This window comes from Schistocerca gregaria, unplaced genomic scaffold (genome assembly GCF_023897955.1).
Source record: "Schistocerca gregaria isolate iqSchGreg1 unplaced genomic scaffold, iqSchGreg1.2 ptg000391l, whole genome shotgun sequence".
In the NCBI taxonomy this organism is placed as follows: domain Eukaryota; kingdom Metazoa; phylum Arthropoda; class Insecta; order Orthoptera; family Acrididae; genus Schistocerca; species Schistocerca gregaria.
Window position 1 is genome coordinate 1,395,679 of NW_026061830.1, and position 72,089 is coordinate 1,467,767.

Here is a 72,089-nt window from a genome sequence, read left to right on the forward strand (position 1 = left end):
TTGAGTCGGAGACAAGAAACTTGACAGCCAAATTGTACATCCATCTGGTATGAAGCAGCGTTATACCCTCGGAGATAAGTCGGCTTGTGACCAATGTATTGAATCGCGACGCAATTTCTGTGTTGCATCGTCATTAGTCTGGTGGGAATGTCGCAATTAACTGTCAAAATTGCGTCGAATTCCTGTAACTTTACTCGCAGGAGAACGATCATGTGGTGACCCAGGCATGCTTGGAGATAAATCTGCTGGATGACGATGTTCTGAAAACCATCGCAATATGTGTGTTCCTTAGTAATTGAGAGTGTGGGAAAAATAAAATTAACTGCCAGTTTAGCGTCGGATTTGTAAACTAGACTGACAAAACGCGACCTTCCGGTGCCCGTGGCACAAATAGACCCCTCTAGATACTTACGCTGGACATCGATGTATAGAATCGCGATGCTATTTGTGTGTTCCATCTCCAATACCAGGATCTGACGGTAAGAATTAACTGTGAGTGATGAGAGGGAGAAAACAAACTTGACTGCCAAAGAGTACGTCCAATTGGTATTAGGCAGGGATAGACCCTCGTAGGTAAGTCGCCTAGTGACCAATGTATTTTATAGCGACGCATTTTCTGTGTTGCATCGTCATTAGGATGGTGGGAATGTCGCAATTAACTGTCAAATTTGCGTCGGACTACCGAAACTTTACTCGTAGGACAACGATCATGTGGTGACCCAGGCAGTAATAGATGCTTGGATATAAATCTGCTGGAAGACGATGTTCTGAAAACCATCGCAGAATGTGTGTTCCATCGCAATTGAGAGTATGGGAGGAATAAAATTAACTGTCAGTTTTGCGTCGGATTTGAAAACTAGATTATCAAAGCGCGACCATCCGGTGACCGAGGCACAAATAGAACCTTCTAGATAGTTACACTGGACATCGATCTATTGAATCGCGACGCTATTTGCGTATTCCATCGTCAATACCAGGATCTGACGGTAAGAATTAACTGTGAGTTATGAGAAGGAGAAAACAAACTTGATTACCAAATTGTACATCCATCTGGTATGAGGCAGCGATAGACCCTCGGAGATAAGTCGGCTAGTGAGCAATGTATTTAATCGCGACGCAATTTCTGTTATGCAACAACGTTAGGATGGTGGGAATGTCGCAATTAACTGTCAAATTTGCGTCGGATTTGAAAACTAGACTGACAAAGAGCGAACATTCGGTGACCGAGGCACCAATAGACCCTTGTAGATAGTTACGGTGGACATCGATCTATTGTATCGCGACGCTATTAGTGTGTTCCATTGTCAATACCAGGATCTGACGGTAAGAATTAACTGTGAGTTACGAGTCGGAGACAAGAAACTTGACAGCCAAATTGTACATCCATCTGGTATGAGGCAGCGTTAGACCCTCGGAGATAAGTCGGCTAGTGACCAATGTATTGAATCGGGACGCAATATCTGTGTTGCAACGTCGTTAGGATGGTGGGAATGTCGCAATTAACTGTCAAATTTGCGTCGGATTTGAAAACAAGACTGACAAAGAGCGAACATCCGGTGACCGAGGCACCAATAGACCCATAAAGATAGTTACGCTAGACATCAATGTACTGAATCGCAACGCTATTTGTGTGTTCCGTCTTCCATACCAGGATCTGACGGTGAGAATTAGCTGAGCGTTTTGAGTCGGAGACAAGAAACTTGACAGCCAAATTGTACATCCATCTGGTAGGAGGCAGTGTTAGACCCTCGGAGATATGTCAGCTAGTGACCAATGTATTGAATCGCGACGCAATTTCTGTGTTGCATCGTCATTAGGATGGTGGGAATGTCTCAATTAACTGTCACATTTGCGTCGGATTCCCGAAACTTTACTTGCAGGAGAACGATCATGTGGAGAACCAGGCATGCTCGGAGATAAATCTGCTGGAAGACGATGTTCTGAAAAACATCGCAGTATGTGTGTTCCATCGTAATTGAGAGTATGGGAGGAATAAAATTAACTGCCAATCTTGCGTCGGATTTGTAAACTAGACTGACAAAACGCGACCATCCGGTGACCGAGGCACCAATAGACGCTTGTAGATAGTTACGCTGGACATCGATCTATTGAATCGCGACGCTTATTGTGTATTCCATCGTGAATACCAGGATCTGACGGTAAGAATTAACTGTGAGTTATGAGACGGAGAAAACAAACTTGACTGCCAAAGAGTACGTCCATCTGGTATGAGGCAGCGATAGACCCTCGGAGATAAGTCGGCTAGTGACCAATGTATTTAATCGCGACGCAATTTCTGTGTTGCAACGTCGTTAGGAAGGTGGGAATGTCGCAATTAACTGTCAAATTTGTGTCGGATTTGAAAACTAGACTGACAAAGAGAGAACATCCGGTGACCGAGGCACCAATAGACCCTTGTAGATAGTTACGCTAGACATCGATGTACTGAATCGCGACGCTATTTGTGTGTTCCATGGTCGATACCAGGATCTGACGGTAAGAATTAACTGTGAGTTATGAGTCGGAGACAAGAAACTTGACAGCCAAATTGTACATCCATCTTGTATGAGGCAGCGTTAGACCCTCGGAGATAAGTCGGCTAGTGACCAATGTATTGAATCGCGACGCGATTTCTGTGTTGCATCGGCATTAGGATGGTGGGATAGTCGCAATTAACTGTCAAATTTGCGTCGGATCCCCGAAACTTTACTCGTAGGACAACGATCATGTGGTGACCCAGGTTTTAATAGATGCTTGGTGATAAATCTGCTGGAAGACGATGTTCTGGAAACCATCGCAGAATGTGTGTTCCATCGTAATTGAGAGTATGAGAGGAATACAATTAACTGTCAGTTTTGCGTCGGATTTGAAAACTAGACTGACAAATCGCGACCATCCGGTGACCGAAGCACAAATAGACCCTTCTAGATAGTTACGCTAGACATCAATGTACTGAATCGCGACGATATTTGTATGTTCCGTGGTCCATACCAGGATCTGACGGTGAGAATTAGCAGAGCGTTTTGAGTCGGAGACAAGAAACTTGACAGCCAAATTGTACATCCATCTGGTATGAAGCAGCGTTATACCCTCGGAGATAAGTCGGCTTGTGACCAATGTATTGAATCGCGACGCAATTTCTGTGTTGCATCGTCATTAGGATGGTGGGAATGTCGCAATTAACTGTCAAATTTGCGTCGGATTCCCGAAACTTTACTCGTAGGACAACGTTCATGTGGTGACCCAGGCAGTAATAGATGCGTGGAGATAAGTCTGCTGGTAGACGATGTACTGAAAACCATCGCAGTATGTGTTCTATCGTCATTGAGAGGATGAGAGAAAATAAAATTAACTGTCAGTTTTGCGTAAGATTTGAAAACTAGATGAAAAACGCGACCATCCGGTGACCGAGGCACCAGTAGACCCTTGTAGATAGTTACGCTGGACATCGATCTATTGAATCGCGACGCTATTTGTGTGTTCCATCGTCAATACCAGGATCTGACGGTAAGAATTAACTGTGAGTTATGAGAGGGAGAAAACAAACTTGACTGCCAAAGAGTACGTCCATCTGGTATGAGGCAGCGAAAGACCCTCGGAGATAATTCGGCTAGTGACCAATGTATTTAATCGCGACGCAATTTCTCTGTTGCAACGTCGTTAGGATGGTGGGAATGTCGCAATTAACTGTCAAATTTGCGTCGGATTTGAAAACTAGACTGACAAAGAGAGAACATCCGGTGACCGAGGCAGCAATAGACCCTTGTAGATAGTTACGCTGGACATCGATGTATAGAATCGCGACGCTATTTGTGAGTTCTATCGTCAATACCAGGATCTAACGGTAAGTATTAATTGTGAGTTATGAGAGGGAGAAGAGAAACTTGACTGCCACATTGTACATCCATCTGGTATGAGACAGCGTTAGACCCTCGGAGATAAGTCGGCTAGTGACCAATGAATTGAATCGCGACGCAATTTCTATGTTGCATCGTCATTAGGATGGTGCGAATGTCGCAATTAACTGTCAAATTTGCGTCGGATTCCCGAAACTTTACTCGTAGGACAACGATCATGTGGTGACCAAGGCATGCTCGGAGATAAATCTGCTGGAAGACGATGTTCTGAAAACCATCGCAGTATGTGTGTTAAATCGTAATTGAGAGTATGGGAGGAATAATATTAACTGCCAATCTTGCGTCGGATTTGTAAACTAGACTGACAAAACGCGACCATCCGGTGACCGACGCACCAATAGACCCTTGTAGATAGTTACGCAGGACATCGATCTATTGAATCGCGACGCCATTTGTGTGTTCTATCTTCAATACCAGGAACTGACAATAAGAATTAACTGTCAGTTATGAGAGGGAGAAAACAATCTTGACTGCCAAAGAGTACGTCCATCTGGTATGAGGCAGCGATAGACCCTCGGAGATAAGTCGGCTAGTGACCAATGTATTGAATCGCGACGCAATTTCTGTGTTGCATCGTCATGAGGATGGTGGGAATGTCTCTATTAACTGTCAAATTTGCGTCAGATTCCCGAAACTCTACTCGCAGGAGAACGATCATGTGGTAAACTAGGCATGCTCGGAGATAAATCTGCTGGAAGACGATGTTCTGAAAACCATCGCAGTATGTGTGTTCCATCGTAATTGAGAGTATGGGAGGAATAAAATTAACTGCCAATCTTGCGTCGGATTTGTAAACCAGACTGACAAACCGCGACCATCCGGTGACCGAGGCACCAATAGACCCTTGTAGACAGTTACGCTGGACATCGATCTATTGAATCGCGACGCCATTTTTGTGTTCCATCGTCAATACCAAGATCTGACGGTAAGAATTAACTGTGAGTTATGAGAGGGAGAAAACAAACTTGACTGCCAAAGAATACGTCCATCTGGTATGAGGCAGCGATAGACCCTCGGAGATAAGTCGGCTAGTGACCAATGTATTGAATCGGGACGCAATATCTGTGTTGCAACGTCGTTAGGATGGTGGGAATGTCACAATAAACTGTAAAATTTGCGTCGGATTTGAAAAGAAGACTGACAAAGAGCGAACATCCGGTGACCGAGGCCCCAATAGACCCTTATAGATAGTTACGCTAGACATCAATGTACTGAATCCCGACGCTATTTGTGTGTTCCGTCGTCCATACCAGGATCTGACGGTGAGAATTAGCTGAGCGTTTTGAGTCGGAGACAAGAAACTTGACAGCCAAATTGTACATCCATCTGGTATGAAGCAGCGTTAGACCCTCGGAGATAAGTCGGCTAGTGACCAATGTATTGAATCGCGACACAATTTCTCCGTTGCAACGTCGTTAGGATGGTGGGAATGTCGCAATTAACTGTCAAATTTGCGTCGGATTCCCGAAACTTTACTCGTAGGACAACGTTCATGTGGAGACCCAGGCAGTAATAGATGCTTGGAGATAAATCTGCTGGTAGACGATGTACTGAAAACAATCGCAGTATGTGTTCTATCGTCATTGAGAGGATGAGAGAAAATAAAACTAACTGTCAGTTTTGCGTCGGGTTTGAAAACTAGATGAGAAAACGCGACCATCCGGTGACCGAGGCACCAATAGACCCTTGTAGATAGTTACGCTGGACATCGATCTATTGAATCGCGACGCTATTTGTGTGTTCCATCGTCAATACCAGGATCTGACGGTAAGAATTAACTGTGAGTTATGAGAGGGAGAAAACAAACTTGACTGCCAAAGAGTACGTCCATCTGGTATGAGGCAGCGACAGACCCTCGGAGATAAGTCGGCTAGTGACCAATGAATTGAATCGCGACGCAATTTCTGTGTTGCATCGTCATTAGGATGGTGCGAATGTCGCAATTAACTGTCAAATTTGCGTCGGATTCCCGAAACTTTACTCGTAGGAGAACGATCATGTTGGAGATAAATCTGCTGGAAGACGATGTTCTGAAAACCATCGCAGTATGTGTGTTCCATCGTAATTGAGAGTACTTGTGGAATAAAATTAACTATCAGTTTTGCGTCGGATTTGAAAACTAAACTGACAAAGCGCGACCATCCGGTGACAGAGGCACCAATAGACCCTTGTAGATAGTTACGCTAGACATTGATGTATTGTATCCCGACGCTATTTGTGTGTTCCATAGTAGATACCAGGATCTGACGGTAAGAATTAGCTGAGAGTTTTGAGACGGAGACAAGAAACTTGACAGCCAAATTGTACATCCATCTGGTATGAGCAGCGTTAGACCCTCGGAGATAAGTCGGCTAGTGACCAATGTATTGAATCGCGACGCAATTTCTGTGTTGCATCGTCATTAGGATGGTGGGAATGTCGCAATTAACTGTCAAATTTGCGTCGGATTCCCGAAACTTTACTCGTAGGACAACGTTCATGTGGTGACCCAGGCAGTAATAGATGCTTGGAGATAAATCTGCTGGTACACGATGTACTGAAAACCATCGCAGTATGTGTTCTATCGTCATTGAGAGGATGAGAGAAAATAAAATTAACTGTCAGTTTTGCGTCGGATTTGAAAACTAGATGACAAAACGCGACCATCCGGTGACCGAGGCACCAATAGACCCTCGTAGATAGTTACGCTGGACATCGATCTATTGAATCGCGACGCTATTTGTGTGTTCCATCGTCAATACCAGGATCTGACGGTAAGAATTAACTGTGAGTTATGAGAGGGAGAAAACAAACTTGACTGCCAAGGAGTACGTCCATCTGGTATGAGGCAGTGATAGACCCTCGGAGATAAGTCGGCTAGTGACCAATGTATTGAATCGCGACGCGATTTCTGTGTTGCATCGGCATTAGGATGGTGGGATAGTCGCAATTAACTGTCAATTTTGCGTCGGATTCCCGAAACGTTACTCGTAGGTCAACGATCATGTGGTGACCCAGGCAGTAATAGATGCTTGGAGATAAATCTGCTGGAAGACGATGTTCTGGAAACCATCGCAGAATGTGTGTTCCATCGTAATTGAGAGTATGAGAGGAATACAATTAACTGTCAGTTTTGCGTCGGATTTGAAAACTAGACTGACAAAGCGCGACCATCCGGTGACCGAAGCACAAATAGACCCTTCTAGATAGTTACGCTAGACATCAATGTACTGAATCGCGATGATATTTGTGTGTTCCGTCGTCCATACCAGGATCTGACGGTGAGCATAAGCTGAGAGTTTTGAGTCGGAGACAAGAAACTTGACAGCCAAATTGTACATCCATCTGGTATGAAGCAGCGTTAGACCCTCGGAGATAAGTCGGCTAGTGACCAATGTATTGAATCGCGACGCAATTTCTGTGTTGCATCGTCATTAGGATGGTGGGAATGTCGCAATTACTGTCAAATTTGCGTCGGATTCCCGAAACTTTACTCGTAGGACAACGTTCATGTGGTGACCCAGGCAGTAATAGATACTTGGAGATAAATATGATGGAAGGCGATGTTCAGAAAACCATCGCAGAATGTGAGTTCCATCGTAATTGAGACTATGGGAGGAATAAAATTAACTGTCAGTTTTGCGTCGGATTTGAAAACAAGACTGACAAAGCGCGAACATCCGGTGACCGAGGCACAAATAGACCCTTCTAGATAGTTCCGCTGGACATCGATGTATAGAATCGCGCCGCTATTTGTGTGTTCCATCGTCAATACGGAGATCTAACGGTAGGAATTAGCTGTGAGTTTTGAGTGGGAGACAAGAAACTTGACAGCCAAATTGTACATCCATCTGGTATGAGGCAGCGTTAGACCCTCGGAGATAAGTCGGCTAGTGACCAATGTATTGAATCGCGACGCAATTTCTGTGTTGCATCGTCATTAGGATGGTGGGAATGTCGTAATTAAATGTCAAATTTGTGCCGGATTCCCGAAACTTTACTCGTGGGAGAACGTTCATGTGGTGACCCAGGCAGTAATAGATGCTTGGAGATAAATCTGCTGGATGACGATGTTCTGAAAACCATCAGGATGAGAGAACATAAATTAATTGTCAGTTTTGCGTCGGATTTGAAAACTAGATGCCAAAACGCGACCATCCGGTGACCGAGGCACCAGTAGACCCTTGTAGATAGTTACGCTGGACATCGATCTATTGAATCGCGACGCCATTTTTGTGTTCCATCGTCAATACCAAGATCTGACGGTAAGAATTAACTGTGAGATATGAGAGGGAGAAAACAAACTTGACTGCCAAAGAGTACGTCCATCTGGTATGAGGCAGCGATAGACCCTCGGAGGTAAGTCGGCTAGTGACCAATGTATTGATTCGCGACGCAATTTCTGTGTTGCAACGTCGTTAGGATGTTGGGAATGTCGCAATTAACTGTCAAATTTGCGTCGGATTTGAAAACAAGACTGACAAAGAGCGAACATCCGGTGACCGAGGCACAAATAGACCCTTCTAGATAGTTCCGCTGGACATCGATGTATTGAATCGCGACGCTATTTGTGTGTTCCGTCGTCCATACCAGGATCTGACGGTGAGAATTAGATGAGCGTTTTGAGTCGGAGACAAGAAACTTGACAGCCAAATTGTACATCCATCTGGTATGAAGCAGCGTTAGACCCTCGGAGATAAGTCGGCTAGTGACCAATGTATTGAATCGCGACACAATTTCTCCGTTGCAACGTCGTTAGGATGGTGGGAATGTCGCAATTAACTGTCAAATTTGCGTCGGATTCCCGAAACTTTACTCGTAGGACAACGTTCATGTGGTGACCCAGGCAGTAATAGATGGTTGGAGATAAATCTGCTGGTAGACGATGTACTGAAAACCATCGCAGTATGTGTTCTATCGTCATTGAGAGGATGAGAGAAAATAAAATTAACTGTCAGTTTTGCGTCGGATTTGAAAACTAGATGACAAAACGCGACCATCCGGTGACCCAGGCACCAATAGACCCTTGTAGATAGTTACGCTGGACATCGATCTATTGAATCGCGACGCTATTTGTGTGTTCCATCGTCAATACCAGGATCTGACGGTAAGAATTAACTGTGAGTTATGAGAGGGAGAAAACAAATTTGACTGCCAAAGAGTACGTCCATCTGGTATGAGGCAGCGATAGACCCTCGGAGATAAGTCGGCTAGTGACCAATGAATTGAATCGCGACGCAATTTCTGTGTTGCATCGTCATTAGAATGGTGCGAATGTCGCAATTAACTGTCAAATTTGCGTCGGATTCCCGAAACTTTACTCGTAGGACAACGATCATGTGGTGATCAAGGCATGCTCGGAGATAAATCTGCTGGAAGACGATGTTCTGGAAACCATCGCAGTATGTGTGTTCCATCGTAATTGAGAGTATGGGAGGAATAATATTAACTGCCAATCTTGCGTCGGATTTGTAAACTAGACTGACAAAACGCGACCATCCGGTGACCGACGCACCAATAGACCCTTGTAGATAGTTACGCAGGACATCGATCTATTGAATCGCGACGCCATTTGTGTGTTCCATCGTCAATACCAGGATCTGACAATAAGAATTAACTGTGAGTTATGAGAGGGAGAAAACAAACTTGACTGCCAAAGAGTTCGTCCATCTGGTATGAGCAGCGTTAGTCCCTCGGAGATAAGTCGGCTAGTGACCAATGTATTGAATCGCGACGCAATTTCTGTGTTGCATCGTCATTAGGATGGTGGGAATGTGTCAATTAACTGTCAAATTTGCGTCGGATTCCCGAAACTTTACTTGCAGGAGAACGATCATGTGGTGACCCAGGCATGCTCGGAGATAAATCTGCTGGAAGACGATGTTCTGAAAACCATCGCAGTATGTGTGTTCCATCGTAATTGAGAGTACTTGAGGAATAAAATTAACTATCAGTTTTGCGTCGGATTTGAAAACTAGACTGACAAAGCTCGACCATCCGCTGAATGAGGCACCAATAGACCCTTGTAGATAGTTACGCTAGACATTGATGTATTGAATCCCGACGCCATTTTTGTGTCCCGTTGTCAATACCAAAATCTGACGGTAAGAATTAACTGTGAGTTATGAGAGGGAGAAAACAAACTTGACTGCCAAAGAATACGTCCATCTGGTATGAGGCAGCGATAGACCCTCGGAGATAAATCGGCTAGTGACCAATGTATTGAATCGCGACGCAATTTCTGTGTTGCAACGTCGTTAGGATGGTGGGAATGTCGCAATTAACTGTCAAATTTGCGTCGGATTTGAAAACAAGACTGACAAAGAGCGATCATCCAGTGACCGAGGCACCAATAGACCCTTATAGATAGTTACGCTAGACATCAATGTACTGAATCGCGACGCTATTTGTGTGTTCCGTCGTCCATACCAGGATCTGACGGTGAGAATTAGCTGAGCGTTTTGAGTCGGAGACAAGAAACTTGACAGCCAAATTGTACATCCACCTGGTATGAAGCAGCGTTAGACCCTCGGAGATAAGTCGGCTTGTGACCAATGTATTGAATCGCGACGCAATTTCTGTGTTGCAACGTCATTAGGATGGTGGGAATGTCGTAATTAACTGTCAAATTTGCGCCGGATTCCCGAAACTTTACTCGCATTAGAACGTTCATGTGGTGACCCAGGCAGTAATAGATACTTGGAGATAAATATGATGGAAGACGATGTTCAGAAAACCATCGCAGAATGTGAGTTCCATAGTAATTGAGACTATGGGAGGAATAAAATTAACTGTCAGTTTTGCGTCGGATTTGAAAACAAGACTGACAAAGCGCGAACATCCGGTGACCGAGGCACAAATAGACCCTTCTAGATAGTTCCGCTGGACATCGGTGTATTGAATCGCGACGCTATTTGTGTGTTCCATCGTCAATACCGAGATCTGACGGTAGGAATTAGCTGTGAGTTTTGAGTGGGAGACAAGAAACTTGACAGCCAAATTGTACATCCATCTGGTATGAGGCAGCGTTAGACCCTCGGAGATAAGTCGGCTAGTGACCAATGTATTGAATCGCGATGCAATTTCTGTGTTGCATCGTCATTAGGATGGTGGGAATGTCGTAATTAACTGTCAAATTTGAGCCGGATTCCCGAAACTTTACTCGCAGGAGAACGTTCATGTGGTGACCCAGGCAGTAATAGATGCTTGGAGATAAATCTGCTGGAAGACGATGTTCTGAAAACCATCGCAGTATGTGTGTTCCATCGTCATTGAGAGGATGAGAGAACATAAATTAACTGTCAGTTTTGCGTCGGATTTGAAAAGTAGATGACAAAACGCGACCATCCGGTGACCGAGGCACCAGTAGACCCTTGTAGATAGTTACGCTGGACATCGATCTATTGAAACGCGACGCTATTTGTGTGTTCCATCGTCAATACCAGGATCTGACGGTAAGAATTAACTGTGAGTTATGAGAGGGAAAAAACAAACTTGACTGCCAAAGAGTACGTCCATCTGGTATCAGGGAGCGATAGACCCTCGGAGATAAGTCGACTAGTGACCAATGTATTGAATCGCGACGCAATTTCTGTGATGCAACGTCGTTAGGCTGGTGGGAATGTCGCAATTAACTGTCAAATTTGGGTCGGATTTGAAAACAAGACTGACAAAGAGCGAACATCCGGTGACCGAGGCACCAATAGACCCTTATAGATAGTTACGCTAGACATCGATGTATTGAATCGCGACGCTATTTGTGTGTTCCATCGTCCATACCAGGATCTGACGGTGAGAATTAGCTGAGAGTTTTGAGTCGGAGACAAGAAACTTGACAGCCAAATTGTACACCATCTGGTAGGAGGCAGCGTTAGACCCTCGGAGATAAGTCGGCTAGTGACCAATGTATTGAATCGCGACGCAATTTCTGTGTTGCATCGTCATTAGGATGGTGGGAATGTGTCAATTAACTGTCAAATTTGCGTCGGATTCCCGAAACTTTACTTGCAGGAGAACGATCATGTGGTGACCCAGGCATGCTCGGAGATAAATCTGCTGGAAGACGATGTTCTGAAAACCATCGCAGTATGTGTGTTCCATCGTAATTGAGAGTACTTGAGGAATAAAATTAACTATCAGTTTTGCGTCGGATTTGAAAACTAGACTGACAAAGCTCGACCATCCGCTGAATGAGGCACCAATAGACCCTTGTAGATAGTTACGCTAGACATTGATGTATTGAATCCCGACGCCATTTTTGTGTCCCGTTGTCAATACCAAAATCTGACGGTAAGAATTAACTGTGAGTTATGAGAGGGAGAAAACAAACTTGACTGCCAAAGAATACGTCCATCTGGTATGAGGCAGCGATAGACCCTCGGAGATAAATCGGCTAGTGACCAATGTATTGAATCGCGACGCAATTTCTGTGTTGCAACGTCGTTAGGATGGTGGGAATGTCGCAATTAACTGTCAAATTTGCGTCGGATTTGAAAACAAGACTGACAAAGAGCGATCATCCAGTGACCGAGGCACCAATAGACCCTTATAGATAGTTACGCTAGACATCAATGTACTGAATCGCGACGCTATTTGTGTGTTCCGTCGTCCATACCAGGATCTGACGGTGAGAATTAGCTGAGCGTTTTGAGTCGGAGACAAGAAACTTGACAGCCAAATTGTACATCCATCTGGTATGAAGCAGCGTTAGACCCTCGGAGATAAGTCGGCTTGTGACCAATGTATTGAATCGCGACGCAATTTCTGTGTTGCAACGTCATTAGGATGGTGGGAATGTCGTAATTAACTGTCAAATTTGCGCCGGATTCCCGAAACTTTACTCGCATTAGAACGTTCATGTGGTGACCCAGGCAGTAATAGATACTTGGAGATAAATATGATGGAAGACGATGTTCAGAAAACCATCGCAGAATGTGAGTTCCATAGTAATTGAGACTATGGGAGGAATAAAATTAACTGTCAGTTTTGCGTCGGATTTGAAAACAAGACTGACAAAGCGCGAACATCCGGTGACCGAGGCACAAATAGACCCTTCTAGATAGTTCCGCTGGACATCGGTGTATTGAATCGCGACGCTATTTGTGTGTTCCATCGTCAATACCGAGATCTGACGGTAGGAATTAGCTGTGAGTTTTGAGTGGGAGACAAGAAACTTGACAGCCAAATTGTACATCCATCTGGTATGAGGCAGCGTTAGACCCTCGGAGATAAGTCGGCTAGTGACCAATGTATTGAATCGCGACGCAATTTCTGTGTTGCATCGTCATTAGGATGGTGGGAATGTCGTAATTAACTGTCAAATTTGAGCCGGATTCCCGAAACTTTACTCGCAGGAGAACGTTCATGTGGTGACCCAGGCAGTAATAGATGCTTGGAGATAAATCTGCTGGAAGACGATGTTCTGAAAACCATCGCAGTATGTGTGTTCCATCGTCATTGAGAGGATGAGAGAACATAAATTAACTGTCAGTTTTGCGTCGGATTTGAAAAGTAGATGACAAAACGCGACCATCCGGTGACCGAGGCACCAGTAGACCCTTGTAGATAGTTACGCTGGACATCGATCTATTGAAACGCGACGCTATTTGTGTGTTCCATCGTCAATACCAGGATCTGACGGTAAGAATTAACTGTGAGTTATGAGAGGGAAAAAACAAACTTGACTGCCAAAGAGTACGTCCATCTGGTATCAGGGAGCGATAGACCCTCGGAGATAAGTCGACTAGTGACCAATGTATTGAATCGCGACGCAATTTCTGTGATGCAACGTCGTTAGGCTGGTGGGAATGTCGCAATTAACTGTCAAATTTGGGTCGGATTTGAAAACAAGACTGACAAAGAGCGAACATCCGGTGACCGAGGCACCAATAGACCCTTATAGATAGTTACGCTAGACATCGATGTATTGAATCGCGACGCTATTTGTGTGTTCCATCGTCCATACCAGGATCTGACGGTGAGAATTAGCTGAGAGTTTTGAGTCGGAGACAAGAAACTTGACAGCCAAATTGTACACCATCTGGTAGGAGGCAGCGTTAGACCCTCGGAGATAAGTCGGCTAGTGACCAATGTATTGAATCGCGACGCAATTTCTGTGTTGCATCGTCATTAGGATGATGGGAATGTCTCAATTAACTGTCAAATTTGCGTCGGATTCCCGAAACTTTACTTGCAGGAGAACGTTCATGTGGTGACCCAGGCAGATGCTTGGAGATAAATCTGCTGCTAGACGATGTACTGAAAACCATCGCAGTATGTGTTCTATCGTCATTGAGAGGATGAGAGAAAATAAAATTAACTGTCAGTTTTGCGTTGGATTTGAAAACTAGATGACAAAACGCGACCCTCCGGTGACCGAGGCACCAATAGACCCTTGTAGATAGTTACGCTGGACATCGATCTATTGAATCGCGACGCTATTTGTGTATTCCATCGTCAATACCAGGATCTGACGGTAAGAATTAACTGTGAGTTATGAGAGGGATAAAACAAACTTGACTGCCAAAGAGTACGTCCATCTGGTATGAGGCAGCGATAGACCCTCGGAGATAAGTCGGCTAGTGACCAATGTATTGAATCGCGACGCAATTTCTGTGCTGCATCGTCATTAGGATGGTGGGAATGTCGTAATTAACTGTCAAATTTGTGCCGGATTCCCGAAACTTTACTCGCGGGAGAACGTTCATGTGGTGACCCAGGCAGTAATAGATGCTTGGAGATAAATCTGCTGGAAGACGATGGTGAACCAGGCATGCTCGGAGATAAATCTGCTGGAAGACGATGTTCTGAAAACAATCGCAGTATGTGTGTTCCATCGTAATTGAGATTATGGGAGGAATAAAATTAACTGCCAATCTTGCGTCGGATTTGTAAACTAGACTGACAAAACGCGACCATCCGGTGACCGAGGCACCAATAGACCCTTGTAGATAGTTACGCTAGACATCAATGTACTGAATCGCGACGCTATTTGTGTGTTCCGTCGACCATACCAGGTTCTGACGGTGAGAATTAGCTGAGAGTTTTGAGTCGGAGACAAGAAACTTGACAGCCAAATTGTACATCCATCTGGTATGAAGCAGCGTTAGACCCTCGGAGATAAGTCGGCTAATGACCAATGTATTGAATCGCGACGCAATTTCTGTGTTGCATCGTCATTAGGATGGTGGGAATGTCGCAATTAACTGTCAATTTTGCGTCGGATCCCCGAAACTTTACTCGTAGGACAACGATCATGTGGTGACCCAGGCAGTAATAGATGCTTGGAGATAAATCTGCTGGTAGACGATGTACTGAAAACCATCGCAGTATGTGTTCTATCGTCATTGAGAGGATGAGAGAAAATAAAATTAACTGTCAGTTTTGCGTCGGATTTGAAAACAAGACTGACAAAACGCGACCCTCCGGTGACCGAGGCACCAATAGACCCTTGTAGATAGTTACGCTGGACATCGATCTATTGAATCGCGACGCTATTTGTGTATTCCATCGTCAATACCAGGATCTGACGGTAAGAATTAACTGTGAGTTATGAGAGGGATAAAACAAACTTGACTGCCAAAGAGTACGTCCATCTGGTATGAGGCAGCGATAGACCCTCGGAGATAAGTCGGCTAGTGACCAATGTATTGAATCGCGACGCGATTTCTGTGTTGCATCGGCATTAGGATGGTGGGATAGTCGCAATTAACTGTCAATTTTGCGTCGGATCCCCGAAACTTTACTCGTAGGACAACGATCATGTGGTGACCCAGGCAGTAATAGATGCTTGGAGATAAATCTGCTGGAAGACGATGTTCTGGAAACCATCGCAGAATGTGTGTTCCATCGTAATTGAGAGTATGAGAGGAATACAATTAACTGTCAGTTTTGCGTCGGATTTGAAAACTAGACTGACAAAGCGCGACCATCCGGTGACCGAAGCACAAATAGACCCTTCTAGATAGTTACGCTAGACATCAATGTACTGAATCGCGACGATATTTGTGTGTTCCGTCGTCCATACCAGGATCTGACGGTGAGAATTAGCTGAGAGTTTTGATTCGGAGTCAAGAAACTTGACAGCCAAATTGTACATCCATCTGGTATGAAGCAGCGTTAGACCCTCGGAGATAAGTCGGCTAGTGACCAATGTATTGAATCGCGACGCAATTTCTGTGTTGTATCGTCATTAGGATGGTGGGAATGTCGCAATTAACTGTCAAATTTGCGTCGGATTCCCGAAACTTTACTCGTATTACAACGTTCATGTGGTGACCCAGGCAGTATTAGATACTTGGAGATAAATATGATGGAAGACGATGTTCAGAAAACCATCGCAGAATGTGAGTTCCATCGTAATTGAGACTATGGGATGAATAAAATTAACTGTCAGTTTTGCGTCGGATCTGAAAACAAGACTGACAAAGCGCGAACATCCGGTGACCGAGGCACAAAAAGACGCTTCTAGATAGTTCCGCTGGACATCGATGTATAGAATCGCGCCGCTATTGGTGTGTTCCATCGTCAATACGGAGATCAAACGGTAGGAATTAGCTGTGAGTTTTGAGTGGGAGACAAGAAACTTGACAGCCAAATTGTACATCCATCTGGTATGAGGCAGCGTTAGACCCTCGGAGATAAGTCGGCTAGTGACCAATGTATTGAATCGCGACGCAATTTCTGTGTTGCATCGTCATTAGGATGGTGGGAATGTCGTAATTAACTGTCAAATTTGTGCCGGATTCCCGAAACTTTACTAGCAGGAGAACGTTCATGTGGTGACCCAGGCAGTAATAGATGCTTGGAGATAAATCTGCTGGAAGACGATGTTCTGAAAACCATCAGGATGAGAGAACATAAATTAACTGTCAGTTTTGCGTCGGATTTGAAAACTAGACTGACAAAACGCGACCATCCGGTGACCGAGGCACCAGTAGACCCTTGTAGATAGTTACGCTGGACATCGATCTATAGAATCGCGACGCCATTTTTGTGTTCCATCGTCAATACCAAGATCTGACGGTAAGAATTAACTGTGAGTTATGAGAGGGAGAAAACAAACTTGACTGCCAAAGAATACGTCCATCTGGTATGAGGCAGCGATAGACCCTCGGAGATAAGTCGGCTAGTGACCAATGTATTGAATCGCGACGCAATTTCTGTGTTGCAACGTCGTTAGGATGGTGGGAATGTCGCAATTAACTGTCAAATTTGCGTCGGATTTGAAAACTAGACTGACAAAGAGCGAACATCCGGTGACCGAGGCACCAATAGACCCTTATAGATAGTTACGCTAGACATCAATGTACTGAATCGCGACGCTATTAGTGTGTTCCGTCGACCATACCAGGATCTGACGGTGAGAATTAGCTGAGAGTTTTGAGTCGGAGACAAGAAACTTGACAGCCAAATTGTACATCCATCTGGTATGAAGCAGCGTTAGACCCTCGGAGTTAGGTCGGCTAGTGACCAATGTATTGAATCGCGACGCAATTTCTGTGTTGCATCGTCATTAGGATGGTGGGAATGTCGCAATTAACTGTCAAATTTGCGTCGGATTCCCGAAACTTTACTCGTAGGACAACGATCATGTGGTGACCCAGGCAGTAATAGATGCTTGGAGATAAATCTGCTGCTAGACGATGTACTGAAAACCATCGCAGTATGTGTTCTATCGTCATTGAGAGGATGAGAGAAAATAAAATTAACTGTCACTTTTGCGTCGGATTTGAAAACTAGATGACAAAACGCGACCCTCCGGTGACCGAGGCACCAATAGACCCTTGTAGATAGTTACGCTGGACATCGATCTATTGAATCGCGACGCTATTTGTGTATTCCATCGTCAATACCAGGATCTGACGGTAAGAATTAACTGTGAGTTATGAGAGGGATAAAACAAACTTGACTGCCAAAGAGTACGTCCATCTGGTATGAGGCAGCGATAGACCCTCGGAGATAAGTCGGCAAGTGACCAATGTATTTAATCGCGACGCAATATCTGTGTTGCAACGTCGTTAGGATGGTGGGAATATCGCAATTAATTGTCAAATTTGCGTCGGATTTGAAAACTAGACTGACAAAGAGAGAACATCCGGTGACCGAGGCACCAATAGACCCTTATAGATAGTTACGCTAGACATCGATGTACTGAATCGCGACGCTATTTGTGTGTTCCATGGTCGATACCAGGATCTGACGGTAAGAATTAACTGTGAGTTACGAGTCGGAGACAAGAAACTTGACAGCCAAATTGTACATCCATCTGGTATGAGGCATCGTTAGACCCTCGGAGATAAGTCGGCTAGTGACCAATGTATTGAATCGCGACGCAATTTCTGTGTTGCATCGTCATTAGGATGGTGGGAATGTCTCAATTAACTTTCAAATTTGCGTCGGATTCCCGAAACTTTACTCGCAGGAGAACGATCATGTGGTGACCCAGACATGCTTGGAGATAAATCTGCTGGAAGACGATGTTCTGAAAACCATCGCAGTATGTGTGTACCATCGTAATTGAGAGTACTTGAGGAATAAAATTAACTATCAGTTTTGCGTCGGATTTGAAAACTAGGCTGACAAAGCGCGACCATCCGGTGACCGAGGCACCAATAGACCCTTGTAGATAGTTACGCTAGACATTGATGTATTGAATCCCGACGCCATTTTTGTGTTCCATCGTCAATACCAAGATCTGACGGTAAGAATTATCTGTGAGTTATGAGAGGGAGAAAACAAACTTGACTGCCAAAGAATACGTCCATCTGTGATGATGCAGCGATAGACCCTCGGAGATAAGTCGGCTAGTGACTAATGTATTGAATCGCGACGCAATTTCTGTGTTGCAACGTCGTTAGGATGGTGGGAATGTCGCAATTAACTGTCAAATTTGCGTCGGATTTGAAAACAAGACTGACAAAGAGCGAACATCCGGTGACCGAGGCACCAATAGACCCTTATAGATAGTTACGCTAGACATCGATCTATTGAATCGCGACGCCATTTTTGTGTTCCATCGTCAATACCAAGATCTGACGGTAAGAATTAACAGTGAGTTATGAGAGGGAGAAAACAAACTCGACTGCCAAAGAATACGTCCATCTGGTATGAGGCAGCGATAGACCCTCGGAGATAAGTCGGCTAGTGACCAATGTATTGAATCGCGACGCGATTTCTGTGTTGCATCGGCATTAGGATGGTGGGATAGTCGCAATTAACTGTCAATTTTGCGTCGGATCCCCGAAACTTTACTCGTAGGACAACGATCATGTGGTGACCCAGGCAGTAATAGATGCTTGGAGATAAATCTGCTGCAAGACGATGTTCTGGAAACCATCGCAGAATGTGTGTTCCATCGTAATTGAGAGTATGAGAGGAATACAATTAACTGTCAGTTTTGCGTCGGATTTGAAAACTAGACTGACAAAGCGCGACCATCCGCTGACCGAAGCACAAATAGACCCTTCTAGATAGTTACGCTAGACATCAATGTACTGAATCGCGACGATATTTGTGTGTTCCGTCGTCCATACCAGGATCTGACGGTGAGCATTAGCTGAGAGTTTTGAGTCGGAGACAAGAAACTTGACAGCCAAATTGTACATCCATCTGGTATGAAGCAGCGTTAGACCCTCGGAGATAAGTCGGCTAGTGACCAATATATTGAATCGCGACGCAATTTCTGTGTTGCATCGTCATTAGGATGGAGGGAATGTCTCAATTAACTGTCAAATTTGCGTCGGATCCCCGAAACTTTACTCGTAGGACAACGTTCATGTGGTGACCCAGGCAGTAATAGATACTTGGAGATAAATATGATGGAAGACGATGTTCAGAAAACCATCGCAGAATGTGAGTTCCATCGTAATTGAGACTATGGGAGGAATAAAATTAACTGTCAGTTTTGCGTCGGATTTGAAAACTAGATGCCAAAACGCGACCATCCGGTGACCGAGGCACAAATAGACCCTTCTAGATAGTTCCGCTGGACATCGATGTATAGAATCGCGCCGCTATTTGTGTGTTCCATCGTCAATACGGAGATCTAACGGTAGGAATTAGCTGTGAGTTTTGAGTGGGAGACAAGAAACTTGACAGCCAAATTGTACATCCATCTGGTATGAGGCAGCGTTAGACCCTCGGAGATAAGTCGGCTAGTGACCAATGTATTGAATCGCGACGCAATTTCTGTGTTGCATCGTCATTAGGATGGTGGGAATGTCGTAATTAACTGTCAAATTTGTGCCGGATTCCCGAAACTTTACTCGCGGGAAAACGTTCATGTGGTGACCCAGGCAGTAGTAGATGCTTGGAGATAAATCTGCTGGAAGACGATGTTCTGAAAACCATCAGGATGAGAGAACATAAATTAATTGTCAGTTTTGCGTCGCATTTGAAAACTAGATGCCAAAACGCGACCATCCGGTGACCGAGGCACCAGTAGACCCTTGTAGATAGTTACGCTGGACATCGATCTATTGAATCGCGACGCTATTTGTGTGTTCCATCGTCCATACCAGGTTCTGACGGTGAGAATTAGCTGAGAGTTTTGAGTCGGAGACAAGAAACTCTACAGCCAAATTGTACACCATCTGGTAGGAGGCAGCGTTAGACCCTCGGAGATAAGTCGGCTAGTGACCAATGTATTGAATCGCGACGCAATTTCTGTGTTGCATCGTCATTAGGATGATACGAATGTCTCAATTAACTGTCAAATTTGCGTCGGATTCCCGAATCTTTACTCGCAGGAGAACGATCATGTGGTGAACCAGGCATGCTAGGAGATAAATCTGCTTTAAGACGATGTTCTGAAAACCATCGCAGTATGTGTGTTCCATCGTAATTGAGAGTATGGGAGGAATAAAATTAACTGCCAATCTTGCGTCGGATTTGTAAACTAGACTGACAAAACGCGACCATCCGGTGACCGAGGCACCAATAGACCCTTGTAGATAGTTACGCTAGACATCAATGTACTGAATCGCGACGCTATTTGTGTGTTCCGTCGACCATACCAGGATCTGACGGTGAGAATTAGCTGAGAGTTTTGAGTCGGAGACAAGAAACTTGACAGCCAAATTGTACATCCATCTGGTATGAAGCAGCGTTAGACCCTCGGAGATAAGTCGGCTAATGACCAATGTATTGAATCGCGACGCAATTTCTGTGTTGCATCGTCATTAGGATGGTGGGAATGTCGCAATTAACTGTCAATTTTGCGTCGGATCCCCGAAACTTTACTCGTAGGACAACGATCATGTGGTGACCCAGGCAGTAATAGATGCTTGGAGATAAATCTGCTGGTAGACGATGTACTGAAAACCATCGCAGTATGTGTTCTATCGTCATTGAGAGGATGAGAGAAAATAAAATTAACTGTCAGTTTTGCGTCGGATTTGAAAACTAGATGACAAAACGCGACCCTCCGGTGACCGAGGCACCAATAGACCCTTGTAGATAGTTACGCTGGACATCGATCTATTGAATCGCGACGCTATTTGTGTATTCCATCGTCAATACCAGGATCTGACGGTAAGAATTAACTGTGAGTTATGAGAGGGATAAAACAAACTTGACTGCCAAAGAGTACGTCCATCTGATATGAGGCAGCGATAGACCCTCGGAGATAAGTCGGCTAGTGACCAATGTATTGAATCGCGACGCAAGTTCTGTGTTGCAACGTCGTTAGGATGGTGGGAATGTCGCAATTAACTGTCAAATTTGCGTCGGATTTGAAAACAAGACTGACAAAGAGCGAACATCCGGTGACCGAGGCACCAATAGACCATTATAGATAGTTACGCTAGACATCAATGTACTGAATCGCGACGCTATTTGTGTGTTCCGTCGACCATACCAGGATCTGACGGTGAGAATTAGCTGAGAGTTTTGAGTCGGAGACAAGAAACTTGACAGCCAAATTGTACATCCATCTGGTATGAAGCAGCGTTAGACCCTCGGAGATAAGTCGGCTAATGACCAATGTATTGAATCGCGACGCAATTTCTGTGTTGCATCGTCATTAGGATGGTGGGAATGTCGCAATTAACTGTCAAATTTGCGTCGGATTCCCGAAACTTTACTCGTAGGACAACGTTCATGTGGTGACCCAGGCAGTAATAGATGCTTGGAGATAAATCTGCTGGTAGACGATGTACTGAAAACCATCGCAGTATGTGTTCTATCGTCATTGAGAGGATGAGAGAAAATAAAATTAACTGTCAGTTTTGCGTTGGATTTGAAAACTAGATGACAAAACGCGACCCTCTGGTGACCGAGGCACCAATAGACCCTTGTAGATAGTTACGCTGGACATCGATCTATTGAATCGCGACGCTATTTGTGTATTCCATCGTCAATACCAGGATCTGACGGTAAGAATTAACTGTGAGTTATGAGAGGGATAAAACAAACTTGACTGCCAAAGAGTACGTCCATCTGGTATGAGGCAGCGATAGACCCTCGGAGATAAGTCGGCTAGTGACCAATGTATTGAATCGCGACGCGATTTCTGTGTTGCATCGGCATTAGGATGGTGGGATAGTCGCAATTAACTGTCAATTTTGCGTCGGATCCCCGAAACTTTACTCGTAGGACAACGATCATGTGGTGACCCAGGCAGTAATAGATGCTTGGAGATAAATCTGCTGCAAGACGATGTTCTGGAAACCATCGCAGAATGTGTGTTCCATCGTAATTGAGAGTATGAGAGGAATACAATTAACTGTCAGTTTTGCGTCGGATTTGAAAACTAGACTGACGAAGCGCGACCATCCGGTGACCGAAGCACAAATAGACCCTTCTAGATAGTTACGCTAGACATCAATGTACTGAATCGCGACGATATTTGTGTGTTCCGTCGTCCATACCAGGATCTGACGGTGAGCATTAGCTGAGAGTTTTGAGTCGGAGACAAGAAACTTGACAGCCAAATTGTACATCCATCTGGTATGAAGCAGCGTTAGACCCTCTGAGATAAGTCGGCTAGTGACCAATGTATTGAATCGCGACGCAATTTCTGTGTTGCATCGTCATTAGGATGGTGGGAATGTCGCAATTACTGTCAAATTTGCGTCGGATTCCCGAAACTTTACTCGTAGGACAACGTTCATGTGGTGACCCAGGCAGTAATAGATACTTGGAGATAAATATGATAGAAGACGATGTTCAGAAAACCATCGCAGAATGTGAGTTCCATCGTAATTGAGACTATGGGAGGAATAAAATTAACTGTCAGTTTTGCGTCGGATTTGAAAACTAGATGCCAAAACGCGACCATCCGTTGACCGAGGCACCAGTAGACCCTTGTAGATAGTTACGCTGGACATCGATCTATTGAATCGCGACGCTATTTGTGTGTTCCATCGTCCATACCAGGTTCTGACGGTGAGAATTAGCTGAGAGTTTTGAGTCGGAGACAAGAAACTCTACAGCCAAATTGTACACCATCTGGTATGAGGCAGCGAAAGACCCTCGGAGATAAGTCGGCTAGTGACCAATGTATTGAATCGCGACGCAATTTCTGTGTTGCATCGTCATTAGGATGATACGAATGTCTCAATTAACTGTCAAATTTGCGTCGGATTCCCGAAACTTTACTCGCAGGAGAACGATCATGTGGTGAACCAGGCATGCTCGGAGATAAATCTGCTGGAAGACGATGTTCTGAAAACCATCGCAGTATGTGTGTTCCATCGTAATTGAGAGTATGGGAGGAATAAAATTAACTGCCAATCTTGCGTCGGATTTGTAAACTAGACTGACAAAACGCGACCATCCGGTGACCGAGGCACCAATAGACCCTTGTAGATAGTTACGCTAGACATCAATGTACTGAATCGCGACGCTATTTGTGTGTTCCGTCGACCATACCAGGATCTGACGGTGAGAATTAGCTGAGAGTTTTGAGTCGGAGACAAGAAACTTGACAGCCAAATTGTACATCCATCTGGTATGAAGCAGCGTTAGACCCTCGGAGATAAGTCGGCTAATGACCAATGTATTGAATCGCGACGCAATTTCTGTGTTGCATCGTCATTAGGATGGTGGGAATGTCGCAATTAACTGTCAATTTTGCGTCGGATCCCCGAAACTTTACTCGTAGGACAACGATCATGTGGTGACCCAGGCAGTAATAGATGCTTGGAGATAAATCTGCTGGTAGACGATGTACTGAAAACCATCGCAGTATGTGTTCTATCGTCATTGAGAGGATGAGAGAAAATAAAATTAACTGTCAGTTTTGCGTCGGATTTGAAAACAAGACTGACAAAGCGCGAACATCCGGTGACCGAGGCACAAAAAGACCCTTCTAGATAGTTCCGCTGGACATCGATGTATAGAATCGCGCCGCTATTGGTGTGTTCCATCGTCAATACGGAGATCAAACGGTAAGAATTAGCTGTGAGTTTTGAGTGGGAGACAAGAAACTTGACAGCCAAATTGTACATCCATCTGGTATGAGGCAGCGTTAGACCCTCGGAGATAAGTCGGCTAGTGACCAATGTATTGAATCGCGACGCAATTTCTGTGTTGCATCGTCATTAGGATGGTGGGAATGTCGTAATTAACTGTCAAATTTGTGCCGGATTCCCGAAACTTTACTAGCAGGAGAACGTTCATGTGGTGACCCAGGCAGTAATAGATGCTTGGAGATAAATCTGCTGGAAGACGATGTTCTGAAAACCATCAGGATGAGAGAACATAAATTAACTGTCAGTTTTGCGTCGGATTTGAAAACTAGACTGACAAAACGCGACCATCCGGTGACCGAGGCACCAGTAGACCCTTGTAGATAGTTACGCTGGACATCGATCTATAGAATCGCGACGCCATTTTTGTGTTCCATCGTCAATACCAAGATCTGACGGTAAGAATTAACTGTGAGTTATGAGAGGGAGAAAACAAACTTGACTGCCAAAGAATACGTCCATCTGGTATGAGGCAGCGATAGACCCTCGGAGATAAGTCGGCTAGTGACCAATGTATTGAATCGCGACGCAATTTCTGTGTTGCAACGTCGTTAGGATGGTGGGAATGTCGCAATTAACTGTCAAATTTGCGTCGGATTTGAAAACTAGACTGACAAAGAGCGAACATCCGGTGACCGAGGCACCAATAGACCCTTATAGATAGTTACGCTAGACATCAATGTACTGAATCGCGACGCTATTAGTGTGTTCCGTCGACCATACCAGGATCTGACGGTGAGAATTAGCTGAGAGTTTTGAGTCGGAGACAAGAAACTTGACAGCCAAATTGTACATCCATCTGGTATGAAGCAGCGTTAGACCCTCGGAGTTAGGTCGGCTAGTGACCAATGTATTGAATCGCGACGCAATTTCTGTGTTTCATCGTCATTAGGATGGTGGGAATGTCGCAATTAACTGTCAAATTTGCGTCGGATTCCCGAAACTTTACTCGTAGGACAATGATCAAGTGGTGACCCAGGCAGTAATAGATGCTTGGAGATAAATCTGCTGGTAGACGATGCACTGAAAACCATCGCAGTATGTGTTCTATCGTCATTGAGAGGATGAGAGAAAATAAAATTAACTGTCAGTTTTGCGTCGGATTTGAAAACTAGATGACAAAACGCGACCCTCCGGTGACCGAGGCACCAATAGACCCTTGTAGATAGTTACGCTGGACATCGATCTATTGAATCGCGACGCTATTTGTGTATTCCATCGTCAATACCAGGATCTGACGGTAAGAATTAACTGTGAGTTATGAGAGGGATAAAACAAACTTGACTGCCAAAGAGAACGTCCATCTGGTATGAGGCAGCGATAGACCCTCGGAGATAAGTCGGCAAGTGACCAATGTATTTAATCGCGACGCAATATCTGTGTTGCAACGTCGTTAGGATGGTGGGAATATCGCAATTATTTGTCAAATTTGCGTCGGATTTGAAAACTAGACTGACAAAGAGAGAACATCCGGTGACCGAGGCACCAATAGACCCTTGTAGATAGTTACGCTAGACATCAGTGTACTGAATCGCGACGATATTTGTGTGTTCCGTCGTCCATACCAGGATCTGACGGTGAGAATTAGCTGAGAGTTTTGAGTCGGAGACAAGAAACTTGACAGCCAAATTGTACATCCATCTGGTATGAAGCAGCGTTAGACCCTCGGAGTTAGGTCGGCTAGTGACCAATGTATTGAATCGCGACGCAATTTCTGTGTTGCATCGTCATTAGGATGGTGGGAATGTCGCAATTAACTGTCAAATTTGGGTCGGATTCCCGAAACTTTACTCGTAGGACAACGTTCATGTGGTGACCCAGGCAGTAATAGATGCTTGGAGATAAATCTGCTGGTAGACGATGTACTGAAAACCATCGCAGTATGTGTTCTATCGTCATTGAGAGGATGAGAGAAAATAAAATTAACTGTCAGTTTTGCGTCGGATTTGAAAACTAGACTGACAAAGCGCGACCATCCCGTGACCGAGGCACCAAAAGACCCTTGTAGATAGTTACGCTAGACATTGATGTATTGAATCCCGACGCCATTTTTGTGTTCCATCGTCAATACCAAGATCTGACGGTAAGAATTAACTGTGAGTTATGAGAGGGAGAAAACAAACTTGACTGCCAAAGAATACGTCCATCTGGTATGATGCAGCGATAGACCCTCGGGGATAAGTCGGCTAGTGACCAATGTATTTAATCGCGACGCAATTTCTGTGTTGCAACGTCGTTAGGATGGTGGGAATGTCGCAATTAATTGTCAAATTTGCGTCGGATTTGAAAACTAGACTGACAAAGAGAGAACATCCGGTGACCGAGGCACCAATAGACCCTTGTAGATAGTTACGCTAGACATCGATGTATTGAATCGCGACGCAATTTCTGTGTTGCAACGTCGTTAGGAAGGTGGGAATGTCGCAATTAACTGTCAAATTTGCGTCGGATTTGAAAACAAGACTGACAAAGAGCGAACATCCGGTGACCGAGGCACCAATAGACCCTTATAGATAGTTACGCTAGACATCAATATACTGAATCGCGACGCTATTGGTGTGTTCCGTCGACCATACCAGGATCTGACGGTGAGAATTAGCTGAGAGTTTTGAGTCGGAGACAAGAAACTTGACAGCCAAATTGTACATCCATCTGGTATGAAGCAGCGTTAGACCCTCGGAGTTAGGTCGGCTAGTGACCAATGTATTGAATCGCGACGCAATTTCTGTGTTGCATCGTCATTAGGATGGTGGGAATGTCGCAATTAACTGTCAAATTTGCGTCGGATTCCCGAAACTTTATTCGTAGGACAACGTTCATGTGGTGACCCAGGCAGTAATAGATGCTTGGAGATAAATCTGCTGGTAGACGATGTACTGAAAACCATCGCAGTATGTGTTCTATCGTCATTGAGAGGATGAGAGAAAATAAAATTAACTGTCAGTTTTGCGTCGGATTTGAAAACTAGATGACAAAACGCGACCCTCCGGTGACCGAGGCACCAATAGACCCTTGTAGATAGTTACGCTGGACATCGATCTATTGAATCGCGACGCTATTTGTGTATTCCATCGTCAATACCAGGATCTGACGGTAAGAATTAACTGTGAGTTATGAGAGGGATAAAACAAACTTGACTGCCAAAGAGTACGTCCATCTGGTATGAGGCAGCGATAGACCCTCGGAGATAAGTCGGCTAGTGACCAATGTATTGAATCGCGACGCGATTTCTGTGTTGCATCGGCATTAGGATGGTGGGATAGTCGCAATTAACTGTCAATTTTGCGTCGGATCCCCGAAACTTTACTCGTAGGACAACGATCATGTGGTGACCCAGGCAGTAATAGATGCTTGGAGATAAATCTGCTGGAAGACGATGTTCTGGAAACCATCGCAGAATGTGTGTTCCATCGTAATTGAGAGTATGAGAGGAATACAATTAACTGTCAGTTTTGCGTCGGATTTGAAAACTAGACTGACAAAGCGCGACCATCCGGTGACCGAAGCACAAATAGACCCTTCTAGATAGTTCCGCTGGACATCGATGTATAGAATCGCGCCGCTATTGGTGTGTTCCATCGTCAATACGGAGATCAAACGGTAGGAATTAGCTGTGAGTTTTGAGTGGGAGACAAGAAACTTGACAGCCAAATTGTACATCCATCTGGTATGAGGCAGCGTTAGACCCTCGGAGATAAGTCGGCTAGTGACCAATGTATTGAATCGCGACGCAATTTCTGTGTTGCATCGTCATTAGGATGGTGGGAATGTCGTAATTAACTGTCAAATTTGTGCCGGATTCCCGAAACTTTACTAGCAGGAGAACGTTCATGTGGTGACCCAGGCAGTAATAGATGCTTGGAGATAAATCTGCTGGAAGACGATGTTCTGAAAACCATCAGGATGAGAGAACATAAATTAACTGTCAGTTTTGCGTCGGATTTGAAAACTAGACTGACAAAACGCGACCATCCGGTGACCGAGGCACCAGTAGACCCTTGTAGATAGTTACGCTGGACATCGATCTATTGAATCGCGACGCCATTTTTGTGTTCCATCGTCAATACCAAGATCTGACGGTAAGAATTAACTGTGAGTTATGAGAGGGAGAAAACAAACTTGACTGCCAAAGAATACGTCCATCTGGTATGAGGCAGCGATAGACCCTCGGAGATAAGTCGGCTAGTGACCAATGTATTGAATCGCGACGTAATTTCTGTGTTGCAACGTCGTTAGGATGGTGGGAATGTCGCAATTAACTGTCAAATTTGCGTCGGATTTGAAAACTAGACTGACAAAGAGCGAACATCCGGTGACCGAGGCACCAATAGACCCTTATAGATAGTTACGCTAGACATCAATGTACTGAATCGCGACGCTATTAGTGTGTTCCGTCGACCATACCAGGATCTGACGGTGAGAATTAGCTGAGAGTTTTGAGTCGGAGACAAGAAACTTGACAGCCAAATTGTACATCCATCTGGTATGAAGCAGCGTTAGACCCTCGGAGTTAGGTCGGCTAGTGACCAATGTATTGAATCGCGACGCAATTTCTGTGTTGCATCGTCATTAGGATGGTGGGAATGTCGCAATTAACTGTCAAATTTGCGTCGGATTCCCGAAACTTTACTCGTAGGACAACGTTCATGTGGTGACCCAGGCAGTAATAGATGCTTGGAGATAAATCTGCTGGTAGACGATGTACTGAAAACCATCGCAGTATGTGTTCTATCGTCATTGAGAGGATGAGAGAAAATAAACTTAACTGTCAGTTTTGCGTCGGATTTGAAAACTAGATGACAAAACGCGACCATCCGGTGACCGAGGCACCAATAGACCCTTGTAGATAGTTACGCTGGACATCGATCTATTGAATCGCGACGCTATTTGTGTGTTCCATCGTCAATACCAGGATCTGACGGTAAGAATTAACTGTGAGTTATGAGAGGGAGAAAACAAACTTGACTGCCAAAGAGTACGTCCATCTGGTATGAGGCAGCGATAGACCCTCGGAGATAAGTCGGCAAGTGACCAATGTATTCAATCGCGACGCAATATCTGTGTTACAACGTCGTTAGGATGGTAGGAATATCGCAATTAATTGTCAAATTTGCGTCGGATTTGAAAACTAGACTGACAAAGAGAGAACATCCGGTGACCGAGGCACCAATAGACCCTTGTAGATAGTTACGCTAGACATCGATGTACTGAATCGCGACGCTATTTGTGTGTTCCATGGTCGATACCAGGATCTGACGGTAAGAATTAACTGTGAGTTACGAGTCGGAGACAAGAAACTTGACAGCCAAATTGTACATCCATCTGGTATGAGGCATCGTTAGACCCTCGGAGATAAGTCGGCTAGTGACCAATGTATTGAATCGCGACGCAATTTCTGTGTTGCATCGTCATTAGGATGGTGGGAATGTCTCAATTAACTTTCAAATTTGCGTCGGATTCCCGAAACTTTACTCGCAGGAGAACGATCATGTGGTGACCCAGACATGCTTGGAGATAAATCTGCTGGAAGACGATGTTCTGAAAACCATCGCAGTATGTGTGTACCATCGTAATTGAGAGTACTTGAGGAATAAAATTAACTATCAGTTTTGCGTCGGATTTGAAAACTAGACTGACAAAGCGCGACCATCCGGTGACCGAGGCACCAATAGACCCTTGTAGATAGTTACGCTAGACATTGATGTATTGAATCCCGACACCATTTTTGTGTTCCATCGTCAATACCAAGATCTGACGGTAAGAATTAACTATGAGTTATGAGAGGGAGAAAACAAACTTGACTGCCAAAGAATACGTCCATCTGGTATGATGCAGCGATAGACCCTCGGAGATAAGTCGGCTAGTGACCAATGTATTGAATCGCGACGCAATTTCTGTGTTGCATCGTCATTAGGATGGTGGGAATGTCGCAATTAACTGTCAAATTTGCGTCGGATTCCCGAAACTTTACTCGTAGGACAACGTTCATGTGGTGACCCAGGCAGTAATAAATGCTTGGACATAAATCTGCTGGTAGACGATGTACTGAAAACCATCGCAGTATGTGTTCTATCGTCATTGAGAGGATGAGAGAAAATAAAATTAACTCTCAGTTTTGCGTCGGATTTGAAAACTAGATGACAAAACGCGACCATCCGGTGACCGACGCACCAATAGACCCTTGTAGATAGTTACGCTAGACATCGATGTATTGAATCGCGACGCAATTTCTGTGTTGCAACGTCGTTAGGATGGTGGGAATGTCGCAATTAATTGTCAAATTTGCGTCGGATTTGAAAACAAGACTGACAAAGAGCGAACATCCGGGGACCGAGGCACCAATAGACCCTTATAGATAGTTACGCTAGACATCAATATACTGAATCGCGACGCTATTGGTGTGTTCCGTCGACCATACCAGGATCTGACGGTGAGAATTAGCTGAGAGTTTTGAGTCGGAGACAAGAAACTTGACAGCCAAATTGTACATCCATCTGGTATGAAGCAGCGTTAGACCCTCGGAGTTAGGTCGACTAGTGACCAATGTATTGAATCGCGACGCAATTTCTGTGTTGCATCGTCATTAGGATGGTGGGAATGTCGCAATTAACTGTCAAATTTGCGTCGGATTCCCGAAACTTTATTCGTAGGACAACGTTCATGTGGTGACCCAGGCAGCAATAGATGCTTGGAGATAAATCTGCTGGTAGACGATGTTCTGGAAACCATCGCAGAATGTGTGTTCCATCGTAATTGAGAGTATGAGAGGAATACAATTAACTGTCAGTTTTGCGTCGGATTTGAAAACTAGACTGACAAAGCGCGACCATCCGGTGACCGAAGCACAATTAGACCCTTGTAGATAGTTACGCTAGACATCAATGTACTGAATCGCGACGATATTTGTGTGTTCCGTCGTCCATACCAGGATCTGACGGTAAGAATTAGCTGAGAGTTTTGAGTCGGAGACAAGAAACTTGACAGCCAAATTGTACATCCATCTGGTATGAAGCAGCGTTAGACCCTCGGAGTTAGGTCGGCTAGTGACCAATGTATTGAATCGCGACGCAATTTCTGTGTTGCATCGTCATTAGGATGGTGGGAATGTCGCAATTAACTGTCAAATTTGCGTCGGATTCCCGAAACTTTACTCGTAGGACAACGTTCATGTGGTGACCCAGGCAGTAATAGATGCTTGGAGATAAATCTGCTGATAGACGATGTACTGAAAACCATCGCAGTATGTGTTCTATCGTCATTGAGAGGATGAGAGAAAATAAAATTAACTGTCAGTTTTGCGTCGGATTTGAAAACTAGATGACAAAACGCGACCATCCGGTGACCGAGGCACCAATAGACCCTTGTAGATAGTTACGCTGGACATCGATCTATTGAATCGCGACGCTATTTGTGTGTTCCATCGTCAATACCAGGATCTGACGGTAAGAATTAACTGTGAGTTACGAGTCGGAGACAAGATACTTGACAGCCAAATTGTACATCTATCTGGTATGAGGCAGCGTTAGACCCTCGGAGATAAGTCGGCTAGTGACCAATGTATTGAATCGCGACGCAATTTCTGTGTTGCATCGTCATTAGGATGGTGGGAATGTCTCAATTAACTGTCAAATTTGCGTCGGATTCCCGAAACTTTACTCGCATGTGGTAACCCAGAGATGCTTGGAGATAAATCTGCTGGAAGACGATGTTCTGAAAACCATCGCAGTATGTGTGTTCCATCGTAATTGAGAGTACTTGAGGAATAAAATTAACTATCAGTTTTGCGTCGGATTTGAAAACTAGACTGACAAAGCGCGACCATCCCGTGACCGAGGCACCAATAGACCCTTGTAGATAGTTACGCTAGACATTGATGTATTGAATCCCGACGCCATTTTTGTGTTCCATCGTCAATACCAAGATCTGACGGTAAGAATTAACTGTGAGTTATGAGAGGGAGAACACAAACTTGACTGCCAAAGAATACGTCCATCTGGTATGATGCAGCGATAGACCCTCGGAGATAAGTCAGCTAGTGACCAATGTATTTAATCGCGACGCAATTTCTGTGTTGCAACGTCGTTAGGATGGTGGGAATGTCGCAATTAATTGTCAAATTTGCGTCGGATTTGAAAACTAGACTGACAAAGAGAGAACATCCGGTGACCGAGGCACCAATAGACCCTTGTAGATAGTTACGCTAGACATCGATGTATTGAATCGCGACGCAATTTCTGTGTTGCAACGTCGTTAGGATGGTGGGAATGTCGCAATTAACTGTCAAATTTGCGTCGGATTTGAAAACAAGACTGACAAAGAGCGAACATCCGGGGACCGAGGCACCAATAGACCCTTATAGATAGTTACGCTAGACATCAATATCCTGAATCGCGACGCTATTGGTGTGTTCCGTCGACCATACCAGGATCTGATGGTGAGAATTAGCTGAGAGTTTTGAGTCGGAGACAAGAAACTTGACAGCCAAATTGTACATCCATCTGGTATGAAGCAGCGTTAGACCCTCGGAGTTAGGTCGGCTAGTGACCAATGTATTGAATCGCGACGCAATTTCTGTGTTGCATCGTCATTAGGATGGTGGGAATGTCGCAATTAACTGTCAAATTTGCGTCGGATTCCCGAAACTTTATTCGTAGGACAACGTTCATGTGGTGACCCAGGCAGTAATAGATGCTTGGAGATAAATCTGCTGGAAGACGATGTTCTGGAAACCATCGCAGAATGTGTGTTCCATCGTAATTGAGAGTATGAGAGGAATACAATTAACTGTCAGTTTTGCGTCGGATTTGAAAACTAGACTGACAAAGCGCGACGATCCGGTGACCGAAGCACAATTAGACCCTTGTAGATAGTTACGCTAGACATCAATGTACTGAATCGCGACGATATTTGTGTGTTCCGTCGTCCATACCAGGATCTGACGGTGAGAATTAGCTGAGAGTTTTGAGTCGGAGACAAGAAACTTGACAGCCAAATTGTACATCCATCTGGTATGAAGCAGCGTTAGACCCTCGGAGTTAGGTCGGCTAGTGACCAATGTATTGAATCGCGACGCAATTTCTGTGTTGCATCGTCATTAGGATGGTGGGAATGTCGCAATTAACTGTCAAATTTGCGTCGGATTCCCGAAACTTTACTCGTAGGACAACGTTCATGTGGTGACCCAGGCAGTAATAGATGCTTGGAGATAAATCTGCTGGTAGACGATGTACTGAAAACCATCGCAGTATGTGTTCTATCGTCATTGAGAGGATGAGAGAAAATAAAATTAACTGTCAGTTTTGCGTCGGATTTGAAAACTAGATGACAAAACGCGACCATCCGGTGACCGAGGCACCAATAGACCCTTGTAGATAGTTACGCTGGACATCGATCTATTGAATCGCGACGCTATTTGTGTGTTCCATCGTCAATACCAGGATCTGACGGTAAGAATTACCTGTGAGTTACGAGTCGGAGACAAGAAACTTGACAGCCAAATTGTACATCTATCTGGTATGAGGCAGCGTTAGACCCTCGGAGATAAGTCGGCTAGTGACCAATGTATTGAATCGCGACGCAATTTCTGTGTTGCATCGTCATTAGGATGGTGGGAATGTCTCAATTAACTGTCAAATTTGCGTCGGATTCCCGAAACTTTACTCGCAGGAGAAGGATCATGTGGTAACCCAGAGATGCTTGCAGATAAATCTGCTGGAAGACGATGTTCTGAAAACCATCGCAGTATGTGTGTTCCATCGTAATTGAGAGTACTTGAGGAATAAAATTAACTATCAGTTTTGCGTCGGATTTGAAAACTAGACTGACAAAGCGCGACCATCCCGTGACCGAGGCACCAATAGACCCTTGTAGATAGTTACGCTAGACATTGATGTATTGAATCCCGACGCCATTTTTGTGTTCCATCGTCAATACCAAGATCTGACGGTAAGAATTAACTGTGAGTTATGAGAGGGAGAAAACAAACTTGACTGCCAAAGAATACGTCCATCTGGTATGATGCAGCGATAGACCCTCGGAGATAAGTCGGCTAGTGACCAATGTATTTAATCGCGACGCAATTTCTGTGTTGCAACGTCGTTAGGATGGTGGGAATGTCGCAATTAATTGTCAAATTTGCGTCGGATTTGAAAACTAGACTGACAAAGAGAGAACATCCGGTGACCGAGGCACCAATAGACCCTTGTAGATAGTTACGCTAGACATCGATGTATTGAATCGCGACGCAATTTCTGTGTTGCAACGTCGTTAGGATGGTGGGAATGTCGCAATTAACTGTCAAATTTGCGTCGGATTTGAAAACAAGACTGACAAAGAGCGAACATCCGGGGACCGAGGCACCAATAGACCCTTATAGATAGTTACGCTAGACATCAATATCCTGAATCGCGACGCTATTGGTGTGTTCCGTCGACCATACCAGGATCTGATGGTGAGAATTAGCTGAGAGTTTTGAGTCGGAGACAAGAAACTTGACAGCCAAATTGTACATCCATCTGGTATGAAGCAGCGTTAGACCCTCGGAGTTAGGTCGGCTAGTGACCAATGTATTGAATCGCGACGCAATTTCTGTGTTGCATCGTCATTAGGATGGTGGGAATGTCGCAATTAACTGTCAAATTTGCGTCGGATTCCCGAAACTTTATTCGTAGGACAACGTTCATGTGGTGACCCAGGCAGTAATAGATGCTTGGAGATAAATCTGCTGGAAGACGATGTTCTGGAAACCATCGCAGAATGTGTGTTCCATCGTAATTGAGAGTATGAGAGGAATACAATTAACTGTCAGTTTTGCGTCGGATTTGAAAACTAGACTGACAAAGCGCGACGATCCGGTGACCGAAGCACAATTAGACCCTTGTAGATAGTTACGCTAGACATCAATGTACTGAATCGCGACGATATTTGTGTGTTCCGTCGTCCATACCAGGATCTGACGGTGAGAATTAGCTGAGAGTTTTGAGTCGGAGACAAGAAACTTGACAGCCAAATTGTACATCCATCTGGTATGAAGCAGCGTTAGACCCTCGGAGTTAGGTCGGCTAGTGACCAATGTATTGAATCGCGACGCAATTTCTGTGTTGCATCGTCATTAGGATGGTGGGAATGTCGCAATTAACTGTCAAATTTGCGTCGGATTCCCGAAACTTTACTCGTAGGACAACGTTCATGTGGTGACCCAGGCAGTAATAGATGCTTGGAGATAAATCTGCTGGTAGACGATGTACTGAAAACCATCGCAGTATGTGTTCTATCGTCATTGAGAGGATGAGAGAAAATAAAATTAACTGTCAGTTTTGCGTCGGATTTGAAAACTAGATGACAAAACGCGACCATCCGGTGACCGAGGCACCAATAGACCCTTGTAGATAGTTACGCTGGACATCGATCTATTGAATCGCGACGCTATTTGTGTGTTCCATCGTCAATACCAGGATCTGACGGTAAGAATTAACTGTGAGTTACGAGTCGGAGACAAGAAACTTGACAGCCAAATTGTACATCTATCTGGTATGAGGCAGCGTTAGACCCTCGGAGATAAGTCGGCTAGTGACCAATGTATTGAATCGCGACGCAATTTCTGTGTTGCATCGTCATTAGGATGGTGGGAATGTCTCAATTAACTGTCAAATTTGCGTCGGATTCCCGAAACTTTACTCGCAGGAGAAGGATCATGTGGTAACCCAGAGATGCTTGCAGATAAATCTGCTGGAAGACGATGTTCTGAAAACCATCGCAGTATGTGTGTTCCATCGTAATTGAGAGTACTTGAGGAATAAAATTAACTATCAGTTTTGCGTCGGATTTGAAAACTAGACTGACAAAGCGCGACCATCCCGTGACCGAGGCACCAATAGACCCTTGTAGATAGTTACGCTAAACATTGATGTATTGAATCCCGACGCCATTTTTGTGTTCCATCGTCAATACCAAGATCTGACGGTAAGAATTAACTGTGAGTTATGAGAGGGAGAAAACAAACTTGACTGCCAAAGAATACGTCCATCTGGTATGATGCAGCGATAGACCCTCGGAGATAAGTCGGCTAGTGACCAATGTATTTAATCGCGACGCAATTTCTGTGTTGCAACGTCGTTAGGATGGTGGGAATGTCGCAATTAATTGTCAAATTTGCGTCGGATTTGAAAACTAGACTGACAAAGAGAGAACATCCGGTGACCGAGGCACCAATAGACCCTTGTAGATAGTTACGCTAGACATCGATGTATTGAATCGCGACGCAATTTCTGTGTTGCAACGTCGTTAGGATGGTGGGAATGTCGCAATTAACTGTCGAATTTGCGTCGGATTTGAAAACAAGACTGACAAAGAGCGAACATCCGGGGACCGAGGCACCAATAGACCCTTATAGATAGTTACGCTAGACATCAATATCCTGAATCGCGACGCTATTGGTGTGTTCCGTCGACCATACCAGGATCTGATGGTGAGAATTAGCTGAGAGTTTTGAGTCGGAGACAAGAAACTTGACAGCCAAATTGTACATCCATCTGGTATGAAGCAGCGTTAGACCCTCGGAGTTAGGTCGGCTAGTGACCAATGTATTGAATCGCGACGCAATTTCTGTGTTGCATCGTCATTAGGATGGTGGGAATGTCGCAATTAACTGTCAAATTTGCGTCGGATTCCCGAAACTTTATTCGTAGGACAACGTTCATGTGGTGACCCAGGCAGTAATAGATGCTTGGAGATAAATCTGCTGGAAGACGATGTTCTGGAAACCATCGCAGAATGTGTGTTCCATCGTAATTGAGAGTATGAGAGGAATACAATTAACTGTCAGTTTTGCGTCGGATTTGAAAACTAAACTGACAAAGCGCGACCATCCGGTGACCGAAGCACAATTAGACCCTTGTAGATAGTTACGCTAGACATCAATGTACTGAATCGCGACGATATTTGTGTGTTCCGTCGTCCATACCAGGATCTGACGGTGAGAATTAGCTGAGAGTTTTGAGTCGGAGACAAGAAACTTGACAGCCAAATTGTACATCCATCTGGTATGAAGCAGCGTTAGACCCTCGGAGTTAGGTCGGCTAGTGACCAATGTATTGAATCGCGACGCAATTTCTGTGTTGCATCGTCATTAGGATGGTGGGAATGTCGCAATTAACTGTGAGATTTGCGTCGGATTCCCGAAACTTTACCCGTAGGACAACGTTCATGTGGTGACCCAGGCAGTAATAGATGCTTGGAGATAAATCTGCTGGTAGACGATGTACTGAAAACCATCGCAGTATGTGTTCTATCGTCATTGAGAGGATGAGAGAAAATAAAATTAACTGTCAGTTTTGCGTCGGATTTGAAAACTTGATGACAAAACGCGACCATACGGTGACCGAGGCACCAATAGACCCTTGTAGATAGTTACGCTGGACATCGATCTATTGAATCGCGACGCTATTTGTGTGTTCCATCGTCAATACCAGGATCTGACGGTAAGAATTAACTGTGAGTTATGAGAGGGAGAAAACAAACTTGACTGCCAAAGAGTACGTCCATCTGGTATGAGGCAGCGAAAGACCCTCGGAGATAAGTCGGCTAGTGACCAATGTATTTATTCGCGACGCAATTACTGTGTTGCAACGTCGTTAGGATGGTGGGAATGTCGCAATTAATTGTCAAATTTGCGTCGGATTTGAAAACTAGACTGACAAAGAGAGAACATCCGGTGACCGAGGCACCAATAGACCCTTGTAGATAGTTACGCTAGACATCGATGTTCTGAATCGCGACGCTATTTGTGTGTTCCATGGTCGATACCAGGATCTGACGGTAAGAATTAACTGTGAGTTACGAGTCGGAGACAAGAAACTTGACAGCCAAATTGTACATCCATCTGGTATGAGGCAGCGTTAGACCCTCGGAGATAAGTCGGCTAGTGACCAATGTATTGAATCGCGACGCAATTTCTGTGTTGCATCGTCATTAGGATGGTGGGAATGTCTCAATTAACTGTCAAATTTGCGTCTGATTCCCGAAACTTTACTCGCAGGAGAACGATCATGTGGTGACCCAGAGATGCTTGGAGATAAATCTGCTGGAAGACGATGTTCTGAAAACCATCGCAGTATGTGTGTTCCATCGTAATTGAGAGTACTTGTGGAATAAAATTAACTATCAGTTTTGCGTCGGATTTGAAAACTAGACTGACAAAGCGCGACCATCCCGTGACCGAGGCACCAATAGACCCTTGTAGATAGTTACGCTAGACATTGATGTATTGAATCCCGACGCCATTTTTGTGTTCCATCGTCAATACCAAGATCTGACGGTAAGAATTAACTGTGAGTTATGAGAGGGAGAAAACAAACTTGACTGCCAAAGAATACGTCCATCTGGTATGATGCAGCGATAGACTCTCGGAGATAAGTCGGCTAGTGACCAATGTAGTGAATCGCGACGCAATTTCTGTGTTGCAACGTCGTTAGGATGGTGGGAATGTCACAATTAACTGTCAAATTTGCGTCGGATTTGAAAACAAGACTGACAAAGAGCGAACATCCGGTGACCGAGGCACCAATAGACCCTTATAGATAGTTACGCTAGACATCAGTGTACTGAATCGCGACGCTATTTGTGTGTTCCGTCGTCCATACCAGAATCTGACGGTGAGAAGTAGCTGAGAGTTTTGAGTCGGAGACAAGAAACTTGACAGCCAAATTGTAAATCCATCTGGTATGAAGCAGCGTTAGACCCTCGGAGTTAGGTCGGCTAGTGACCAATGTATTGAATCGCGACGCAATTTCTGTGTTGCATCGTCATTAGGATGGTGGGAATGTCGCAATTAACTGTCAAATTTGCGTCGGATTCCCGAAACTTTATTCGTAGGACAACGTTCATGTGGTGACCCAGGCAGTAATAGATGCTTGGAGATAAATCTGCTGGAAGACGATGTTCTGGAAACCATCGCAGAATGTGTGTTCCATCGTAATTGAGAGTATGAGAGGAATACAATTAACTGTCAGTTTTGCGTCGGATTTGAAAACTAGACTGACAAAGCGCGACGATCCGGTGACCGAAGCACAATTAGACCCTTGTAGATAGTTACGCTAGACATCAATGTACTGAATCGCGACGATATTTGTGTGTTCCGTCGTCCACACCAGGATCTGACGGTGAGAATTAGCTGAGAGTTTTGAGTCGGAGACAAGAAACTTGACAGCCAAATTGTACAACATCTGGTAGGATGCAGCGTTAGACCCTCGGAGGTAAGTCGGCTAGTGACCAATGTATTGAATCGCGACGCAATTTCTGTGTTGCTTCGTCATTAGGATAGTGGGAATGTCGCAATTAACTGACAAATTTGCGTCGGATTCCCGAAACTTTACTCGCAGGAGAACGATCATGTGGTGAACCAGGCATGCTAAGAGATAAATCTCCTGGAAGACGATGTTCTGAAAACCATCGCAGTATGTGGGTTCCATCGTAATTGAGAGTATGGGAGGAATAAAATTAACTGACAATCTTGCGTCGGATATGTAAACTAGACTGACAAAACGCGACCATCCGGTGACCGAGGCACCGATAGACCCTTGTAGATAATTACGCTATACATCGATCTATTGAATCGCGACGCCATTTGTGTGTTCCATTGTCAATACCAAGACCTGACAATAAGAATTAACTGTGAGTTATGAGAGGGAGAAAACAAACTTGACTGCCAAAGAGTACGTCCATCTGGTATGAGGCAGCGATAGACCCTCGGAGATAAGTCGGCTTGTGACCAATGTATTGAATCGCGACGCAATTTCTGTGTTGCATCGTAATTAGGATGGTGCGAATGTCGCAATTAACTGTCAAATTTGCGTCGGATTCCCGAAACTTTACTCGTAGGACAACGATCATGTGGTGACCAAGGCATGCTCGGAGATAAATCTGCTGGAAGACGATAATCTGAAAACCATCGCAGTATGTGTGTTCCATCGTAATTGAGAGTATTGGAGGAATAATATTAACTGCCAATCTTGCGTCGGATATGTAAACTAGACTGACAAAACGCGACCATCCGGTGACAGAGGCACCAATAGACCCTTATAGATAGTTACGCTAGACATCGATGTACTGAATCGCGACGCTATTTGTGTGTTCAATGGTCGATACCAGGATGTGACGGTAAGAATTAACTGTGAGTTACGTGTCGCAGACAAGAAACTTGACAGCCAAATTGTACATCCATCTGGTATGAGGCAGCGTTAGACCCTCGGAGATAAGTCGGCTAGTGACCAATGTATTGAATCGCGACGCAATTTCTGTGTTGCATCGGCATTAGTATGGTGGGATAGTCGCAATTAACTGTCAAATTTGCGTCGGATTCCCGAAACTTTACTCGTAGGACAACGATCATGTGGTGACCAAGGCATGCTCGGAGATAAATCTGCAGGAAGACAATGTTCTGAAAACCATCGCAGTATGTGTGTTCCATCGTAATTGAGAGTACTTGAGGAATAAAATTAACTATCAGTTTTGCGTCGGATTTGAAAACTAGACTGACAAAGCGCGACCATCCGGGGACCGAGGCACCGATAGACCCTTGTAGATAATTACGCTATACATCGATCTATTGAATCGCGACGTCATTTGTGTGTTCCGTCGTCAATACCAAGATCTGACAATAAGAATTAACTGTGAGTTATGAGAGGGAGAAAACAAACTTGACTGCCAAAGAGTACGTCCATCTGGTATGAGGCAGCGATAGACCCTCGGAGATAAGTCGGATAGTGACCAATGTATTGAATCGCGACGCAATTTCTGTGTTGCATCGTCATTAGGATGGTGGGAATGTCGCTATTAACTGTCAAATTTGCGTCGGATTCCCGAAACTTTACTCGTAGGACAACGTTCATGTGGTGACCCAGGCAGTAATAGATGCTTGGAGATAAATCTGCTGGTAGACGATGTACTGAAAACCATCGCAGTATGTGTTCTATCGTCATTGAGAGGATGAGAGAAAATAAAATTAACTGTCAGTTTTGCGTCGGATTTGAAAACTAGATGACAAAACGCGACCATCCGGTGACCGAGGCACCAATAGACCCTTGTAGATAGTTACGCTGGACATCGATCTATTGAATCGCGACGCTATTTGTGTGTTCCATCGTCAATACCAGGATCTGACGGTAAGAATTAACTGTGAGTTATGAGGGAGAAAACAAACTTGACTGCCAAAGAGTACGTCCATCTGGTATGAGGCAGCGATAGACCCTCGGAGATAAGTCGGCTAGTGACCAATGTATTTAATCGCGACGCAATTTCTGTGTTGCAACGTCGTTAGGATGGTGGGAATGTCGCAATTAATTGTCAAATTTGCGTCGGATTTGAAAACTAGACTGACAAAGAGAGAACATCCGGTGACCGAGGCACCAATAGACCCTTGTAGATAGTTACGCTAGACATCGATGTACCGAATCGCGACGCTATTTGTGTGTTCCATGGTTGATAACAGGATCTGACGGTAAGAATTAACTGTGAGTTATGAGTCGGAGACAAGAAACTTGACAGCCAAATTGTACATCCATCTGGTATGAGGCAGCGTTAGACCCTCGGAGATAAGTCGGCTAGTGACCAATGTATTGAATCGCGACGCAATTTCTGTGTTGCATCGTCATTAGGATGGTGCGAATGTCGCAATTAACTGTCAAATTTGCGTCGGATTCCCGAAACTTTACTCGAAGGACAACGATCATGTGGTGACCAAGGCATGCTCGGAGATAAATCTGCTGGAAGACGATAATCTGAAAACCATCGGAGTATGTGTGTTCCATCGTAATTGAGAGTATGGGAGGAATAATATTAACTGCCAATCTTGCGTCGGATATGTAAACTAGACTGACAAAACGCGACCATCCGGTGACCGAGGCACCAATAGACCCTTGTAGATAGTTACGCTATACATCGATCTATTGAATCGCGAAGCCATTTGTGTGTTCCATCGTCAATACCAAGATCTGACGGTAAGAATTAACTGTGAGTTATGAGTGGGAGAAAACAAACTTGACTGCCAAAGAGTACGTCCATCTGGTATGAGGCAGCTATAGACCCTCGGAGATAAGTCGGCTAGTGACCAATGTATTTAATCGCGACGCAATTTCTGTGTTGCAACGTCGTTAGGATGGTGGGAATGTCGCAATTAATTTTTAAATTTGCGTCGGATTTGAAAACTAGACTGACAAAGAGAGAACATCCGGTGGCCGAGGCACCAATAGACCCTTGTAGATAGTTACGCTAGACATCGATGTATTAAATCGCGACGCTATTGTGTGTTCAATCGTCCATACCAGGATCTTACGGTGAGAATTAGCTGAGCGTTTTGAGTCGGAGACAAGAAACTTGACAGCCAAATTGTACAGCATCTGGTAGGAGGCAGCGTTAGACCCTCGGAGATACGTCGGCTAGTGACCAATGTATTGAATCGCGACGCAATTTCTGTGTTGCATCGTCATTAGGATGGTGGGAATGTCGCAATTAACTGTCAAATTTGCGTCGGATTCCCGAAACTTTAATCGCAGTAGAACGTTCATGTGGTGAACCAGGCATGCTCAGAGATAAATCTGCTGGAAGACGATGTTCTGAAAACCATCGCAGTATGTGGGTTCCATCGTAATTGAGAGTATGGGAGGAATAAAATTAACTGCCAATCTTGCGTCGGATTTGTAAACTAGACTGACAAAACGCGACCATCCGGTGACCGAGGCACCAATACACCCTTGTAGATAGTTACGCTGGACATCGATCTATTGAATCGCGACGCCATTTTTGTGTTCCATCGTCAATACCAAGATCTGACGGTAAGAATTAACTGTGAGTTATAAGAGGGAGAAAACAAACTTGACTGCCAAAGAATACGTCCATCTGGTATGATGCAGCGATAGACCCTCGGAGATAAGTCGGCTAGTGACCAATGTATTGAATCGCGACGCAATTTCTGTGTTGCAACGTCGTTAGGATGGTGGGAATGTCGCAATTAACTGTCAAATTTGCGTCTGATTTGAAAACAAGACTGACCAAAAGCGAACATCCGGTGACCGAGGCACCAATAGACCCTTATAGATAGTTACGCTAGACATCAGTGTACTGAATCGCGACGCTCTTTGTATGTTCCGTCGTCCATACCAGGATCTGACGGTGAGAATTAGCTGAGAGTTTTGAGTCGGAGACAAGAAACTTGACAGCCAAATTGTACATCCATCTGGTATGAAGCATCGTTAGACCCTCGGAGATAAGTCGGCTAGTGACCAATGTATTGAATCGCGACGCAATTTCTGTGTTGCATCGTCATTAGGATGGTGGGAATGTCGCAATTAACTGTCAAATTTGCGTCGGATTCCCGAAACTTTACTCGTAGGACAACGTTCATGTGGTGACCCAGGCAGTAATAGATGCTTGGAGATAAATCTGCTGGTAGACGATGTACTGAAAACCATCGCAGTATGTGTTCTATCGTCATTGAGAGGATGAGAGAAAATAAAATTAACTGTCAGTTTTGCGTCGGATTTGAAAACTAGATGACAAAACGCGACCATCCGGTGACCGAGGCACCAATAGACCCTTGTAGATAGTTACGCTGGACATCGATCTATTGAATCGCGACGCTGTTTGTGTGTTCCATCGTCAATACCAGGATCTCACGGTAAGAATTAACTGTGTGTTATGAGAGGGAGAAAACAAACTTGACTGCCAAAGAGTACGTCCATCTGGTATGAGGCAGCGATAGACCCTCGGAGATAAGTCGGCTAGTGACCAATGTATTGAATCGCGACGCAATTTCTGTGATGCAACGTCGTTAGGATGGTGGGAATGTCGCAATTAACTGTCAAATTTGCGTCGGATTTGAAAACAAGACTGACAAAGAGCGAACATCCGGTGACCGAGGCACCAATAGACCCTTATAGATAGTTACGCTGGACATCGATGTACTGAATTGCGACGCTATTTGTGTGTTCAATGGTCGATACCAGGATCTGACGGTAAGAATTAACTGTGAGTCACGAGTCGCAGACAAGAAACTTGACAGCCAAATTGTACATCCATCTGGTATGAGGCAGCGTTAGACCCTCGGAGATAAGTCGGCTAGTGACCAATGTATTGAATCGCGACGCGATTTCTGTGTTGCATCGGCATTAGGATGGTGGGATAGTCGCAATTAACTCTCAAATTTGCGTCGGATCCCCGAAACATTACTCGTAGGACAACGATCATGTGGTGACCCAGGCAGTAATAGATGCTTGGAGATAATTTTGCTGGAAGACGATGTTCTGGAAACCATCGCAGAATGTGTGTTCCATCGTCATTGAGAGTATGAGAGGAATAAAATTAACTGTCAGTTTTGCGTCGGATTTGAAAACTAGACTGACAAAGCGCGACCATCCGGTGACCGAAGCACAAATAGACTCTTCTAGATAGTTACGCTAGACATCAATGTACCGAATCGAGACGCTATTTGTGTGTTCCGTCGTCCATACCTGGATCTGACGGTGAGAATTAGCTGAGAGTTTTGAGTCGGAGACAAGAAACTTGACAACCAAATTGTACATCCATCTGGTATGAAGCAGCGTTAGACCCTCGGAGATAAGTCGGCTAGTGACCAATGTATTGAATCGCGACGCAATTTCTGTGTTGCATCGTCATTTGGATGGTGGGAATGTCTCAATTAACTGTCAAATTTGCGTCGGTTTCCCGAAACTTTACTCGTAGGACAACGATCATGTGGTGACCAAGGCATGCTCGGAGATAAATCTGCTGGAAGACGATGTTCTGAAAACCATCGCAGTATGTGGGTTCCATCGTAATTGAGAGTATGGGAGGAATAAAATTAACTGCCAATCTTGCGTCGGATTTGTAAACTAGACTGACAAAACGCGACCATCCGGTGACCGAGGCACCAATACACCCTTGTAGATAGTTACGCTGGACATCGATCTATTGAATCGCGACGCCATTTTTGTGTTCCATCGTCAATACCAAGATCTGACGGTAAGAATTAACTGTGAGTTATAAGAGGGAGAAAACAAACTTGACTGCCAAAGAATACGTCCATCTGGTATGATGCAGCGATAGAACCTCGGAGATAAGTCGGCTAGTGACCAATGTATTGAATCGCGACCCAATTTCTGTGTTGCAACGTCGTTAGGATGGTGGGAATGTCGCAATTAACTGTCAAATTTGCGTCTGATTTGAAAACAAGACTGACCAAGAGCGAACATCCGGTGACCGAGGCACCAATAGACCCTTATAGATAGTTACGATAGACATCAGTGTACTGAATCGCGACGCTCTTTGTATGTTCCGTCGTCCATACCAGGATCTGACGGTGAGAATTAGCTGAGAGTTTTGAGTCGGAGACAAGAAACTTGACAGCCAAATTGTACATCCATCTGGTATGAAGCATCGTTAGACCCTCGGAGATAAGTCGGCTAGTGACCAATGTATTGAATCGCGACGCAATTTCTGTGTTGCATCGTCATTAGGATGGTGGGAATGTCGCAATTAATTGTCAAATTTGCGTCGGATTCCCGAAACTTTACTCGTAGGACAACATTCATGTGGTGACCCAGGCAGTAATAGATGCTTGGAGATAAATCTGCTGGTAGACGATGTACTGAAAACCATCGCAGTATGTGTTCTATCGTCATTGAGAGGATGAGAGAAAATAAAATTAACTGTCAGTTTTGCGTCGGATTTGAAAACTAGATGACAAAACGCGACCATCCGGTGACCGAGGCACCAATAGACCCTTGTAGATAGTTACGCTGGACATCGATCTATTGAATCGCGACGCTATTTGTGTGTTCCATCGTCAATACCAGGATCTCACGGTAAGAATTAACTGTGTGTTATGAGAGGGAGAAAACAAACTTGACTGCCAAAGAGTACGTCCATCTGGTATGAGGCAGCGATAGATCCTCGGAGATAAGTCGGCTAGTGACCAATGTATTGAATCGCGACGCGATTTCTGTGTTGCATCGGCATTAGGATGGTGGGATAGTCGCAATTAACTCTCAAATTTGCGTCGGATCCCCGAAACATTACTCGTAGGACAACGATCATGTGGTGACCCAGGCAGTAATAGATTCTTGGAGATAATTTTGCTGGAAGACGATGTTCTGGAAACCATCGCAGAATGTGTGTTCCATCGTCATTGAGAGTATGAGAGGAATAAAATTAACTGTCAGTTTTGCGTCGGATTTGAAAACTAGACTGACAAAGCGCGACCATCCGGTGACCGAAGCACAAATAGACTCTTCTAGATAGTTACGCTAGACATCAATGTACCGAATCGAGACGCTATTTGTGTGTTCCGTCGTCCATACCTGGATCTGACGGTGAGAATTAGCTGAGAGTTTTGAGTCGGAGACAAGAAACTTGACAACCAAATTGTACATCCATCTGGTATGAAGCAGCGTTAGACCCTCGGAGATAAGTCGGCTAGTGACCAATGTATTGAATCGCGACGCAATTTCTGTGTTGCATCGTCATTAGGATGGTGAGAATGTCGCTATTAACTGTCAAATTTGCGTCGGATTCCCGAAACTTTACTCGTAGGACAACGATCATGTGGTGACCAAGGCATGCTCGGAGATAAATCTGCTGGAAGACAATGTTCTGAAAACCATCGCAGTATGTGTGTTCCATCGTAATTGAGAGTATGGGAGGAATAATATTAACTGCCAATCTTGCGTCGGATATGTAAACTAGACTGACAAAACGCGACCATCCGTTGACCGAGGCACATATAGACCCTTGTAGATAATTACGCTATACATCGATCGATTGAATCGCGACGCCATTTGTGCGTTCCATCGTCAATACCAAGATCTGACAATAAGAATTAACTGTGAGTTATGAGAGGGAGAAAACAAACTTGACTGCCAAAGAGTACGTCCATCTGGTATGAGGCAGCGATAGACCCTCGGAGATAAGTCGGCTAGTGACCAATGTATTTAATCGCGACGCAATTTCTGTGTTGCAACGTCGTTAGGATGGTGGGAATGTCGCAATTAATTGTCAAATTTGCGTCGGATTTGAAAACTAGACTGACAAAGAGAGAACATACGGTGACCGAGGCACCAATAGACCCTTGTAGATAGTTACGCTAGACATCGATGTACTGAATCGCGACGCTATTTGTGTGTTCCATGGTTGATACCATGATCTGACGGTAAGAATTAACTGTGAGTTATGAGTCGGAGACAAGAAACTTGACAGCAAAATTGTACATCCATCAGGTATGAGGCAGCGTTAGACCCTCGGAGATAAGTCGGCTAGTGACCAATGTATTGAATCGCGACGCAATTTCTGTGTTGCATCGTCATTAGGATGGTGCGAATGTCGCAATTAACTGTCAAATTTGCGTCGGATTCCCGAAACTTTACTCGTAGGACAACGATCATGTGGTGACCAAGGCATGCTCGGAGATAAATCTGCTGGAAGACGATGTTCTGAAAACCATCGCAGTATGTGTGTTCCATCGTAATTGAGAGTATGGGAGGAATAATATTAACTGCCAATCTTGCGTAGGATATGTAAACTAGACTGACAAAACGCGACCATCCGGTGACCGAGGCACCAATAGACCCTTGTAGATAGTTACGCTATACATCGATCTATTGAATCGCGACGCCATTTGTGTGTTCCATCGTCAATACCAAGATCTGACGGTAAGAATTAACTGTGAGGTATGAGAGGGAGAAAACAAACTTGACTGCCAAAGAGTACGTCCATCTGGTATGAGGCAGCGACAGACTCTCGGAGATAAGTCGGCTAGTGAGCAATGTATTGAATTGCGACGCGATTTCTGTGTTGCATCGGCATTAGGATGGTGGGATAGTCGCAATTAACTCTCAAATTTGCGTCGGATCCCCGAAACTTTACTCGTAGGACAACATCATGTGGTGACCCAGGCAGTAATAGATGCTTGGAGATAAATCTGCTGGAAGACGATGTTCTGGAAACCATCGCAGTATGTGGGTTCCATCGTAATTGAGAGTATGAGAGGAATACAATTAACTGTCAGTTTTGCGTCGGATTTGAAAACAAGACTGACAAAGCGCGACCATCCGGTGACCGAAGCACAAATAGACTCATCTAGATAGTTACGCTAGACATCAATGTTCTGAATCGAGACGCTATTTGTGTGTTCCGTCGTCCATACCAGGATCTGACGGTGAGAATTAGCTGAGAGTTTTGAGTCGGAGACAAGAAACTTGACAGCCAAATTGTACATCCATCTTGTATGAAGCAGCGTTAGACCCTCGGAGATAAGTCGGCTAGTGACCAATGTATTGAATCGCGACGCAATTTCTGTGTTGCATCGTCATTAGGATGGTGGGAATGTCGCAATTAACTGTCAAATTTGCGTCGGATTCCCGAAACTTTACTCGTAGGACAACGATCATGTGGTGACCAAGGCATGCTCGGAGATAAATCTGCTGGAAGACGATGTTCTGAAAACCATCGCAGTATGTGTGTTCCATCGTAATTGAGAGTATGGGAGGAATAATTTTAACTGCCAATCTTGCGTCGGATATGTAAACTAGACTGACAAAACGCGACAATCCGGTGACCAAAGCACCAATAGACCCTTGTAGATAGTTACGCTAGACATCGATGTACTGAATCGCGACGCTATTTGTGTGTTCCGTCGTCCATACCAGGATCTGACGGTGAGAATTAGCTGAGAGTTTTGAGTCGGAGACAAGAAACTTGACAGCCAAATTGTACATCCATCTGGTATGAAGCAGCGTTAGACCCTCGGAGATAAGTCGGCTAGTGACCAATGTATTGAATCGCGACGCAATTTCTGTGTTGCAACGTCGTTAGGATGGTGGGAATGTCGCAATTAATTCTCAAATTTGCGTCGGATTTGAAAACTAGACTCACAACGGGCGAACATCCGGTGACCGAGGCACCAATAGACGCTTGTAGATAGTTACGCTAGACATCGATGTATTGGATCGCGACGCTATTTGTGTGTTCCATCGTCGATACCAGGATCTGACTGTAAGAATTAACTGTGAATTTTGAGTAGGATACAAGGAACTTGACAGCCAAATTGTACATCCATCTGGTATGAGACAGCGTTAGACCTTCGGAGATAAGTCGGCTAGTGACCAATGTACTGAATCGCGACGCAATTTCTGTGTTGCATCGTCATTAGGATGGTGGGAATGTCGCAATTAACTGTCAAATTTGCGTCGGATTCCCGAAACTTTACTCGTAGGACAACGTTCATGTGGTGACCCAGGCAGTAATAGATGCTTGGAGATAAATCTGCTGGTAGACGATGTACTGAAAACCATCGCAGTATGTGTTCTATCGTCATTGAGAGGATGAGAGAAAATAAAATTAACTGTCAGTTTTGCGTCGGATTTGAAAACTAGATGACAAAACGCGACCATCCGTTGACCGAGGCACCAATTGACCCTTGTAGATAGTTACGCTGGACATCGATCTATTGAATCGCGACGCTATTTGTGTGTTCCATCGTCAATACCAGGATCTGACGGTAAGAATTAACTGTGAGTTATGAGAGGGAGAAAACAAATTTGACTGCCAAAGAGTACGTCCATCTGGTATGAGGCAGCGATAGACCCTCGGAGATAAGTCGGCTAGTGACCAATGTATTTAATCGCGACGCAATTTCTGTGTTGCAACGTCGTTAGGATGGTGGGAATGTCGCAATTAATTCTCAAATTTGCGTCGGATTTGAAAACTAGACTGACAAAGAGAGAACATCCGGTGACCGAGGCACCAATAGACCCTTGTAGATAGTTACGCTAGACATCGATGTACTGAATCGCGACGCTATTTGTGTGTTCCATGGTCGATACCAGGATCTGACGGTAAGAATTAACTGTGAGTTTTGAGTCGGAGACAAGAAACTTGACAGCCAAATTGTACATCCATCTGGTATGAAGCAGCGTTAGACCCTCGGAGATAAGTCGGCTAGTGACCAATGTATTGAATCGCGACGCAATTTCTGTGTTGCATCGTCATTAGGATGGTGGGAATGTCGCAATTAACTGTCAAATTTGCGTCGGATTCCCGAAACTTTACTCGTAGGACAACGATCATGTGGTGACCAAGGCATGCTCGGAGATAAATCTGCTGGAAGACGACGTTCTGAGAACCATCGCAGTATGTGTGTTCCATCGTAATTGAGAGTATGGGAGGTATAAAATTAACTGCCAATCTTGCGTCGGATTTGTAAACTAGACTGACAAAACGCGACAATCCGGTGACCGAGGCACCAATAGGCCCTTGTAGTTAGTTACGCTATACATCGATCTATTGAATCGCGACGCCATTTGTGTGTTCCATCGTCAATACCAAGATCTGACAATAAGAATTAACTGTGAGTTATGAGAGGGAGAAAACAAACTTGACTGCCAAAGAGTACGTCCATCTGGTATGAGGCAGCGATAGACCCTCGGAGATAAGTCGACTAGTGACCAGATGGATGTACAATTTGGCTGTCAAGTTTCTTGTCTCCGACTCAAAACTCTCAGCTAATTCTCACCGCCAGATCCTGGTATGGACAACGGAACACACAAATAGCGTCTCGATTCAGTACATTGATGTCTAGCGTAACTATCTAGATGAGTCTATTTGTGCTTCGGTCACCGGATGGTCGCGCTTTGTCAGTCTAGTTTTCAAATCCGACGCAAAACTGACAGTTAATTGTATTCCTCTCATACTCTCTATTACGATGGAACACACATTCTGCGATGGTTTCCAGAACATCGTCTTCCAGCAGATTTATCTCCAAGCATCTATTACTGCCTGGGTCACCACATGATCATTGTCCTACGAGTAAAGTTTCGGGGATCCAACGCAAATTTGAGAGTTAATTGCGACTATCCCACCATCCTAATGCCGATGCAACACAGAAATCGCGTCGCGATTCAATACATTGGTCACTAGCCGACTTACTCCGAGGGTCTAACGCTGCCTCATACCAGATGGATGTACAATTTGGCTGTCAATTTTCTTGTCTCCGACTCGTAACTCACAGTTAATTCTTACCGTCAGATCCTGGTATCGACCATGGAACACACAAATAGCGTCGTGATTCAGTACATCGATGTCTAGCGTAACTATCTAGAAAGGTCTATTGGTGCCTCGGTCTCCGGATGTTCTCTCTTTGTCAGTCTAGTTTTCAAATCCGACGCAAATTTGACAATTAATTGCGACATTCCCACCATCCTAACGACGTTGCAATACAGAAATTGCGTCGCGATTAAATACATTGGTCACTAGCCGACTTATCTCCGAGGGTCTAACGCTGCTTTATACCAGATGGATGTATAATTTGGCTGTCAAGTTTCTTATCCCCGACTCAAAACTCTCAGCTAATTCTCACCGTCAGATCCTGGTATGGACGACGGAACACACAAATAGCGTCGTGATTCAGTACATTGATGTGTAGCGTAACCATCTATAAGGGTCTATTGGTGCCTCGGTCACCGGATGTTCGCTCTTGGTCAGTCTTGTTTTCAAATCCGACGCAAATTTGACAGTTAATTGCGACATTCCCACCATCCTAACGACGTTGCATCACAGTAATTGCGTCGCGATTCAATACATTGGTCACTAGCCGACTTATCTCCGAGGGTCTATCGCTGCCTCATACCAGATGGACGTACTCTTTGGCAGTCAAGTTTGTTTTCTCCCTCTCATAACTCACAGTTAATTCTTATTGTCAGATCTTGGTATTGACGATGGAACACACAAATGGCGTCGCGATTCAATAGATCAATGTATAGCGAAACTATCTACAAGGGTCTATTGGTGCCTCGGTCACCGGATTGTCGCGTTTTGTCAGTCTAGTTTACATATCCGACGCAAGATTCGCAGTTAAAATTATTCCTCCCATACTCTCAATTACGATGGAACACACATACTGCGATGGTTTTCAGAACATCGTCTTCCAGCAGATTTATCTCCGAGCATGCCTTGGTCACCACATGATCGTTGTCCTAAGAGTAAAGTTTCGGGAATCCGACGCAAATTTGACAGTTAATTGCGACATTCGCAATATATAAATGACGATGCAACACAGAAATTGCGTCGCGATTCAATACATTGGTCACTAGCCGACTTATCTCCGAGGGTCTAACGCTGCTTCATACCAGATGGATGTATAATTTGGCTGTCAAGTGTGTTGTCTCCGACTCAAAACTCTCAGCTAATTCTCACCGTCAGATCCTGGTATGGACGACGGAACACACAAATAGCGTCGTGATTCAGTACATTGATGTGTAGCGTAACTATCTATAAGGGTCTATTGGTGCCTCGGTCACCGGATGTTCGCTCTTGGTCAGTCTTGTTTTCATATCCGACGCAAATTTGACAGTTAATTGCGACATTCCCACCATCCTAACGACGTTGCATCACAGAAATTGCGTCGCGATTCAATACATTGTTCACTAGCCGACTTATCTCCGAGGGTCTATCGCTGCCTCATACCAGATGGACGTACTCTTTGGCAGTCAAGTTTGTTTTCTCCCTCTCATAACTCACAGTTAATTCTCATTGTCAGATCTTGGTATTGACGATGGAATACACAAATGGCGTCGCGATTCAATAGATCGATGTATAGCGTAACTATCTACAAGGGTCTATTGGTGCGTCGGTCACTGGATGGTCGCGTTTTGTCAGTCTAGTTTACAAATCCGACGCAAGATTGGCAGTTAATATTATTCCTCCCATACTCTCAATTACGATGGAACACACATACTGCGATGGTTTTCAGAACATCGTCTTCCAGCAGATTTATCTCCGAGCATGCCTTGGTCACTACATGATCGTTGTCCTACGAGTAAAGTTTCGGGAATCCGACGCAAATTAGACAGTTAATTGCGACATTCGCACCATCCTAATGACGATGCAACACAGAAATTGCGTCGCGATTCAATACATTGGTCACTAGCCGACTTATCTCCGAGTGTCTAACGCTGCCTCATACCAGATGGATGTACAATTTGGCTGTCAAGTTTCTTGTCTCCGACTCATAACTCACAGTTAATTCTTACCGTCAGATCCTGGTATCGACCATGGTACACACAAATAGCGTCGCGATTCAGTACATCGATGTCTAGCGTAACTATCTACAAGGGTCTATTGGTGCCTCGGTCACCGGATGGTCGCGCTTTGTCAGTCTAGTTTTCAAATCCGACGCAAAACTGATAGTTAATTTTATTCCTCAAGTACTCTCAATTACGATGGAACACACATACTGCGATGGTTTTCAGAACATCGTCTTCCAGCAGATTTATCTCCGAGCATGCCGGGCTCACCACATGATCGTTCTCCTGCGAGTAAAGTTTCAGGAATCCGACGCAAATTTGACAGTTAATTGAGACATTCCCTCCATCCTAATGACGATGCAACACAGAAATTGCGTCGCGATTCAATACATTGGTCACTAGCCGACTTATCTCCGAGGGTCTAACGCTGCCTCTTACCAGATGTAGGCTGTCAAGTTTCTTGTCTCCGACTCAAAACTCTCAGCTAATTCTCACCGTCAGATCCTGGTATGGACGATTGAACACACAAATAGCGTCGCGATTTAATACATCGATGTCTAGCGTCACTATCTATAAGGGTCTATTGGTGCCTCGGTCACCGGAAGTTCGCTCTTTGTCAGACTTGTCTTCAAATCCGACGCAAATTTGACAGTTAATTGCGACATTCCCACCATCCTAACGACGTTGCAACATAGAAATTGCGTCGCGATTCAATACATTGGTCACTAGCCGACTTATCTCGAAGGGTCTATCGCTGCCTCATACCAGATGGACGTACACTTTGGCAGTCAAGTTAGTTTTCTCCCTCTCATAACTCACAGTTAATTCTTACCGTCAGATCCTGCTATTGACGATGGAACCCACAAATAACGTCGCGATTCAATAGATCGATGTCCAGCGTCTACTGGTGCCTCGGTCACCGGATGGTCGCGTTTTGTCATCAAGTTTTCAAATCCGACGCAAGACTGACAGTTAATTTATGTTCTCTCATCTTCTCAATGACGATGGAACACACATACTGCAATGGTTTTCAGAACATCGTCTTCCAGCAGATTTATCTCCGAGCATGCCTGGTTCACCACATGATCGTTCTCCTGCGAGTAAAGTTTCGGAAATCCGACGCAAATTTGACAGTTAATTGAGACATTCCCACCATCCTAGTGACGATGCAACACAGAAATTGCGTCGCGATTCAATACATTGGTCACTAGCCGACTTATCTCCGAGGGTCTAACGCTGCCTCATACGAGATGTTGTACAATTTGGCTGTCAAGTTTCTTGCCTCCGACAAAACTCTCAGCTAATTCTCACCGTCAGATCCTGGTATGGACGATTGAACACACAAATAGTGTCGCGATTTAATACATCGATGTCTAGCGTAACTATCTGTAAGGGTCTATTGGTGCCTCGGTCACCGGATGTTCGCTCTTTGTAAGTCTTGTTTTCAAATCCGACGCAAATTTGACAGTTAATTGCGACATTCCCACCATCCTAACGACGTTGCAACACAGAAATTGCGTCGCGATTCAATACATTGGTCACTAGCCGACTTATCTCGGAGGGTCTATCGCTGCCTCATACCAGATGGACGTACTCTTTGGCAGTCAAGTTTGTTTTCTCCCTCTCATAACTCACAGTTAATTCTTACCGTCAGATCCTGGTATTGACGATGGAACACACAAATAGCGTCGCGATTCAATAGATCGATGTCCAGCGTAACTATCTACAAGGGTCTACTGGTGCCTCGGTCACCGGATGGTCGCGTTTTGTCATCTAGTTTTCAAATCCGACGCAAGGCTGACAGTTAATTTATGTTCTCTCGTCCTCTCAATGACGATGGAACACACATACTGCGATGGTTTTCAGAACATCGTCTTCCAGCAGATTTATCTCCGAGCATGCCTGGTTCACCCCATGATCGTTCTTCTGCGAGTAAAGTTTCGGGAATCCGACGCAAATTTGACAGTTAATTGAGACATTCCCACCATCCTAATGACGATGCAACACAGAAATTGCGTCGCGATCCAATACATTGGTCACTAGCCGATATATCTTCGAGGGTCCTACGCTGCTCATACCAGATGGATGAACAATTTGGCTGTCAAGTTTCTTGTCTCCCTTTCAAACTCACAGCTAATTCTTCCCGTCAGATCCTGGTATCTACTATGGAACACACAAATATCGTCGGGATTCAATACATCAATGTCTAGCGTAACTATCTACAAGGGTCTATTGGTGCCTCGGTCACCGGATGGTCGCGCTTTGTCAGTCTAGTTTTCAAATCCGACGCAAAACTGATAGTTAATTTTATTCCTCAAGTACTCTCAATTACGATGGAACACACATACTGCGATGGTTTTCAGAACATCGTCTTCCAGCAGATTTATCTCCGATCATGCCTGGTTCACCACATGATCGTTCTACTGCGAGTAAAGTTTCAGGAATCCGACGCAAATTTGACAGTTAATTGAGACATTCCCTCCATCCTAATGACGATGCAACACAGAAATTGCGTCGCGATTCAATACATTGGTCACTAGCCGACTTATTTCCGAGGGTCTAACGCTGCCTCCTACCAGATGTAACCTGTCAAGTTTCTTGTCTCCGACTCAAAACTCTCAGCTAATTCTCACCGTCAGATCCTGGTATGGACGATTGAACACACAAATAGCGTCGCGATTTAATACATCGATGTCTAGCGTAACTATCTATAAGGGTCTATTGGTGCCTCGGTCACCGGAAGTTCGCTCTTTGTCAGTCTTGTTTTCAAATCCGACGCAAATTTGACAGTTAATTGCGACATTCCCACCATCCTAACGACGTTGCAACACAGAAATTGCGTCGCGATTCAATACATTGGTCACTAGCCGACTTATCTCGGAGGGTCTATCGCTGCCTCATACCAGATGGACGTACTCTTTGGCAGTCAAGTTTGTTTTCTCCCTCTCATAACTCACAGTTAATTCTTACCGTCAGATCCTGGTATTGACGATGGAACACACAAATAGCGTCGCGAATCAATAGATCGATGTCCAGCGTCTACTGGTGCCTCGGTCACCGGATGGTCGCGTTTTGTCATCAAGTTTTCAAATCCGACGCAAGACTGACAGTTAATTTATGTTCTCTCATCTTCTCAATGACGATGGAACACACATACTGCAATGGTTTTCAGAACATCGTCTTCCAGCAGATTTATCTCCGAGCATGCCTGGTTCACCACATGATCGTTCTCCTGCGAGTAAAGTTTCGGAAATCCGACGCAAATTTGACAGTTAATTGAGACATTCCCACCATCCTAGTGACGATGCAACACAGAAATTGCGTCGCGATTCAATACATTGGTCACTAGCCGACTTATCTCCGAGGGTCTAACGCTGCCTCATACCAGTTGGATGTATAATTTGGGCGTCAAGTTTCTTGTCTCCGACTCAAAACTCTCAGCTAATTCTCACCGTCAGATCCTGGTATGGAAGACGGAACACACAAATAGCGTCGCGATTCAGTACATTGATGTCTAGCGTATAACTATCTATAAGGGTCTATTGGTGCCTCGGTCACCGGATGTTCGCTCTTGGTCAGTCTTGTTTTCAAATCCGACGCAAATTTGACAGTTAATTGCGACATTCCCACCATCCTAACGACGTTGCATCACAGAAATTGCGTCGCGATTCAATACATTGATCACTAGCCGACTTATCTCCGAGGGTCTATCGCTGCCTCATACCAGATGGACGTACTCTTTGGCAGTCAAGTTTGTTTTCTCCCTCTCATAACTCACACAAATTTCGTCGCGATTCAATAGATCGATGTATAGCGTAACTATCTACAAGGGTCTATTGGTGCCTCGGTCACCGGATGGTCGCGTTTTGTCATCTAGTTTTCAAATCCGACGCAAAACTGACAGTTAATTTTATTTTCTCTCATCCTCTCAATGACGATAGAACACATACTGCGATGGTTTTCATTACATCGTCTACCAGCAGATTTATCTCCAAGCATTTATTACTGCCTGGGTCACCACATGAACGTTGTCCTACGAGTAAAGTTTCTCGAATCCGACGCAAATTTGACAGTTAATTGCGACATTCCCACCATCCTAATGACGATGCAACACAGAAATTGCGTCGCGATTCAATACATTGGTCACTAGCCGACTTATCTCCGAGGGTCTATCGCTGCTTCATACCAGATGGATGTACAATTTGGCTGTCAAGTTTCTTGTCTCCGACTCAAAACTCTCAGCTAAATCTCACCGTCAGATTCTGGTATGGACGTCGGAACACACAAATAGCGTCGCGATTCAGTACACTGATGTCTAGCGTAACTATCTATAAGGGTCTATTGGTGCCTCGGTCACCGGATGTTCGCTCTTTGTCAGTCTTGTTTTCAAATCCGACGCAAATTTGACAGTTAATTGCGACATTCCCACCATCCTAACGACGTTGCAACACAGAAATTGCGTCGCGATTCAATACATTGGTCACTAGCCGACTTATCTCCGAGGGTCTATCGCTGCATCATACCAGATGGACGTATTCTTTGGCAGTCAAGTTTGTTTTCTCCCTCATAACTTACAGTTAATTCTTACCGTCAGATCCTGGTATTGACGATGGAACACACAAATAGCGTCGCGATTCAATAGATCGATGTCCAGCGTAACTATCTACAAGGGTCTAATTGTGCTTCGGTTACCGGATGGTCGCGCTTTGTCAGTCTAGTTTTCAAATCCGACGCAAAACTGACAGTTAATTGTATTCCTCTCATACTCTCAATTACGATGGAACACACATTCTACGATGGTTTCCAGAACATCGTCTTCCAGCAGATTTATCTCCAAGCATCTACTACTGCCTGGGTCACCACATGAACGTTGTCCTACGAGTAAAGTTTCGGGAATCCGACGCAAATTTGACAGTTAATTGCGACATTCCCACCATCCTAATGACGATGCAACACAGAAATTGCGTCGCATTTCAATACATTGGTCACTAGCCCACCGAACTCCGAGGGTTTAACGCTGCTTCATACCAGACGGATGTACAATTTGGCTGTCAAGTTTCTTGTCTCCGACTCAAAACTCTCAGCTAATTCTCACCGTCAGATCCTGGTATGGTCGACGGAACACACAAATATCGTCGCGATTCAGTACATTGATGTCTAGCGTAACTATCTACAAGGGTCTAATTGTGCTTCGGTCACCGGATGGACGCGCTTTGTCAGTCTAGTTTTCAAATCCGACGCAAAACTGACAGTTAATTGTATTCCTCTCATACTCTCAATTACGATGGAACACACATTCTGCGATGGTTTCCAGAACATCGTCTTCCAGCAGATTTATCTCCAAGCATCTATTACTGCCTGGATCACCACATGAACGTTGTCCTACGAGTAAAGTTTCGGGAATCCGACGCAAATTTGACAGTTAATTGCGACATTCCCACCATCTTAATGACGATGCAACACAGAAATTGCGTCGCGATTCAATACATTGGTCACTAGCTGACCTAACTCCGAGGGTCTAACGCTGCTTCATACCAGATGGATGCACAATTTGGCTGTCAAGTTTCTTGTCTCCGACTCAAAACTCTCAGCTAATTCTCACCGTCAGATCCTGGTATGGTCGACGGAACACACAAATAGCGTCGCGATTCAGTACATTGATGTCTAGCGTAACTATCTATAAGGGTCTATTGGTGCCTCGGTCACCGGATGTTCGCTCTTTGTCAGTCTTGTTTTCAAATCCGACGCAAATTTGACAGTTAATTGCGACATTCCCACCATCCTAACGACGTTGCAACACAGAAATTGCGTCCCGATTCAATACATTGGTCACTAGCCGGCTTATCTCCGAGGGTCTATCGCTGCCTCATACCAGATGGACGTATTCTTTGGCAGTCAAGTTTGTTTTCTCCCTCTCATAACTCACAGTTAATTCTTACCGTCAGATCCTGGTATTGACGATGGAACACACAAATAGCGTCGCGATTCAATAGATCGATGTAAAGCGTAACTATCTACAAGGGTCTACTGGTACCTCGGTCACCGGATGGTCGCGCTTTGTCAGTCTAGTTTTCAAATCCGACGCAAAACTGATAGTTAATTTTATTCCTCAAGTACTCTCAATTACGATGGAACACAAGTACTGCGATGGTTTTCAGAACATCGTCTTCCAGCAGATTTATCTCCAAGCATGTCTGGGTCACCACATGATCGTTCTCCTGCGAGTAAAGTTTCGGGCATCCGACGCAAATTTGACAGTTAATTGCGACATTCCCACCATCCTAATGACGATGCAACACAGAAATTGCGTCGCGATTCAATACATTGGTCACTAGCCGACCTAACTCCGAGGGCCTAACGCTGCTTCATACCAGATGGATGTACAATTTGGCTGTCAAGTTTCTTGTCTCCCACTCAAAACTCACAGCTAATTCCTACCGTCAGATCTCCGTATTGACGATGGAACACACAAATAGCGGCGCGATTCTATACATCGATGTCCAGCGGAAGTATCTAGAAGGGTCTATTTGTGCCTCGGTCACCGGATGTTCGCCCTTTGTCAGTCTTGTTTTCAAATCCTACGCAAAACTGACAGTTAATATTATTCCTCCCTTAGTCTCAATTACGATGGAACTCACATTCTGCGATGGTTTTCTGAACATCGTCTTCCATCATATTTATCTCCAAGTATCTATTACTGCCTAGGTCACCAATTGAACGTTGTCCTACGAGTAAAGTTTCGGGAATCCGACGCAAATTTGACAGTTAATTGCGACATTCCCACCATCCTAATGACGATGCAACACAGAAATTGCGTCGCGATTCAATACATTGGTCACTAGCTGACCTAACTCCGAGGGTCTAACGCTGCTTCATACCAGATGGATGTACAATTTGGCTGTCAAGTTTCTTGTCTCCGACTCAAAACTCTCAGCTAATTCTCACCGTCAGATCCTGGTATGGACGACGGAACACACAAATATCGTCGCGATTCAGTACATTGATGTCTAGCGTAACTATCTAGAAGGGTCTATTTGTGCTTCGGTCACCGGATGGTCGCGCTTTGTCAGTCTAGTTTTCAAATCCGACGCAAAACTGACAGTTAATTTTATTCCTCCCATAGTCTCAATTACGATGGAACTCACATTCTGCGATGGTTTTCTGAACATCGTCTTCCATCATTTTTATCTCCAAGTATCTATTACTGCCTGGGTCACCACATGAACGTTGTCCTACGAGTAAAGTTTCGGGAATCCGATGCAAATTTGACAGTTAATTGCGACATTCCCACCATCCTAATGACGATGCAACACAGAAATTGCGTCGCGATTCAATACATTGGTCATTAGCCGACTTATCTCCGAGGGCATAACGCTGCTTCATACCAGATGGATGTACAATTTGGCTGTCAAGTTTCTTGTCTCCGGCTCAAATCTCTCAGCTAATTCTCACCGTCAGATCCTGGTATGGTCGACGGAACACACAAATAGCGTCGCGATTCAGTACATTGATGTCTAGCGTAACTATCTACAAGGGTCTATTGGTGCCTCGGTCACCGGATGGTCGCGTTTTGTCAGTCTAGTTTTCAAATCCGACGCAAAACTGATAGTTAATTTTATTCCTCAAGTACTCTCAATTACGATGGAACACACATACTGCGATGGTTTTCAGAACATCGTCTTCCAGCAGATTTATCTCCGAGCATGCCTGGTTCACCACATGATCGTTCTCCTGCGAGTAAAGTTTCGGGAATCCGACGCAAATTTGACAGTTAATTGAGACATTCCCTCCATCCTAATGACGATGCAACACAGAAATTGCGTCGCGATTCAATACATTGGTCACTAGCCGACTTATCTCCGAGGGTCTAACGCTGCCTCCTACCAGATGTAACCTGTCAAGTTTCTTGTCTCCGACTCAAAACTCTCAGCTAATTCTCACCGTCAGATCCTGGTATGGACGATTGAACACACAAATAGCGTCGCGATTTAATACATCGATGTCTAGCGTAACTATCTATAAGGGTCTATTGGTGCCTCGGTCACCGGAAGTTCGCTCTTTGTCAGTCTTGTTTTCAAATCCGACGCAAATTTGACAGTTAATTGCGACATTCCCACCATCCTAACGACGTTGCAACACAGAAATTGCGTCGCGATTCAATACATTGGTCACTAGCCGACTTATCTCGGAGGGTCTATCGCTGCCTCATACCAGATGGACGTACTCTTTGGCAGTCAAGTTTGTTTTCTCCCTCTCATAACTCACAGTTAATTCTTACCGTCAGATCCTGGTATTGACGATGGAACACACAAATAGCGTCGCGAATCAATAGATCGATGTCCAGCGTCTACTGGTGCCTCGGTCACCGGATGGTCGCGTTTTGTCATCAAGTTTTCAAATCCGACGCAAGACTGACAGTTAATTTATGTTCTCTCATCTTCTCAATGACGATGGAACACACATACTGCAATGGTTTTCAGAACATCGTCTTCCAGCAGATTTATCTCCGAGCATGCCTGGTTCACCACATGATCGTTCTCCTGCGAGTAAAGTTTCGGAAATCCGACGCAAATTTGACAGTTAATTGAGACATTCCCACCATCCTAGTGACGATGCAACACAGAAATTGCGTCGCGATTCAATACATTGGTCACTAGCCGACTTATCTCCGAGGGTCTAACGCTGCCTCATACCAGATGGATGTATAATTTGGGCGTCAAGTTTCTTGTCTCCGACTCAAAACTCTCAGCTAATTCTCACCGTCAGATCCTGGTATGGACGACGGAACACACAAATAGCGTCGCGATTCAGTACATTGATGTCTAGCGTAACTATCTATAAGGGTCTATTGGTGCCTCGGTCACCGGATGTTCGCTCTTGGTCAGTCTTGTTTTCAAATCCGACGCAAATTTGACAGTTAATTGCGACATTCCCACCATCCTAACGACGTTGCATCACAGAAATTGCGTCGCGATTCAATACATTGATCACTAGCCGACTTATCTCCGAGGGTCTATCGCTGCCTCATACCAGATGGACGTACTCTTTGGCAGTCAAGTATGTTATCTCCCTCTCATAACTCACACAAATGGCGTCGCGATTCAATAGATCGATGTATAGCGTAACTATCTACAAGGGTCTATTGGTGCCTCGGTCACCGGATGGTCGCGTTTTGTCAGTCTAGTTTTCAAATCCGACGCAAAACTGATAGTTAATTTTATTCCTCAAGTACTCTCAATTACGATGGAACACACATACTGCGATGGTTTTCAGAACATCGTCTTCCAGCAGATTTATCTCCGAGCATGCCTGGTTCACCACATGATCGTTCTACTGCGAGTAAAGTTTCAGGAATCCGACGCAAATTTGACAGTTAATTGAGACATTCCCTCCATCCTAATGACGATGCAACACAGAAAATGCGTCGCGATTCAATACATTGGTCACTAGCCGACTTATCTCCGAGGGTCTAACGCTGCCTCATACCAGATGGATGTACAATTTGGCTGTCAAGTTTCTTGTCTCCGACTCATAACTCACAGTTAATTCTTACCGTCAGATCCTGGTATCGACCATGGAACACACAAATAGCGTCGCGATTCAGTACATCGATGTCTAGCGTAACTATCTACAAGGGTCTATTGGTGCCTCGGTCACCGGATGTTCTCTCTTTGTCAGTCTAGTTTTCAAATCCGACGCAAATTTGACAGTTAATTGCTACATTCCCACCATCCTAATGACAATGCAACACAGAAATTGCGTCGCGATTCAATACATTGGTCACTAGCCGACTTATCTCCGAGGGTCTAACGCTGCTTCATACCAGATGGATGTACAATTTGGCTGTCAAGTTTCTTGTCTCCGACTCAAAACTCTCAGCTAATTCTCACCGTCAGATTCTGGTATGGACGTCGGAACACACAAATAGCGTCGCGATTCAGTACACTGATGTCTAGCGTAACTATCTATAAGGGTCTATTGGTGCCTCGGTCACCGGATGTTCGCTCTTTGTCAGTCTTGTTTACAAATCCGACGCAAATTTGACAGTTAATTGCGACATTCCCACCATCCTAACGACGTTGCAACACAGAAATTGCGTCGCGATTCAATACATTGGTCACTAGCCGACTTATCTCCGAGGGTCTATCGCTGCATCATACCAGATGGACGTATTCTTTGGCAGTCAAATTTGTTTTCTCCCTCATAACTCACAGTTAATTCTTACCGTCAGATCCTGGTATTGACGATGGAACACACAAATAGCGTCGCGATTCAATAGATCGATGTCCAGCGTAACTATCTACAAGGGTCTAATTGTGCTTCGGTTACCGGATGGTCACGCTTTGTCAGTCTAGTTTTCAAATCCGACGCAAAACTGACAGTTAATTGTATTCCTCTCATACTCTCAATTACGATGGAACACACATTCTGCGATGGTTTCCAGAACATCGTCTTCCAGCAGATTTATCTCCAAGCATCTATTACTTCCTGGGTCACCACATGAACGTTGTCCTACGAGTAAAGTTTCGGGAATCCGACGCAAATTTGACAGTTAATTGCGACATTCCCACCATCCTAATGACGATGCAACACAGAAATTGCGTCGCATTTCAATACATTGGTCACTAGCCCACCAAACTCCGAGGGTTTAACGCTGCTTCATACCAGACGGATGTACAATTTGGCTGTCAAGTTTCTTGTCTCCGACTCAAAACTCTCAGCTAATTCTCACCGTCAGATCCTGGTATGGTCGACGGAACACACAAATAGCGTCGCGATTCAGTATATTGATGTCTGGCGTAACTATCTATAAGGGTCTATTGGTGCCTCGGTCACCGGATGTTCGCTCTTTGTCAGTCTTGTTTTCAAATCCGACGCAAATTTGACAGTTAATTGCGACATTCCCACCATCCTAACGACGTTGCAACACAGAAATTGCGTCGCGATTCAATACATTGGTCACTAGCCGACTTATCTCCGAGGGTCTAACGCTGCTTCATACCAGATGGATGTACAATTTGGCTGTCAAGTTTCTTGTCTCCGACTCATAACTCTCAGCTAATTCTCACCGTCACATTCTGGTATGGACGACGGAACACACAAATAGCGTCGCGATTCAGTACACTGATGTCTAGCGTAACTATCTATAAGGGTCTATTGGTGCCTCGGTCATCGGATGTTCGCTCTTTATCAATCTTGTTTTCAAATCCGACGCAAATTTGACAGTTAATTGCGACATTCCCACCATCCTAACGACGTTGCAACACAGAAATTGCGTCGCGATTCAATACATTGGTCACTAGCCGACTTATCTCCGAGGGTCTATCGCTGCATCATACCAGATGGACGTATTCTTTGGCAGTCAAGTTTGTTTTCTCCCTCTCATAACTCACAGTTAATTCTTACCGTCAGATCTTGGTATTGACGATGGAACACAAAAATGGCGTCGGGATTCAATACATCAATGTCTAGCGTAACTATCTACAAGGGTCTATTGGTGCCTCGGTCACCGGATGGTCGCGCTTTGTCAGTCTAGTTTTCAAATCCGACGCAAAACTGATAGTTAATTTTATTCCTCAAGTACTATCAATTACGATGGAACACACATACTGCGATGGTTTTCAGAACATCGTCTTCCAGCAGATTTATCTCCGAGCATGCCTGGTTCACCACATGATCGTTCTCCTGCGAGTAAAGTTTCGGGAATCCGACGCAAATTTGACAGTTAATTGAGACATTCCCACCATCCTAATGACGATGCAACACAGAAATTGCGTCGCGATTCAATACATTGGTTACTAGCCGACCTAACTCCGAGGGTCTAACGCTGCTTCATACCAGATGGATGTACAATTTGGCTGTCAAGTTTCTTGTCTCCGACTCAAAACTCTCAGCTAATTCTCACCGTCAGATCCTGGTATGGACGACGGAACACACAAATATCGTCGCGATTCAGTACATTGATGTCTAGCGTAACTATCTACAAGGGTCTAATTGTGCTTCGGTCACCGGATGGACGCGCTTTGTCAGTCTAGTTTTCAAATCCGACGCAAAACTGACAGTTAATTGTATTCCTCTCATACTCTCAATTACGATGGAACACACATTCTGCGATGGTTTCCAGAACATCGTCTTCCAGCAGATTTATCTCCAAGCATCTATTACTGCCTGGGTCACCACATGAACGTTGTCCTACGAGTAAAGTTTCGGGAATCCGACGCAAATTTGACAGTTAATTGCGACATTCCCACCATCTTAATGACGATGCAACACAGAAATTGCGTCGCGATTCAATACATTGGTCACTAGCTGACCTAACTCCGAGGGTCTAACGCTGCTTCATACGAGATGGATGCACAATTTGGCTGTCAAGTTTCTTGTCTCCGACTCAAAACTCTCAGCTAATTCTCACCGTCAGATCCTGGTATGGTCGACGGAACACACAAATAGCGTCGCGATTCAGTACATTGATGTCTAGCGTAACTATCTATAAGGGTCTATTGGTGCCTCGGTCACCGGATGTTCGCTCTTTGTCAGTCTTGTTTTCAAATCCGACGCAAATTTGACAGTTAATTGCGACATTCCCACCATCCTAACGACGTTGCAACACAGAAATTGCGTCCCGATTCAATACATTGGTCACTAGCCGGCTTATCTCCGAGGGTCTATCGCTGCCTCATACCAGATGGACGTACTCTTTGGCAGTCAAGTTTGTTTTCTCCCTCTCATAACTCACACAAATGGCGTCGCGATTCAATAGATCGATGTATAGCGTAACTATCTACAAGGGTCTATTGGTGCCTCGGTCACCGGATGGTCGCGTTTTGTCAGTCTAGTTTTCAAATCCGACGCAAAACTGATAGTTAATTTTATTCCTCAAGTACTCTCAATTACGATGGAACACACATACTGCGATGGTTTTCAGAACATCGTCTTCCAGCAGATTTATCTCCGAGCATGCCTGGTTCACCACATGATCGTTCTACTGCGAGTAAAGTTTCAGGAATCCGACGCAAATTTGACAGTTAATTGAGACATTCCCTCCATCCTAATGACGATGCAACACAGAAAATGCGTCGCGATTCAATACATTGGTCACTAGCCGACTTATCTCCGAGGGTCTAACGCTGCCTCATACCAGATGGATGTACAATTTGGCTGTCAAGTTTCTTGTCTCCGACTCATAACTCACAGTTAATTCTTACCGTCAGATCCTGGTATCGACCATGGAACACACAAATAGCGTCGCGATTCAGTACATCGATGTCTAGCGTAACTATCTACAAGGGTCTATTGGTGCCTCGGTCACCGGATGTTCTCTCTTTGTCAGTCTAGTTTTCAAATCCGACGCAAATTTGACAGTTAATTGCTACATTCCCACCATCCTAATGACAATGCAACACAGAAATTGCGTCGCGATTCAATACATTGGTCACTAGCCGACTTATCTCCGAGGGTCTAACGCTGCTTCATACCAGATGGATGTACAATTTGGCTGTCAAGTTTCTTGTCTCCGACTCAAAACTCTCAGCTAATTCTCACCGTCAGATTCTGGTATGGACGTCGGAACACACAAATAGCGTCGCGATTCAGTACACTGATGTCTAGCGTAACTATCTATAAGGGTCTATTGGTGCCTCGGTCACCGGATGTTCGCTCTTTGTCAGTCTTGTTTACAAATCCGACGCAAATTTGACAGTTAATTGCGACATTCCCACCATCCTAACGACGTTGCAACACAGAAATTGCGTCGCGATTCAATACATTGGTCACTAGCCGACTTATCTCCGAGGGTCTATCGCTGCATCATACCAGATGGACGTATTCTTTGGCAGTCAAGTTTGTTTTCTCCCTCATAACTCACAGTTAATTCTTACCGTCAGATCCTAGTATTGACGATGGAACACACAAATAGCGTCGCGATTCAATAGATCGATGTCCAGCGTAACTATCTACAAGGGTCTAATTGTGCTTCGGTTACCGGATGGTCACGCTTTGTCAGTCTAGTTTTCAAATCCGACGCAAAACTGACAGTTAATTGTATTCCTCTCATACTCTCAATTACGATGGAACACACATTCTGCGATGGTTTCCAGAACATCGTCTTCCAGCAGATTTATCTCCAAGCATCTATTACTGCCTGGGTCACCAAATGAACGTTGTCCTACGAGTAAAGTTTCGGGAATCCGACGCAAATTTGACAGTTAATTGCGACATTCCCACCATCCTAATGACGATGCAACACAGAAATTGCGTCGCATTTCAATACATTGGTCACTAGCCCACCAAACTCCGAGGGTTTAACGCTGCTTCATACCAGACGGATGTACAATTTGGCTGTCAAGTTTCTTGTCTCCGACTCAAAACTCTCAGCTAATTCTCACCGTCAGATCCTGGTATGGTCGACGGAACACACAAATAGCGTCGCGATTCAGTATATTGATGTCTGGCGTAACTATCTATAAGGGTCTATTGGTGCCTCGGTCACCGGATGTTCGCTCTTTGTCAGTCTTGTTTTCAAATCCGACGCAAATTTGACAGTTAATTGCGACATTCCCACCATCCTAACGACGTTGCAACACAGAAATTGCGTCGCGATTCAATACATTGGTCACTAGCCGACTTATCTCCGAGGGTCTAACGCTGCTTCATACCAGATGGATGTACAATTTGGCTGTCAAGTTTCTTGTCTCCGACTCATAACTCTCAGCTAATTCTCACCGTCACATTCTGGTATGGACGACGGAACACACACATAGCGTCGCGATTCAGTACACTGATGTCTAGCGTAACTATCTATAAGGGTCTATTGGTGCCTCGGTCATCGGATGTTCGCTCTTTATCAGTCTTGTTTTCAAATCCGACGCAAATTTGACAGTTAATTGCGACATTCCCACCATCCTAACGACGTTGCAACACAGAAATTGCGTCGCGATTCAATACATTGGTCACTAGCCGACTTATCTCCGAGGGTCTATCGCTGCATCATACCAGATGGACGTATTCTTTGGCAGTCAAGTTTGTTTTCTCCCTCTCATAACTCACAGTTAATTCTTACCGTCAGATCTTGGTATTGACGATGGAACACAAAAATGGCGTCGGGATTCAATACATCAATGTCTAGCGTAACTATCTACAAGGGTCTATTGGTGCCTCGGTCACCGGATGGTCGCGCTTTGTCAGTCTAGTTTTCAAATCCGACGCAAAACTGATAGTTAATTTTATTCCTCAAGTACTATCAATTACGATGGAACACACATACTGCGATGGTTTTCAGAACATCGTCTTCCAGCAGATTTATCTCCGAGCATGCCTGGTTCACCACATGATCGTTCTCCTGCGAGTAAAGTTTCGGGAATCCGACGCAAATTTGACAGTTAATTGAGACATTCCCACCATCCTAATGACGATGCAACACAGAAATTGCGTCGCGATTCAATACATTGGTTACTAGCCGACCTAACTCCGAGGGTCTAACGCTGCTTCATACCAGATGGATGTACAATTTGGCTGTCAAGTTTCTTGTCTCCGACTCAAAACTCTCAGCTAATTCTCACCGTCAGATCCTGGTATGGACGACGGAACACACAAATATCGTCGCGATTCAGTACATTGATGTCTAGCGTAACTATCTACAAGGGTCTAATTGTGCTTCGGTCACCGGATGGACGCGCTTTGTCAGTCTAGTTTTCAAATCCGACGCAAAACTGACAGTTAATTGTATTCCTCTCATACTCTCAATTACGATGGAACACACATTCTGCGATGGTTTCCAGAACATCGTCTTCCAGCAGATTTATCTCCAAGCATCTATTACTGCCTGGGTCACCACATGAACGTTGTCCTACGAGTAAAGTTTCGGGAATCCGACGCAAATTTGACAGTTAATTGCGACATTCCCACCATCTTAATGACGATGCAACACAGAAATTGCGTCGCGATTCAATACATTGGTCACTAGCTGACCTAACTCCGAGGGTCTAACGCTGCTTCATACCAGATGGATGCACAATTTGGCTGTCAAGTTTCTTGTCTCCGACTCAAAACTCTCAGCTAATTCTCACCGTCAGATCCTGGTATGGTCGACGGAACACACAAATAGCGTCGCGATTCAGTACATTGATGTCTAGCGTAACTATCTATAAGGGTCTATTGGTGCCTCGGTCACCGGATGTTCGCTCTTTGTCAGTCTTGTTTTCAAATCCGACGCAAATTTGACAGTTAATTGCGACATTCCCACCATCCTAACGACGTTGCAACACAGAAATTGCGTCCCGATTCAATACATTGGTCACTAGCCGGCTTGTCTCCGAGGGTCTATCGCTGCCTCATACCAGATGGACGTATTCTTTGGCAGTCAAGTTTGTTTTCTCCCTCTCATAACTCACAGTTAATTCTTACCGTCAGATCCTGGTATTGACGATGGAACACACAAATAGCGTCGCGATTCAATAGATCGATGTCCAGCGTAACTATCTACAAGGGTCTACTGGTACCTCGGTCACCGGATGGTCGCGCTTTGTCAGTCTAGTTTTCAAATCCGACGCAAAACTGATAATTTTATTCCTCAAGTACTCTCAATTACGATGGAACACACGTACTGCGATGGTTTTCAGAACATCGTCTTCCAGCAGATTTATCTCCAAGCATGTCTGGGTCACCACATGATCGTTCTCCTGCGAGTAAAGTTTCGGGCATCCGACGCAAATTTGACAGTTAATTGCGACATTCCCACCATCCTAATGACGATGCAACACAGAAATTGCGTCGCGATTCAATACATTGGTCACTAGCCGACCTAACTCCGAGGGTCTAACGCTGCTTCATACCAGATGGATGTACAATTTGGCTGTCAAGTTTCTTGTCTCCGACTCAAAACTCTCAGCTAATTCTCACCGTCAGATCCTGGTATGGTCGATGGAACACACAAATGGCGTCGCTATTCAATACATCGATGTCTAGCGTAACTATCTATAAGGGTCTATTGGTGCCTCGGTCACCGGATGTTCGCTCTTTGTCAGTCTTGTTTTCAAATCCGACGCAAATTTGACAGTTACTTGAGACATTCCCACCATCCTAATGACGATGCAACACAGAAATTGCGTCGCGATTCAATACATTGGTCACTAGCCGACCTAACTCCGAGGGCCTAACGCTGCTTCATACCAGATGGATGTACAATTTGGCTGTCAAGTTTCTTGTCTCCCACTCAAAACTCACAGCTAATTCCTACCGTCAGATCTCCGTATTGACGATGGAACACACAAATAGCGGCGCGATTCTATACATCGATGTCCAGCGGAAGTATCTAGAAGGGTCTATTTGTGCCTCGGTCACCGGATGTTCGCGCTTTGTCAGTCTTGTTTTCAAATCCGACGCAAAACTGACAGTTAATATTATTCCTCCCTTAGTCTCAATTACGATGGAACTCACATTCTGCGATGGTTTTCTGAACATCGTCTTCCATCATATTTATCTCCAAGTAACTATTGCTGCCTAGGTCACCAATTGAACGTTGTCCTACGAGTAAAGTTTCGGGAATCCGACGCAAATTTGACAGTTAATTGCGACATTCCCACCATCCTAATGCCGATGCAACACAGAAATCGCGTCGCGATTCAATACATTGGTCACTAGCCGACTTATCTCCGAGGGTCTATCGCTGCCTCATACCAGATGGACGTACTCTTTGGCAGTCAAGTTTGTTTTCACCCTCTCATAACTCACAGTTAATTCTTACCGTCAGATCCTGGTATTGACGATGGAACACACAAATAGCGTCGCGATTCAATAGATCGATGTCCAGCGTAACTATCTACAAGGGTCAATTGGTGTCTCGGTCACCGGATGGTCGCGTTTTGTCATCTAGTTCTCAAATCCAACGCAAAACTGACAGTTAATTTTATTTTCTCTCATCCTCTCAATGACGATAGAACACATACTGCGATGGTTTTTTGTACATCGTCTACTTGCAGATTTATCTCCAAGCATCTATTACTGCCTGGGTCACCAAATGAACGTTGTCCTACGAGTAAAGTTTCGGGAATCCGACGCAAATTTGACAGTTAAATGCGACATTCCCACCATCCTAATGACGATGCAACACAGAAATAGCGTCGCGATTTAATACATTGGTCACTAGCCGACCTAACTCCGAGGGTCTAACGCTGCTTCATACCAGATGGATGTACAATTTGGCTGTCAAACTCTCAGCTAATTCTCACAGTCTGATCCTGGTATGGACGACGGAACACACAAATATCGTCGCGATTCAGTACATTGATGTCTAGCGTAACTATCTACAAGGGTCTAATTGTGCTTCGGTCACCGGATGGTCGCGCTTTGTCAGTCTAGTTTTCAAATCCGACGCAAAACTGACAGTTAATTGTATTCCTCTCATACTCTCAATTACGATGGAACACACATTCTGCGATGGTTTCCAGAACATCGTCTTCCAGCAGATTTATCTCCAAGCATCTATTACTGCCTGGGTCACCACATGAACGTTGTCCTACGAGTAAAGTTTCGGGCATCCGACACAAATTTGACAGTTAATTGCGACATTCCCACCATCCTAATGACGATGCAACACAGAAATTGCGTCGCGATTCAATACATTGGTCACTAGCCTACCTAACTCCGAGGGTCTAACGCTG